A 72,089-nucleotide genomic window follows, 5' to 3' on the forward strand; every position below is an offset into this window, starting at 1 on the left:
TGAGGTATTATTTCAGCATAGTTTACCGATTTCATGCCAAAATGTTTGGTGCAGGCGAAAATTCTAGTTTACCTTGATTCTAACTATACTCAGTAGCTGGCACCCCTAACCCCGCGTTTTATTTTTTAAAGCTCTACAGTTGATGGCGACAGTATACTAAAACCGAATGACATTGTGAACGCTTCACCCGAAAAGTGGAACATTCAAGCCACTTTAAACGATAGCAAATAGCTGTGGGCCACCAAATTATGCGTGATTTGTTGCGATACGACTCGTGAGTACGCTACGTGACCACGGCGGCCGGTAACCCAGAATACGCAAACAACAAAAGGTGTGCTAAAACGTGACCTAACGTTTTCAGCGGTAGACGGAAAAGCCAGCTTCTGGTAACACGGTAAACGGTAACGCAAACACGTAAAGATATCCTAAACCGGTCTATTGTTCTAAACCTCACCGTGACCGTCTGTACGCCCCAGCCTCCATATTCGTCTTACTTGTCCTCATCGCCTAACCACTGCCCCTTAGTTGGAACGCAACTACGGAATTAGGAACCATTTGGTAGCTTGCGCACTTTTATGTGCAACGTGCGTCACGGGCTTGAGTATTGCATTCCCATTGCGTGCGCATTCAAAAACGCGTCCTCAATCCGCAACCATGCAGTGCGGTTTGGTGGACGATTGGGGAATGCATCTTCACAAGTATTCAAACAGCGGGGAAAAACGCACAGTTCGGACAAGCGGATAAAAAGCTCTAGAATAAATGCTAAAACATATTCAAAGACCGCTAGTTTATTCAACAATGAGTGCCACAAGGAGTGCTTTTTTTAAGTGTGAGCTAGGCGGCGACTCAGACCCACAGCTCGACGAGGAGTACGGGGCCACATGTGCTGGGACTGGGAGGAGGGATCCCCATAAAATTGCGCGGAAGAATTCAGTTAGCAGTGAAGTACGAACACCAACGCAAGTTTAATATCTGCGGGTATGCTCTGACCTTATTTAAACGCAAAAAAATATGAACTCGGTAAATTTTAATGCAGATAATGAGTATCACAAACACCGAACTGAAAATTTAGGTCAAATGGTTAACGAGAGTAAAGAATGTATAAATTCCGCACAACATAAACTGTACTACTTGCTCTGATTGCTTTGATCGCAGCAACTTCTCAAGGTTGTCCAAACAGATGACTGGAAGAGTAGCAAGGACACACTGTTGGTCGCCAACCTCGCCGGCCAGTTTCTTTTCCGGGAATGGAAAGAATCCGCTCTTATTCGCCGGTAAGATGGCCGTTTGGTGTCACCGGGACGTTCTGCGGTCCTTGGACAGCTTAGCGGACATGTCCAAAATTTGCTTCAATTAGATTACTCGCCATTACTTGCCAGGCACACGACCAATCCGCCAAATAAGTGCAATAACCGTACTAAAGATTGACTTTGGGCTAGTTCGGTACACATGACGCCTTAGGAAACAGCGCGAAAAATTTGGACAGAGAGAGGGCAAACAGACACGAGCGCCCTCTCTCTGTCCAAGTTTTTCGCGATGTTTCCTAAAGTGCAATGACCGCTTCGTGGACCACAATTTTAATTTGCCCTTCGTCTGCTTTCAGTGTGTTCTTTGCAAAAGTCAACAAGGTTTTTCGTAAGATTCTTCGTGGTCCTGCCGGCAAGGTCATAAACAAACTGCAGGTATGTAGAAATCAGGTCACCGCTGTAAAACTGTGGAACGGACAGTACCGCACAGGTTTCAGCTTATCGTCCTTTTTTTCAGGTGCGACAGATCGACTTTGGCAACGACTTCCTATGTGCCACTAAGATAGCAGTCGAAAGTGTCACACTTCATGAAATATGGAAGACAATTGAGGTGGGTATTATAGCTCTCCCTCAGCCTGCCCCAATCTAGCCATAAGAAATGATACCGTAATTAAACTATGCTTGTAATACTTCTTGATCGATTGACAAATTGGTTGACCTACCGAATAGTTAGCGCAATTAATCGATTGATCGATTGATCGATCGATCGATCGATCTAGCCATAAGAAATGATACCGTAATTAAACTATGCTTGTAATACTTCTTGATCGATTGACAAATTGGTTGACCTACCGAATAGTTAGCGCGATTGATCGATCGATCGATCGATCGATCGATCGATCGATCGATCGATCGATTGATTGATTGATTGATTGATTGATTGATTGATTGATTGATTGATTGATTGATTGATTGATTGGATCGATTGATTGATCGGATCGATCGATCGATCGATCGATCGATTGATTGATTGATTGACCGACTGATACCAGCATATCCCCATATATGTTGCCATTACTTCACACATGTTACCACATCTGTCTAATGTTATAAGCAACATCTCAGGGGCTGCGGCGCATGACGTTGCAGGACACCGAACACAGGCGAGCAAGGCTGCCACTTACACTGCCTGTCGCCTGGGTGGGCTGGCTATTCAAAACTGGATGAGACGGGATTGTACAGGGCTTGAGCCGGCAAGTTGACTACCATAGATGATGTGTGAAGGCCCGTATACAATGCAATTCACTTAAAATGACACAAGGAAACCCAACAACACATTAATTCTTGTGGAGCTAAGCCCGTTGTATTCATAAGGGCAGTCCTTGGTACACCTAGTTCATTTTCATTGGAAGTACCCACGAGTGGCCATTCAGGAACCACTTAAAATGACACAAGGCAACACAACAAAATACCTTAATGCTTTTGGGGCTAAGCCCGTTGTATTCATAAGGCCCTGCCCATGCACACATGGTGCGTTACCATTGCGAAATACCAAGGAGTGGCCATTCAGCAATAGGCATTCAGGAATGGCCATTGAGAAGTGACCAATAATGAATACCAAGGAATTGCTTTGGGTCCGTTGCCCTCGAACTGACTCGGTAGAAAGACAGACGGACGGACGGTCTGAGGTTGTAACATGAGCTGGAGGGTTTTTTTAACGCTTATCTGTGTCAGAACTTACAGTACACTTGCCCTAAGTGAGGGGTATTCGCCCTAAAGGAATTTTACAAGCAGGAGTGATTGCGCGTACAGTAAGCTGAATATTATAGCTGAATAAACGATACACCTCAGGTAAGCATTTCAGTAACCATTTTCTTTTCATTACCTTCAAATAAACGAGGCTTTTTTCTCGAAGTGAGCATGATCCAGAAACCGAAACAACATCTGATAAAACTGCAGTGACAAGGAAAACTCCAACATTCCCATTTAAAAGGGGTGGCAAGGACATAGTTAAGATAACGCCCTGAAAACGTGTACGCATATCGTAGTTCGTGTCAAAAATGAGCCAGGTACTGCTGTTTCACGGATCACAATGAGCCAAGTCCATTTGCCCAATTTCCATTTGCTTGACTGTTCAGACTGTTTCATGGGTGTCTTCGGAAGTTGTTTTTTGTTTCGCTTTTCGGAGCTGGCTTATTATGAATTCAGACGGCGATTAAGAGATCGTGAAAGGATCTGTCCCCAGATGTCTATGACGAAGTGAAAGTAAGAAGTGAACGAAATGAATCTTAGAGATGTGAAACAATGATTTCATTTCGTCTCACCCGTCCCTACGCATAAATTTTTTTTTCTTCTCCCATATGTACCATTTTACATTTCAGTACTTAACTAAATTGCCATAGCAAATTCCCGCCACCACCTCTGAAGATATACGAACCACTTCATTAAGGTGAAGAATATATGACCAGCCTTCTTGTAAAGCTTTCTCGTAATTCATGGCAACGTAATAAAGAGTTTCTTTATTTAGTGTCGGCCTTCAGGCGTGCCAAAGAAACTTTTCATAGGGAAGAATTCTAAAAGCTGGTAATGGTGCCGAGAGAACTCACCTCACCTCCATGTGTAGTTCCACTGTTCTTGAAGCCGTGTTGCATATTTTAATGTCTTTTCCACAAAAATTCAATCGCAGTGTGCTTGAAAGTGAATTAAATAAAGCTTTCATAACAATGCCACATCAGCATGAGTGTTTCAATTCAATATGAGCCAAATCCAAGCTTATCACCCCAATATTGCCCAAATTCACGGTATAACTAAGTACTTGTGGCCACAAACTTCACCTAGCTGACATGTAAAACATGTCATATAACAGCTTAGACGGCGTTGCATTTAGTCCCGGTAACAAACTTCCGCCTGTTTCCCAAATTTTAAGTGGATCTAGCTCATTTCGAAAAAAAAAACGCCTGGTATGTTTGCAGTATTTGTAACACGCAGCGACGATCACTGCGTTACAATTCCAGATTGGTCTTGCGAGCACGAGACATTTCCATGGAAACTAGGCGTTGACATGGCGTTGAAATTTACATACCACTTATTACCTCGTTACCCTGTATTAGGTGTGATTCTCAAAATGAAGTCATTAGAGTGCGGATGAAACACGTTAGTACATCTCAGAACCTTTGAAACTCCGAAACGTGTTGCAGTTTACATTTTGCTACTTGCGCAGGAGCTGGACGTGTTCTGCAATTTCGAATACCCCGGTGGCTTTTCCGTTGGCATAGATGCCGAGCTTAGCAATGGAGCAGTGGCTTCAGTGCTCGTCAAAGTCAACCGCTTCGCCTGCAAAGGACGGCTGCAGTTCTCGCGAAAGCCCTACACAAACTGGTCCTTCGCCCTCTACGAGGTCAGGCGTGCGAGTGCTTCTTTCTGTATTGCGATATTTTTAGATCGAAGGCTCAATTACTGCAGGTACAAGGACAAAAAACCTCGGGCCATCTCCACTAACGTGAAACCTGGGGAGGGGCGAAGCATGCAGTGCATAAGTGTATTCTCAGCGCCTGGGTGTTTTTGCCAATGGAGATGAAACAGTTGAGAGGGGGGGGGGGGGGCTGTAAAATTGGCGTGTCTTTGAAGCACGAAGTGATCTAGCTCCAGGAGTTGGAAAACGAGTGTTCCGGTGTTTTTTAGGACACGTTACCAAGCGTTCTAGCGCGAGGCGTAAACGAGTGTCCCGGTGTTTCTTTATTACGCATTACGGTCTAGCGTGAGGCGTAAACGAGTGTCCCGGTGTTTTAGTACCGTGACTACATCAGACAACCGTTACGATGACGACATGAGCCGCTGAGAGCCGGAGCCCCTAAACGGCTGGTTACGCGTAGCCTCAATCTGACCTTCAAGCTCAGCGAAGGTCAAGTCAGCGCCTCGTGCGGTTGCGTAGTGAAGGTTTGATCGCTGGTTCGTTCCAAGGGGACAGGTGCGAATAGTGGTATAGGGGGGAGAGTAAGGGTGCGTGGCATGAGGAAATGACACAACGAAGCGCTGGTTCCATTCAACTTCCCGGTGCGTTCGCTCGCACAGCGCATGCGCTGTAGGAGCCGCCTCTGTTTTCTCTTGCGGAGCGATTTTTCGCGTATTCACTGCGCGCTTTTGGAGCGAAAACCTTTCTTTCAGCTTTCATTCAATAAACTCCGTTTAGCATTGCTCAACCACGGCAAACGTATTTGAAACTACGTTTCCTGCTCTCACGTTACATAATTTCGCGCACCGCAGAAGGAACCCTGGAGGAAGTCTGTACAGTAGTCTCACGATAAACGAAACTTCATGGGAGTAAAAAAATTAGTTCCGTTTAACAGGACTTCTGTTTATTGAGATAGATGTGGGAAAATGCAAATGTATGTGCGTACATAATCTTAATTCCAGATGTTTACAGCGCAGACACACGAAAGACAAAGAAGAACGTTACACCACAAGCGCCGGTTCTTTTCAAAGGGTTCACTCCATCTCAAGGGCATGGGCAGAGGTGCTGCAGACTTTTCAGATCTTGTGGTGTAACGTTCTTCTTTGCCATTCGTGTGTCTGCGCTGTAAACATTTGACATGAACCAACAAGCCCGACTGGAACTTAGTGTCTCTTAATACCATTTCATGGAACTCTAAGCACTATAAGGTGAATGTAGCTGATAGTTTTTCAGAAAGCAAGAAAACTACAAGACGTTTAGGCACAGCATTCACAAAGCTGATTTTGCACCAATGAGCCGCTGTGCACTACAAAAGGCATCAATTATTTTTGTTTGAGTCCTTTCAACTGCATATTCACGGAGGCTAGAGGCCTCAACTTCGCGAGTGCTTACGAGCCACCGAATTTAGAAAACGGAAACGTGGTAATGAAGCGCGAATAGTACCACACTGGCCGAAACGAGGCGGCAGGAGCAGGGTCCTGTAACCTCGGCGTCTTGAATCAAGACCGAAAGACTGGAACAAAAATTGGCCGCGTATCTGCTCCTTTCGTTGCAAACGCCGTCAAAAGACGATAGTCTTTATCGGCTTTTGCGAAGTAAATGCCTCCCTTCGCTTTCCCGCTCACCTCTCATATTGTTCCTCTTGCGTCGCGCTCCTCCCAAGGTAAGGACGCCAAAGGTTTGCTTAAATCATTTTAAATTTCCCGCGTTCCACTGCTCCAAACCGGGTGTCTGGATGCGAACGCTGCCGTACGGCGAAGACGCGCGTTAATCGAGGCGCCATACTTCAACGTTTATAGAACCGCGTTTCCCTAATCCACGTGCGTTGCAAGCAGAACGTGTAACCTATCTAGTGGAACCTTGCGTAACTGTTGCCGGTTGATTTCTTAAAATGGCGCCAGAAGCTATAGTGGCGCGGGCGACAGCAGGCGACGGCGGAGTGAATTCTTTTTCTGCAGTTGATGAAGTATTTATATTGGGCAAAAGTCAAGCATGTTTGATTTTTTATAAAGGAACACTGCAAATATCACTCCTGTATTGATTTGTTGTCTCATATTTGCGTAATGTCCTGTTCTTCTTCAACAATGTTGACAAGTATGAACATTACACCGGACCTAGACGGGTAGATTTAGCTGTGACTATATAAGACTATTGCGCAGGCATTGTTTTGCTTTGGCCGGGTGGCTGAATCGAGTCACAGACAGACGGACAGACAGACAGACAGACATACAGACAGACCAAAATTTCTGGGTTTAAGTAGCCCAAGAAAGACTATCATCTTTAAAAACTGTGATGTTGTGTTCATTGCGATAACACGGCTGACCACTAACGAGACGAGGCTTACCAGGCCAATGCAGCTAAAAAAAAAGATGCAGGAATAAAAATACAGAAACGAAACAGCCGGAACCGTAAAAAGCTGATACGCATGCCAATGGGTTTCACAAGAAGTTCCACTTCTGGTTCCGCTTACACGGTGACGCAGAAATTTTATTCCGGTTACCGAGAGTTTTTTTTTTTTTACGTTATTTGAATACAGAACCAACCAACGTACAGTCTAATGTTCCGTTTAAGCGGCAATTTTGTTTAAGCGATTTCTGTTTATTCAGATTCTACTGTATGCCAAATTTAAGATAGAGGACGGTTAGCCACCTGGTCTTCGACGAAAAGATGACAGCTGTCAAACCTAAAGTGTCCATAATCTTACTGTCGTTTATACCGCAAGTGAAAGATGGCAACATCTGCAGCTTCGCTCGATTGCTGACTTTCAACAGGCCGTCTCAACTGTTCTGTGTACCTTGAAGCGTATAAATCATATTAAATTTCTCTATAATGACAACTACGATCAGGTGTTGTCTGTGAAACACTGGCCGGCGGGTATACTGGCTGGGTACAAGAAAATGCAAATGCAGCTGTGGTTGCTCTATTCGATTGCTGGTTGAGTTTACAAAACCCGCAACGTCTGATTAAAAAAGGTGGACCCCTTCGACTCCGATTTTTATTTTTTGTACCCTTGTGCATCGGGTGATTTCCACAGTGTAATAAAGGAGGCTAGCCTTGAAGTATCATATTGAAGCCATATTTATTTTTATTACTGCTACTGGGCATGAGGACGCGGGTTCAACCCCGCCGTAGTGGCCGTTTTTTTTTCCTGGTAGAGGTAAAAAACAACAAAAAGAACACACGTGCGCGGAAGTTTCAGCGCATCTTAACCATATTCAGGGGTCGTAAATTGCTACGCAGTACTTCACGAATTCACGCCTCATAGTTTAGGGAAACTTCCGCGCGCGCTGCACCGAACAATTTGCATTCGTGACAGCACCATCAACCAATATGCGCTGTCTCATAGCACGTGCCTTGCTTCTTTTAGATAGCGTATGACGACTGAGTGCTCAGAACGAAAGTAACGGAAAGGGCTGCCAACACGGCACATGCCCGCCAGCAGTAAAGTCGGCTCGGCACACAGCGCAAAAACGTTCCTTATATCGGCACGACCCATGTGATGGGTGCATTCTTTTTTGCAGGAACCAAAAGTGTCCTTGACTATAGAGTCATCCGTTCAAGATCAGAAGTTTCCACAGGTGGCTAGGGCTGTCGTGGGAATGGTGAGTACCTGGCGACGAGGAAGCGTAATGGTTTGTAAGGCGTTTAATTAGATCGAAGAAAGCGCTTCAGGAGAAAGAAATGAAATACGAGGAGGAGTTGTTGGGGCTCCTGTTCTGCCAGACCAAAGGCTGCCGCCGTGACCTTGGCTCGGTTGATCAGTAGGACCTGTTCTTGAAGCTCGTTAACGCGCAGCAAGCACTCCCATCTCCCAAGAGTAGGGCGGGAATAGGGGTGCGGTCTTTTCAGCGTAGCCGTACGAGGTAGGAGGAAGTTTTAGCTGTGTCCGGGCAGGGATAGCAGAGGCATGGATATGTTGTGCGAGATTTATGCATAAAAAACTATAGGTATGGGTTTAGAGTTTTCGAAATGTCTGGGCTACCTAAATATTCAGCGACGGGATTGGGAGGGGAGGTTTTTGGTGGGAAGCGCTGTAATGGTGGAAGATGTCGGCGTACTTTGAGGTTGTAGGAAGTAGCCGGGTAAATGGTGCCAATGGATCGTCACGCTTTTGAATGCGAAGAACAACGCTACTTTTCAATTGTACGTCAGAGCTTGGACATTCCTTCAATATGGCGGGTTAAATATTCTATTTCGGTTTATATGTTACTTTCAGTCAGTTTCCACATGTTACACTGTGTCTTCTTTATTTCTCATTTTGAAGATACGGCGCAAGCTACGGACCAAGTTCAACCTGCCGACGTACATGATAATGATCAAGCCTTTCTTCCTGATTCCCGAACTGCGTATCATGTCCACGCACCACGAGAAGCTGAGCCAGAACGGGACGCTAGAGATAACAATCGTCGAGTGTTCCAGGCTCGTGCTGTGCCACGGCTCGTTCCAGCTGTACTGCATGATCTCCCTGGGTAAGAAGGCTGGGCAGGCCGTTTCGCACAGCAGTAGACCGCGAATTCCGGCGCTGGCAATTGTGACGTAGGGCTGAAAGTCGGAACCACCCGCCTATGAACTATAATTCCCGGGTCATGAAGTTGGTGACTGCAGATGGCGTGCCATAGACTCCCCACACAAGGGACGAATCGAGATACTTGGTACACTTCATATATCGTTATTCATTTGAAACAGGCAACGCTATGCCTGGCCGCGAGAAGGCAGTGCACACTGTAGCGCTGAATGTTCCTCAGTTATGTGCTAACACTTTTGATTTCGGCAGCAAAGCCAAGCTGAGACTACATGGTATTGCAGTTTCCCTATAGTGTGAAAACTATACGAACATTCAACCGTACGGGGTTAGTTCCAGATGGAATAAATTGTGGTTAGACGGATTATAAGACAGAATAAAGCAAATGGGGGTTGAAAAGTGTAACAACAACGATTGCTATTCTTAAAGATGTACCAACCAGCCCAAATTTTTATCATGTTGAAGATGACAACGGGTATCTATTTTCCTGCATTATTTCTGCGCCCCCTGTATTCATAAGCACGTAATATATAAATTTGAAGCTGATCTCCAACAGAACTAACGCGGTATGAGATACGAAGTAAATGAATCCTTCTTAATAGTGCCTGCGACTATAAGTATTTCGATAATTTTTTATAGTGCATAAAAATTTAGTAAATGCGATCACTTTCACAGGTATTTATTTCGGACCGCAGTTATGCCGGACCGCAGTTATGCCGCAGTTATGCCGCAGTTATGCAGTTATGCCGTAGAAGGTGGAAGGTTGTGCATAGTCACCCGAATTAGTCACCCAAAACATTTAGTCACCCGAAACACCCCACCCTCCTTTCAAAACACGCTCATTCAACACAGCCCCAACCGGCAGGAAATTAGTGATGTGATAGCACTGCTTTTGCGGATTTGACGTGCAGGTTCCGGCTATCACCTCAACGCCTTAATTTTTCGAGCTACGGAGAGTCGACGAAGCGTGTCAGAAAACTCTGGTTCCGTCCGAACTTCTCGCCTTTGCTCGGGGCTTTCTGAGCGAAGAGGGGGACATCCCAAGTCCGAAATGCTTAACATGGGTTCTACGTTTACACTTATTCACACAATCTACGCATAAACAAAATACTGGGGTCTATTTAATACTGAAAGGCGGGTGCTCCCGGCAGGAAATTGTCGGACCATGCTAGCTGTTCCCACGTTCAGCTATTCTGTCGCTGGTCTGTTTCACCGCCTGCTTTTGTAGCGTGAGCTACACTGGCCGAGGTTGAGCAGTTTCGCGTGGCTCCTGGAGATCCGTGCTGCGCATGCGCGAGGAGCAGTGACATCACACGGCGCCCGAACATTGCTCGCTGCCCAGCGTCTGTCACACACCCCACGCGCCGAGCGTCTTCGCCGACCTCCATTCCGCATGTGGCGGCCCGGTCCACTTGATGATCATGCGAGGGGTGGCCGGTTGGAAACGATGGCTCGTGCGTCGCAGGAACACCGGCGTGCGCCTGTGGAACCATCTTAGCTCTCGGGCGATTGGTAACCATGCGCCGGAACCGCTTGATAAATATACATGTGTTACATAATACGTGTACCGTATTAGTGTCATTGATGCAGCAGTAAGCATGATAATAAAGCTAATCCTAGACATCCAGGAAAGCTAAGAATAACCAGCTGAACCTTAGTTCACGCTAAGTATATCCTGGCAGAGCCTAGCTAAGCCACTGCTAATTTTTTTTTACCGCTGTGCTGCTTTATCTTACCGTCCTGTCACAGCGCCAAACGTGGTGGAAGCCTAAAAGGGATGTTCTTGCAAATGTTTTTTTTTTGACGCAGATGAGAGCGAATGGATTGACATGGACGAAGTACTCGGCACACCATGGCGGCTCATTACCCTCGAGTTATTCAAACCGGCCGGCATGGCGGTTGGCGTGGAATTTAAGAATGTAAGATCCCGAGACCTGTCCTGTGCATTGCTACCACGCGCTTTTAGGTGCGGACCACTTTAGGGGTACGGCTTGCCGTCGTATTTCGTCCGCGGTCACGCGGCGTCAGGCGCCCCAACCGAGGCTTCGAGAAGATCCCCGCTTGCCCCTTGATTCAAGCTTCCAGTCAAAAGTTAGGAGTATACTTGAAGAAGACGTTTGTATAGGCAGAACCGTTCGAAATTCCTGTAACCGCTGGCATTGGTTATACATGTGCACATTATTTAGTGCAAAGAAAACTGCAGGTACAACTGAAACATTTTTGTTCTTAACCGGCAGTCTCCGCGTTCATGTAGTTACGAATGCTCGTTGGGCTGATCTTTACAATAGTAAGCGTAGAAAGGTGTGCTAAAAACTGCGTAGAAAGGCTGCGGCACGTGCGAGATCAAAACGAGCACAAAAGGAAGAGAACTCCCGTTCATGCTGTTCCAGGCAGAATAACAGACAAAAGATAAAAGGATGTCAGCTGTCCCAGGAGAATGCGCGCGAGCACTACGAAGGCGGGAATATTGAATTGCATTGACGAAAGCCATGTTCAGTTCATCAAGAGAGGAGTGAGACAGGGAGTGATATAGGTGTGGGGTGGTTGCAAAGAGTGGAGAACGGCTCCACAGTCCCTCTGGAGAATCACTTCTCCGCCTTTCACAGCTTCTCAAATGTGTGGCATTTGCCGTAAATGTGTGGCACTTGCCGTAAGCGAAGTAGCTAAATACTAAGCCGCTGGGTGTCAGTTTTGTAGCGTAAGCTACACTGGCCGAGGCTGAGCAGTTTCGTGTGGACCCTGGAGGGCCGTGCTGCGCAAGCGCGAGGAGCATTGCATTGGATTGGATTGGATTGGATTAGAAATTCAATTCAATTGGAGAAGGTGTGGGTAGAGAATTGGGTCTGCACATTCGCCGGTCTGCGCATTCCAGAGGAGGGGCGTCATAGCCGCGGCCGACGCACTGGCGCCGGCGCGTGTCCAGGTGAGCGCCTCCGTTGCGCAGTAGGCAAGTCTGACGGTGCGCCGGAGCCGCTTGTTAACCGTTTCGCGTGGCTCCTGGAGAGCCGTGCTGTGCATGCGCGAGGAGCAGTGTCTGGACTGGATTGAATTGGATTGGATTGGATTGCTGACGCTTAGAACATTCTACGTATATCCTGGCACAGCCGAGCTAAGCCTCTTCCAATTTTTTTAGGCCTGAACGTTATTACGTAACACCTCCCCTACTGACCGCTGCTTTTTAAGGCGTAAACCGCATTTGCGCTGAAGTGAGATACTGAAAGTCAGAGTACCTATCTAGGTTGCGTTGGGCAGTTCAGCGAGTGCCGTTTTCGGATCCGGGTACCACATGTTTGACCTCCAACATGGGAATAACCTTGAGCGATTTCCCAAATCCTCATGATAGCAGCCGTTAGAGTATTCGGTCTACTAGTTAAGTTAATAGGAGCACGTCACTCTCGCCTCATCTTAACACAGAAATGTTTTCCGTTTCATTTTACATGCCAGAAAAAAGTAGAAGGAAGGCCCCGAGAATGCGTCTACGTGGAGAACATGTCCCGCAACTCCCCTTTCGCCGCCGGCGGATTACAACTGGTAAGACAGTGGCTCCGCAAGCATCAACGAGTTATACAGTGGCCATCACTCAGCTATATGCTCATAGGAGCAACTCAAAAGCTATACATTCATGCTTTTATGCTAAGATTGAGACAAAATAAAAACACCAACGGTGTCTGGACTCCGATGTGGTAAACACTGAATTCATAATGTTCTTGCGAAAACTGAGACCAGCCGTCGATCTGCAAGGAATGTATAAGAATAAATGCCCCGAACACGGGGAACTGATGATAGTATATTATGTTGCCAATTTTGCAATTACGGAATTTATTTCGTGTTCTGCTCATTAGTATATAGAATACGACACTATAGGGGCGTAAAGGTATTATTTTGATTAACACTTTTGACCCTGGGTCTTAAGCAAATACGCCGGTGTGTGCGAGATTTCGGCGCACGTTAAAGACCCCCAGGAGGTCAATATTACGCCGGAGCCCTCCACTACGGCGCGGGCGCCATAGCCTGTTTAGCGGCGGCGCGTTAAGCACCGAATCAATCAACGACATTAACGAAAATTCTTCTCGAAATTTGAGAACAAAACTAAAACAGCCTGTTTTTTGAGAAATAGTTGAAGGATTCCCTTTTCGATGGATATTACCGTAGTTCACTTTTTGCTATAGCTGAACGCTATTCAAACGAAGGCATTGCAGTGAAGACCAACCTGACTTCGGGGGGACCCCAGGGACCGAAGTCTTAGTTTGGTTAAATGGCTGTAACTCAAAAATGATTGATTGATTGTAGGGTTTAACGCGCCGACGCAACGCAGGCGATGAGGTGTGCCTTAGTGGAGGGCTCCGGATTAATTTTGACCACCTGGGGATCTTTAACGTGCGCAGAAATCTCGTACACACGGGCGTTTTTGCTTTTCGCCTCCATCAGAAAAGCGGCCGCCGTGGCCGGGAATCGAACCCGCGACTTCGTGCTCAGCAGCGCAACGCCTTAGGCACTGAGCCACCACGGCGGGTGTAACTCAAAAATACTTGCGATACCAGCATTACTTATTGTTTGTGGGCTGGGTAGTTTTTAAGATTAACGAAAACAAGGAAAAACTTTTTTCGGTTGAAACTTAAAATTTTAGTTGTCTAGTGGTCTAATTAGATGTGCTGCCTCTAAATCGCTAATTACTAGCCCCACATGCTCAATTATTTGTTCGTGAGGTTACAGGATCCGAATAATAAGGAACACACACACAAAAAAGCGTTTCGCTAGAAACAATATTTTTAGGGCTGAAACGTTTAAATATCTTATACAGATTAAAACCACACTGCCCTCTGTAATAGCAACCGCAACATCCAGCGTATTTTTTGAAAACAGAGCACAAGAACATTTCGCGTAAACCTAATTTCAGTACCTTTAACATGCGGTTAGGAAGATTTTCACAAACGACTTCCTGTGAATAAACACTTCTGTTGTTAAACCCCTCAATGAGAAGAGCCGCAGGTAAACTAGACCTTCTCACAACGTTAACAATACTTTTTTTTTATATTCAAAACAATCTATTCGTTTTTGTTTGCGTTTTATGTTTCTACTACTTATGTTTGCATAGAATAACGCGCCCCAAAGGGGCCATGGAAACAAGTTCATTAAAAAGATTGCTTTGTCTGCAGAACAATATTACCAATTTTATCGCAACCTTCCCAAAAATAATGGATATATTAAAGAAAACACGTGTTGCTCTGGGGTCATCCGAGCCATTTTTCGGAACCTTTTCTATGACGTCACGGAATCTTAATTGTGCGATTGAAGGCCGTTGAACTAACCCATCGCTAAGGCGCATGACTGGGCGATTGTAGTGGAGCCTCAATCTCAGTTTGATCGCATCACTTGAATAATAACACGCTAACCCACTGTAAATTACGTTTGTAGCGCCAGCCCATATGCCATCACTCCTGCCCATACCACGTCACTGTAGCGCGAAATTTGAATGTTTTTGTATACTCCTCGCGTTTTCTGGTTGAAAAACGTCTTTTTTGGCTGAAATAAAACTGGGGGAAGCTCTGAAGCATAGTTTCTTCATTAAAGAAAGAAAACAAAGTTGTATTTTCATTCATGGCCCCTTAAGAATGGGACAATTATCCGGTTGTGTCTGACTTACGAATGCGTTGCTTGCTCAGGAGAACTGCGTTCAAGCCCGGTCGAAAACAATACCATTACTTTTATGATTATGAATATTATTTCTATTAGCGGAATGTACTGATGTAAATAATCGAGTCATACCCCAGGAGGAGTCATGCAATTAATTTTTCGTTCGTTTCACTTCACTTCCAGGGAGATTTGATTGTCAGCATTGAAGCAGTCCGAATAATAGATTATAAGCAAGCTGCGAAAGTGCTCTCCAAGTCTGGGGAACAGTGAGTGCCCTTTTAGGGCCACTTCCTCGCCATCACATATTTATTTATTTATTTATTTATTTATTTATTTATTTATTTATTTATTTATTTATTTATTTATTTATTTATTTATTTGAAAATACTGCAGTCCCTGTGGGCCTGTAGCAGGAGTGGGAAGAGCGTGCAATGTTAGTTAGATGGTTAATTGGTTGGTTAGTTATTTAGTCATTTTGTTACTTATTTAGTTATTTAGTTAGTTATTTTCTGGAAAGATTTCTCGCTCGCTTTTCAGCTGGCCTTGTCAGGCTTCCAGCCTCATTAAAGCATGTGCTGGGAAGGTTGCCGTGCCTCAGAATATGTATGACAGGTGGCGCCCTAACCGCAGCAGCAAATCAACAAAAGTATTGTTGCTACGCGAGAAGCGGTGAACAAAAATTAAATGTTTCAGAGTCGTCATGACAATCGAAAGGAAGAGTGACTTCAAGTGGGATAAGAAAACAGCGCTTCTCGCGCCACCGCCACAGGACGCGGTAAGTTCTCCGAAGTTATTCTAGGCCCCTGGAGACGATAGTACTGCTTGGGCTGCTTCAACACGCAAAACAAAATTTGCTGTGTCAGTCCGTCCACCCATCTGTCCGTTCGTTCACCTGTGTGTCCAGCTGAGCTAGCTGCGGTAAACATACCTCTTGCTAGTTTTTTTTTTTTTTCAGTTGAGGTCGGCGCAGTTACCAAATTCAGTTGTATAACATAAATATTTTATATCTTCATTACACTTATTATCTTCGTTCATGATTTCACTGCTGCATCGTACACCGGCACCAGACTCCGCAGTGTTTTTATTGGTCTGCGGTGTATAGCCTGAACTGGTCACGACACAACAAAAGCGAAACTCAAGACCTGTGCTTGCCGGACTGCAAGCTCGCTTGCATGATTGCTCACTCGTTAGCTCAAAATCGCTGGCTTGGAGAGCAACTTTCCCACATTTAAATTTCTCAAGGTAATGCGTATCTGTAAGCAATTATACATTTGTAACGTTTTTTTCGCTATGCCGCCTAATTTTTGGTGGAATGTATTAGGTTGCGTCGAACATATCAGCGACATTTTGTTCATGCACTCGTTCGGCGTAACTGTGCCCGCAGGACGAGACGTCGATGCAGGGTTCCGGCCGAAAAGCTTCGAGTAAGTTCTTTTAGGGGCGAAGCACCTTAGGACCTCGCTTTGTCCGGGGCTTGGCGTCCGTGTACACAGTGTTGCGCATGCGCCAGGAGCATTGAATTGGATTGGATTGGATTAAATTGAATTGTGTCGGATTGGATTGTGTTGGAATTGTATGTACTGTACGCACGCGTTGTCACTCATCTACATGCGCGAGTGGGCAATGCCACGGGTGATTTACGGTAAGCACGATCCCCAGTGCTTCGCCCACTCGTCATGATTCACTTCGTGGAGATGCGTGAATTTTCTTTCATTGGATGAGTGCTAGCACGTTGCTTTTCCTAGATTTTAAAAGGACCAAGGGGTCGGGTGTCGCACAGAAACTTGGCACGTTGTTACCAAAAAAAAATCACGCCGGTGGGCTTACAAATTCGCACACGTAAGCCAACTTTCAGCGCAGAGCAGATGAGAGAACCTGTTCTCCCCCTGCGATATACGTCGTATAATTCAGCAGTCTGCTCGTAATGTGTACACCACACGTGAGCAGTAAAATATAAAGAACACGTCCAAGTTATCTGATTTGGCCGTAGTAAGCAGTTGACCGCCTGACGTTCTTCGTCCTTATGTCAGGAAGTCGTCTGTTGCTTCAACATCACTATGTGACAATAAACATTAGAGCTACCTCTACTGAACAAGAACGAGAAACAGGTCTTCCATTTCAGGCCTCCTTTCTCCGTTTCAACCATTTCCCTCTGTAGGCATGTGCCAAGCTTTGACGCCACACGCATGAAGACATGATAAAGAAGCACCCATTTTGGGAAAGCTGCGATTTGCATGTCGAGATAGAAAACACAGATAATTCGGCAAAGCTTGGGCCAAACCGCATCTACTGGGTGAGCCGCATAGATGTAGTCATCATGTTTTTCATAATGTAACTGGTAATGTATGGGAAGCGACCAATCCCGTTTCATAGAGCCAGATTTTGCCGGGCCAAGGCATTAAAATTCCTAGACGTAGGCCAAAATGAATAAGCGTGGGTTACGACCTTAATATTCTTCGTGAAAAGAGGACAAGAAATCAGGAACTTGTATGACTACCTTGAACAACCACACTCCAGCCGCACCGTGAATAGCTTCGGTGATTTTTTACAGGCGATATAAAATTATTTTAGCTGTGTGGAAAATTGGGAAAACGTTCGTAATATGGTTCTCTCTTCAATATTGCACCAACAAAACAATACAAAATGATTCGATCCTTTGGTGGCCAGATTTCAATATTCGCTGTTTAGTGCGTTTAAACGCGCCTGTCGTCAAGTAAAGCTACAAAACAGAGCAAAACAAGGCAACTTCAAACAGGGCAACTTCAGGGCAAACTTCAAACAAGTCAACTTCAAAATCGACTTTGGTTGATTTAATACACTTCTACCGAACTCAGGGCTTTGGGTGATCAAAAATTTCTGTTACCGGAAAACCTGTTGCGGAGCGAGTATTTCGAATCTCTCCAACTGAAATCTTGTTGCCACTCAGCCGCCTCAGAAAGAGCGACGAAGAGGGGAGACAGCGCAGCCATTCTACAAAGAGCGAAACAGAGGGGCTTCCCCATAAAGCGTACCACCTACGTTCTTTCCAACCGAGTAAGTGCTTTCAATATCACTGCTACCTTTTCTACGAGAATAGCCATGGATGAATCTAAGACGCGCAATCTACTTCGAGAAATAATTTCTCGTGAACTTGGCTGATGACGATTCAGGCAGTTTAGGGATGAAAGAGTCGTGTCTGAGGGGATTTTCTTCATAGTTTAAGCGAATTTTTCGATGCCAGGCACTGAAACAATTAGCTTAGCCTCTATTGTACACTGCCTGACTGAAAGCTGTCGCATATTGCCTTTGTTGTTCACCTTCTTTGTCCTATGTCTACAACGGTGAAATTCTTAGCTTGTTCCACATAATGTACGCTTCAAAGTGTCCGCTTCGAGTAAGCCCGGATAGGCGGAAACTCATTGATTAATTGATTGATTGATCGATTGATTGATTGATTGATTGATTGATTGATTGATTGATTGATTGATTGATTGATTGATTGATTTATCAATTGATTATTTTATCAATTGACCAATTGATGAAATGTTGATCAATTGATTAAATGTTCATGTCGCGGGACATGAATCCGCGCCCTGCGCCCTTAGGCTCAGCAGCACAACGCCATAGCCACTGACCCACTGTGGCGGGTGATAGGCGCAAAGCAGATGACCAGATGGGACGCAACACACCCATTGGTCAGAGGCCTAGCACGTCACGACTGATACGGATACGAGACAGACGCGAAACGAACTATCATCTTTAGATGACATTTGCTGCAAAGCGAGCAGCTACGCGGCCATTCCTCTTGTTACGCCTTCCTTAACTCCAGGTAGCCCACTTTCGCTAACATGATAAAGCTTCGGGAAGTCCGCTTAGTTCTGTGGCGAAGACCGCTTAAAATGCACCAATTACGCTTATCCTAGGAACCCGTGTTTCTGGAGTCCTTCACCTTCGATATAAAGAACCACTACCGGTACATCAACGTGGGTGTCTGGAGTAAGGGTCAGATCCTCAGCCTACAGGGTGTCAAGAAGCCACGAATTGACACCATGCTGGGATACGTAAGTGGCTGCCTCCCTGTAATGCGCGTGCCGTGTGTCTGGGCACTATTAAGAAGAAATAAATGTGGAAACCACTCATGCAAATCAGATAGCACAGTCCAACTTATTATTAGGTGCCATTTCGCTGTAACTATTTCGCGAAGGTCAAAGTTACGTACAAAAAATTCACGGACCCTTCAAGGTCGGAGTTTTATACAAAAGCTTACACCACATTTTAAGTTTTATGTTTTAATGAGCAACAAGCGTAATGTTTTAATCTTTTATTTTAAAGAGAATAGCTACATCGCGAATAGAAACAAGGACACAGAAAGACGACGGGACGAGTGCTTACTTGCAACTAAATTTAATACGAGAAACCTTGCAGCTTTTATATGCACTCTTTGTGTTCACATCAGTAAAATATAAAAAAAACGCAGAAAAGAGACGTATAACTTCTGGTATCACAGCACCATATCAACACGCGTTCCCGCACGTGGCACAATCTATACAGACACCAAATTAAGTCGTGCCTGAAGTACAGATGTTGGAAAGTAAATCTATTTTGGACAACGCCATTGACGCCCGGCTTACACATTTACTCCATGCCTCTCAATTTCGGGTGCTTCAATTATTTCGCACGTAGTTTGGAAGTAAGTTGGAAGTCAGTTTGAAAGCCAGTTGTAAGTGTGCGCTCGTCCTCTCGTCTTTCGGTGTCCTCGTTTCTATTCGCGCTGTAGCTATTTCTTAAAATGAACTACCAACTCACCCAACAGTACACTTTGTTGAGCTTCAATCTTTTATGTAATAAACGACACATTTTAACAGGCAAAAAGCCGCAGCCCGTCAAATGAAACTTTCCAGTTTTCTTTCATAAACTCTCTTTATGCGCAGAATGAGGACTAAGGCAGACATCAAATTCCGAAGCTTATATCACATACCGCAGACGTGAGCCCGGAATGTACACAGATGCAGTTAGCTGAAAGTTGAATCCAGGAGGGCGCTTGTGAATATGGTGAACAACCGCGTCTGTCAAAAGGCTAAAAGTCTGTATTCAATTTCAATTCATTTTAAGATAATTGAATATAGGCTTGTAGCTTTGCGACAGTAAGTCTACATCACTAAATCCCTATCACTAAATGCTATAACTAAACGCTATCACTAATGCTATCGCTAAACGCTATCGCTAAATAATATCACTAAATGCTATCACTAATGCTATCACTAAATTATACCTATAAATGTGCGAGCATACATAATAGCACTGCAATTTTTAATAAACATGTTCCCGCGTCGCAGACGTCTATACCTGTGTCCCATGTGCTCGAGGAATGCTTGAAGACCACTGAGGGCTACCACGGGGAAGTCGTCAAGCTTCTTTGTCCGAATTTCACCTATGTTCCGAAGTAAGCTCTTCTAAAGCTGTTGGAACATTGTAACCTTTCTGTTGCAAATCCATTTTTGTTGGGGCCACAATCAAGGGTACAAATGTTCAGTTTTTAGAACGGCTCACAAATCAAAAGTTTTAGCAGAGCACCTGAGAAAACATGCGTTCCAAAAAAGCAGAGTCTTGAAATCTGAAAACAACTACAGCGCAAAAACTTCTCCAAAATGTTTGTCTAAAGGCAAGCAAGCACGTGGTTATCCGTCACGTTTACCTGTTTTTGCTATTTTCTTTTTGTGGGCAGTAGTGGTATACGGTTTTCGAGTACTGAACCAAGACGAAAATGGGTTCAAAAATTATGTGGGTTCCAGCAATTTTCGGCTACGAAATTTATTAAAATTTGCTCACAAGGTTACTTTCCTACTGCACTAAGTAAATTTGGATTCGGACTGGAGTACACAACCGGTGTCGATCGCAAACGTGAGGTAATAGAGGAGGGAATATGCAGGGTCATACGAGTTCTTCAAAAGGTATTGTTGCAAAACGTTTATTTAGAAAAAGGAGAGGGGACAGCAGAGAAAGAGGTAGGGGCGGTGGGTGGACATTCTAGTCCGGTAGGCAACGCGCCATCGCCGCTGCTGCCTTTACCCGAAAGACCAGTCCTCCTGATCTAGCGCACAACTGCGCAACGCACTGTTCCGTTGCTTTACAGCAGGGTGATAGGGGCTGGGGGTTCAGCGGGCACATCCGTGCAAGGTGCGGGGTACTGTTCGGTGTGTCGCGCGGGGGAAGTTGTGTGCATAGGTGGGGAGGGAGATACCAGGGAGGATGACATGGTTGTGGTAGATGTGAGTTTGAAGTCTTCGCCAGATTAGCGTAGGAAAGGAAGAGTGCAGGGTGAGGTGAGAGATAGGTGCGTCGGGAGGTCCTGTGGTGGTACAGGATGTCGGTGTAGACTTGGGGGAGGGGAAAGAACAGGTGGGTCGTGGCTGAGGTTTGGGCGGCCTGATCGTCTAGGAGTGGCCGGTTAAGGAGATTGTGGGCCGTGGAGTGAACCACTGAGATCTTTCCCAGGGACGGATGTGTGCTTGGGTGTCCACACGAAGCGGATAAAGGGAAGGGTGGGGCTCTGAAATATGATACGGAGTGAGGGTGGAACCACCACACTGAGTGTAGTGGTGGCAGGCGGCTTGTAATCCGTAAATATATTCCATTCTATGGAATATATATTCCACTCCATGGAATACATGTAAATATATTCCATTCTTCTACAGTGTTCCTTGATGATGAGTTTCGGATGGAAGTATCGAGGGTGGTGGTGTCGGAGCGCACTATGACACCTACATGAGCCGTTGACTGGGTACGGAGGCTGTCTCGGTGTAGAGGGCAGAATCATTGCCGTGTTTTCGAAGCAGGAGGCGGGTCCGATCCTATCGTCGTCCAATACTGAACATGGGATGCGCATGGCGTGGTATGGGAAGGACCACGATGTTCATGTGTAGGACAGCGGGTATTTGTAGGGGGTATCAAAAGTCTTCGCCCCACGTCGCCCAAGCTTATGCAGCAGGTGTCGGTCCGTTGGGGTGAGCTATTTAGCTGCAAGTTGTTGTTTGTGGGTTTATGTCTCATGGTGTCGAATTGCTGTAGCTGTTCGGTCAAGCCGTATTGGTCAAAATATACAGATGCTCATATGCTTCCGTGCCTAAAAGTCGGATAAATGTATCTTAATAGAACCCGAACAGCACACGCTCGTGTGATGATTTCCACGGAACCCGTCTTTACCTGAAGCTCCTGTTGCCTCGTTCAAGCATGTGAGATAAGTGTAGTGTTACACTGCTGGCAGTAGCAGGTGGCATTCGCCACTCTTGAGAAGTGCTTTCATGCATTTATCCTTCCATTTGATCAAGGGCGTTCGACACGGTCGTTCTGTCTGACGCACCAAACGCAGGGAATTCCACAAGTACGCCACACTGGCCGGCTTTGATCCACGCCTCTGCTACGGAGACATAACACTGCGCTTCCTCTTCAAGGGTGAGTACAAGGTTAAGGGCACCCAGCTCAGCTTCGAGGTCGGTCGTGCGCCCAAAGACGCTGAGGAAGAAGGAGCCTTCGGACCAGCAGACACAGCGCGGTGAGTGACGATGCCCTGCTGCACTACCAAATACCAAGAAGCTACTCTCTAAGGCGATAATCACGTGACTCAGCGTTCGGGCAATGCACTCGACTGAACAATCCATTGCAGCCAAGAGAGAAATTTTGGCACACGACAATTTCGCGCATGCGCTTTGACGGAAAAATACTTGTGGTTGATTCATCTGTCGTAGGAATCGGTAAAACACGAAAGAGTAATATGCAGTGAAATCTGCAGCTGAGCCTGATGTGCGGGTTGGCGGCTGCCTTGTGGGTGTGCTTGGCGAGCGACGTCCTGCTGGCGGCTATTGCTTCGGCAAAGGTGTACTGGCGCCATTTCCGGGACGCATATTACGTCAGTGAAACCTTGGTGCATCTCAGAATAAAAAAAACTTTCGGGTTAAAATATATACCCCGAAAACGAACAACCATAAGTATAACGTGCTCTTTAGTACGCAAGAAGACCCTGTGTGCAGGGGTGCACCCTTTACAGGCTGCTCGCTTCGTTGTACTGGCGTCATTTCCGTAACGGATATGACGTAAGTGAAATCTTCATGAATGACGAAATAAAACACTTTTGTGTTAAAATGGTAATTTACGTTGTGGCATCCCGCAATGCAGGGATGATTACGTTCTACATTTCATAGTGCCACTGCAAAAAATACTGTTTGTCGCTGTGACACAGAGCAACCACGTGGTCGCCTTGGAGGCATTACGGGCTGAATGTCACTGCTCGTTTTCGGTGGCTGTGCTGTGTCCGTCATGTCCAACTGATAGCGTCTATGACACGGGACAATAGCGTGACCAGCAGACGGGCAGCAGGCTCCCCTTGCGGTTAGAAGCGCGACACAGAACATTGTAAACAATAATAACGGGGAAAGGCGAAATACTCATTAACATAAAACTTCCCCACTAGCTCGTGCTAAGTCAATTGCGAGCAGTTTATTCTGAGCCTTCAAAAAGTGCTACAAATATTAACGAGTGAGATGATCCTTCGATCCTTCTTCACAATTCTTCTTCCAGTGTTAAGATCTGACAAATAATGCGGCTTTCACAAAAGACACATGTTTACTGAAGAGTGGCACCACATTCTTGCTTTGAATGCGTTATGGTAATATCGAACAATTCCAAGATAGTCCTAAATCAAGAGGCATCGAACATAGGCTCCACCACTGAGAGTAACAATGACAGTGGTGAGGAGTTTAACGACAATTTTGCGAAGTACTGTGATAGAGAATGGGACAAAGAAGGTGGGAGGGTGGCTCCGTTCAGTGCGACCAGGAGGTTTACCAAAATGACAAGCTGAGAAACGCTACAAGGGAAGAGGAAGCAAACGAGGGCTGTGACCACGTGTTGTGACGAAGAAGTCCGGCGAATAAAAGCAGGAAACTTCTGACGAGGAAGTGGCGAATGTGTGAATATAGGTGGACAAAGGATGTGGCGTCCAGTTTGACGAGGATGTAGATGGAGGAATGTATCGGAGGTAGTTTCAGTGAGCGCGATGAAAGAAGTTAGCGTATCGGTGTGACAAAGAGTGCGACAAAGTGTTATCTTCGGCTGCCAGTCACCCTAAATGCGTCATCACCTTTTAATAATTTCGAGGCATTGGTTGACAAAGCAAGAAAACGTTCGTAAATACAATAGGGACATGCTGTTATGCATCATTTGGTATGATGTATTCCACTCACCGCAACCTGTTATTCAGAGAAATCACGCAATAAATTTACACTCGTTCCGTATATCGTGAAGCTTACCCGTTGGCACCATATCTACTCGCGCACATCACATTCCCTGTTGACTGCCGAGATGGGGGATGGAGGGTTTTCATCGCAGTGTCGCCCTGTGCCTTCAAAGCACGTTTTGAAATCAAAACTGGGACGACAAATACTTTTGTTTCCATTTTTTAATTGATTGATTGTAGGGTTTAACGCGCCGACGCAACGCAGGCGATGATGCGCGCTGTAGTCGAGGGCTCCGGATTAATTTTGACCATCTGGGGATCTTTATTGTGCGCCTAAATCTGGTACACACGGGCTTTTTTGCTTTTCGCCTCCATCAGAAAAGCGGCCGCTGCGGCTGGTAATCGAACCCGCGACCTCGTGCTTAGCAACACAACTTCTAACCACTGAACCACCGCGGCAGGTCCATTTGTTAATTTCGTTAATTTCGTCCCAATGAGTGTGATGTAAACTTGCAATTTGTAGCAGTCTTTTCCGAGTACCCACACAGCCAGGACCGTGTAACGCCCTGTATTTTCCTAAAAACGCAGATTGGGGGAAGTTGCACCTGTAATCGTTATAGTAGCGTAAGTGGAGAAAATTTCTCAAACAAAATTCTGGCAAAAAGTAAGTAAAATATAAAAAATGGCGAAAAGTTGCCAACCGTCTAACGCCCTGCATTTTGGTGGAAGTTCGCCGGAAGATTCTGCGGAAGTTCCATGTGTAATCGTTATACAGTCAAAACTCGATCTAACAAAACCCTATCTTACGAAATTCCTGATCTAAGGAACAAATTCGGGATTCGGGTTCCCTATACGGCTCGATGCTTTTATGAACTGGAACTAACGAAACCGTGTCAGCGCCATTGCCAATTTAACAAAGTATTTCTATAAACACACATTTAAGAAACGACCAATATCGAATCTTTCGTCAGAACGCAAGAAGATTATTTCACCATGTCAGGAAAAGAACAACCGGGCATCCATAACGGAGTTCTACGATATAAACTCAGGAGTTGCGTGGCCACGGATTACGGCGTGCTGGCCAGCACGCTTTCTCCAGTCTTGAAAGGACAGAAAGCCATTACCCATACCACCAACTGCGGAGGCTCAGTGACTATGGCGTTGTGACGCTGAGCCCACGGACGCGGCTTCGATACCCGGCAGCGGCGGCCGCTTTTCTGATGGAGGCGGAAAGCAAAAAACGCCCTTGTGTTCGGAACTTCGGCGCACGCTAAAGATCATCAGGAGGCCAAGATTAATCCGGAGCCCTCCACTAGGGTGCGCCTCATCACCTGTGAAGTGTCGGTGCGTTAAACATGATCATCGATCAATCATCATCCGTGCCAGTTCGCCTGGAATTGCTTCAAAGAAAAAACTTCAAGACCATCCCGCACGAGATGTTGCAGGAAATCCTGTTTACGTGGTTCACGGATATGTGAGAGCCAATAACATTCAATTCAGCGGGTAGTGATGTAACAAAAATGGCAGCATCTCCATTCCGTGGATGATGGCCAGGGTGCGGAGTGCGGGGACTCGAAATGACATCTAAGTTGCGCCCCGAGTGACATGCGATTTGCGCGCCGACCATCGTTCGATTTTAGGCGGGAGTTGCACCTCGATTATTCCCTAAATAAAACTGCAACTCATGGCTGAAATCGAATTTCACTTTATGTTCGCTTGATGGTGGGGTGCGCACAGATGAATGCAGACGGACATTCGGTGGTCCTAAGGTACTCCACACCGTTACAGGCCACGGAGTAAGCCCTTTGACTCTAGGGTACTAACTCATGGTCGTAGCCCAAGAAAGACCTGCCCATTTCAGCGCATGGCATTCGGTTCCTTCTGGTTGAGCGCGAAGATGAGGTCCCGTATGATTTGATCATTGCGCTAGGGTTACATGCCATTTGGAGGTCTAGAATGGCTGTGCGACATGCGGACCCGAATGCGCTCACTGTAAGCAAGTATTTTGCTCAAAATGTCAGGCTGTTGTATGAAGTGTACAAGTTATAGGGCCCCGAACCTGAATGGTTTCCTGTTTTAAGTGCAATGCACTTCTTAAGCGACCCTGAACCTGCGTCCACCGGCGATGTCCGCGCACGTGGAGATGTGCGCGCGCAGCCTGGCCGATGACATGGAACATACCCACGTAGGGGATTGGCCAGGAATCTCCTCGTCTTCCTTGGCAACGTGGGGAGATGGGCGCGCGCTGCCTGGCCGCTGACATGGCACATACCCACGTGGGGGATTGGCTAAGAATCGGGCGTGAGAAGGGCTAATGCACCGCTTAAAGGAGTACTGACACGAAATTTCAAAGCTGAGATCCGCTCTAGCAATCAAGTACAACGACAACACAAATAGGTGTCTGTGAATAAATGCATCTTTCTTTCTTTGTAGTTGTGTGTGTGTGTGTGATCGCTCTTTCGCGAACATTACCGAACCGCGCAAATTCAACTCGTGCATTCGCACTTTCACATTCTTCCCCTCGGGGAAATGCGGGGAATTTTTGGAAGAGCTGTGAACTTTTGATGTTTATTTTAAGTCCTTCCGTCAGCCAAAGTTTGGTAGGCGATTTTTAGTTTATCCGTACGTGTGTGCAAAAGGTAATAAACAAAACAAAACGGTCGCAGCCAAATCGGTAGGACGACTGATATTAACTTCGTGTGCTCTACCACACACAGGCTCGAATCCTGCCGGTGCCTGTGTGATTTAATGCTATGCACACGGACGCGGACGGACATTGTTCTGTCCTAAGGTACTCCGCGCCTGTGTTTCGCATAACTGCTGGCGTGCGAGGACTTCACGGCAAGCCTCGGCTGGCTTATTACTTCCACAGCGGTTCTTAGGCACATTGAGAAACTATCGGCTTTATGCCAGATTTATGATCTTATGACAGTTGCTCGGATGCGTCTCCCTTTAGACATTGAAGTTATGGAATCAACTGCTTGTAGAATCACAGTCCCCATTTTACGATGTTCTCGAATTAACGAAATAATTCGCGGTTCCCGGAGACTTCGTTAGATCGAACTTCAACTATAATAGCGTACATAGAGATAATAGGTCGAACATAATTGTGAAAAATAAAAAAAATATTGCGCAAAATTGTGAAGTTGGCAGAAGTTTCACGGTTATTGTGCAAAATTGTGAAGTTGGCAGAAGTTTCACAGTTATTCGTTATAATTGCATAAATAGATATAATTGGAAGAACATAATTTAGAAAAACCCCCAAAAATTAGCTTTAAAGAACTTATACTCTATACAAGCGGCATAACAATGCTGCGCATTACTACAGAATTGTTCGAAATTTTGGAGATTTCTTAACTATCACTTGTTATGTATAAGGGTGTCATAATGTTCACTATTTATCTACACTGCCTACAGGGCCGCCTCTGTGTCTGCGAAGTCACTGCAGCACGACTTTGAAGAAGTCTTGTTGAAGAAAGGAACCCTCTGCAAGTACTGCACTGCAAGGGTAGGTTATCAGACGCTGCTTCGCAGGAAATCAGGTAATAAGCGAGAATGCAATGCATTAAGTCATGACAATTACCTTTCGAATCGTCTTGGAAAGTTTGGGGGTAACTTCTCCAACCTCTTGAACCCTAATCTGCAATTGTTGCTGTGTCAACACCAGAATGCAAAAGCGACCGAATGGAAACATTGTCTCCGCAATGGCGACACGCTATCGATCCTTATTCCAGTGGTTTTCCTCCAGAAGAAGCACCGTGGCTAATGCTAGTGCACTGCATGAGTCATCGACGGCACATAGTGTTTCAATAGTAACGGCGTACTTGTTCGACTGCATGGTTGCTCCTTTCACTTGCTGTATTTTTTTTCACTGCGCACGAAACTGCATTATTTACAATCAGTTTTTGAAGATTCATTGCTGGAACATCAGGAATGTCTGAGCATCTCTTCCTTTATGATGGTCAGCGCAGACGAAATCCGGACAAGAAGCGTAAGGGCGACACAAGCGCTGTGTCGTCTTTTGTCGGCTCCGTCGCTTGTGTCGTCCTTACTCTTCTTGTCCTGTTTGTGTCTAAGGTAGCGAATTGGGCGAGTTGGAGTGCGTTCATGATGGTCAGCGCAGACGAAAACCGGACAAGAAGAATAAGGACGACCCAAGCGACACAGACGACAAGACGACCCAGCGCTTGTGTCGTCCTTACTCTTGTCTGGTATTTGTCTGCGCTGACCATCATGAGCGCACTACAACTCGCCCAATTCGCTACCTTATTACATATCGTCCGACTCCGTCGCAAAGCTGTAGCTCCGCCTGGTGGGCACCCCTTGGCCACGTTTCAGAAGTCTCCAACGCGGCGTTTCTCGCACGTCCTTCGAGCCCCGTACGGACCGTGCCCAGCGCATTAACGGTTTCAGTGGTCACATTTGCTCGGTTTAGCCGCGCCATTGGCTGCCTGTCACTCCTTTTGCTGGCTACCACTGTCACAGTTACGTCGCCGTCGTTGCCCCTCTTTCCTCTTTTGCCGCTCGCACTGGCTGCAGAGTCGGTTCTACAACGCGTACAAGTGGTCACGGTTGTCACAAGACCCGCTCCAGGCAGACGAGGCTCGCGGACTGCGCTTCTTGTCGTTTCCATGGCAACGCGACCTACGTTGCATTCGGAAGGGCAGCTCTTCCGCGCACCCTCCCCACTCTCTTGTTCGCAATTTGTATGCCTCGCTTTTTGGAGACACCGACGCTGGACCACGCGAAAAACTTCTCTACATACCCCCATTTATTTCAGACGCTACAACAAGTCCCATTTAAAAATTCATAATGATAGCAATTATTCACTCAAAAGCAATTTTTGGAACTGTCGGCAAGGCCCCGGGACCATGGGCGCAATTTTCTTTTGCGAAAACATGAAATGCCTCCCGTGTCGAAAACTACGACGTATTGTTTACCGTTTACAGCAGACACCAAAAAAAAAAAACAGGAAAGGGGGCGCAGAATAAAAATACGGGAAAAACACGAATTTAAGTGCTGTTTCTTGAGGAGGCTGCTGTAGCCAACGGAAATTACTGGATTTAAAAATATTTGGTCCATTTTGCCCTGGGTGGAAATGAAATGGGGGCCTTCGGAGGGCAAAACAGGCTTACGGCGCTTCACGGTTCCGGCTGAGTCACCTTTCCTTGCGAGTGCGTCTTTGATGACGAGAGCCAATGGGGAGGAGTTGCGCGTGGCATAGGGCTGCTTAAAGAACCGGCATGTCAAGCCAATCTCTTTCACCCCCCTTCCCTCCCCCGGTGTGTAAATTAACCCTTAGTCGTCTATAACCGTGCGCCTTTATTTTCATTCGTATTTTGCCACAATTGATAAGGGCAGTAGTCACCAGACACAAAGAGTGAACAAATGTTGGTCTTTAAGCACAATTTCCCAAATATCTTTCTACCTAACTCCAAAACCACAAACCTGTGATAACCTGTATTCCGGACAATTCCGTCCAATTAGTACATATAACACGGTGCTACAGTCAGATGCTTGTACCACAGCAAAGCACATTTGGTCGGCTAGGGCAGTGTCCTTTATATAAAACCAATTAAAAATACCGCTTAAAATTGCGCGACCTTACGAATAGCGCGCGCGCTTATCTCGGTTTATAATGAAACTAAACAGGTACAGGTTCAGACCTCTTGGCATGTCTTAAAGTAGCCACGACATAGTTCGCTATCGTGTAGTAATTGGTATGAACCAAGTATAAATTTCACTTCTAATAAACGTGATTTTCTGCTAGCCAGCACCCAAGAAATTACCTAAGTTACCTATTATAGTGCTGCTCTGTAGACGTGGCCCTATGTCTGCGAATGTCGCTACTTCGGTCCTGACCTGATTATGAGCCGTCCCATGGTAAAGAAGAAGCTATCCCGCGCTGAATTTTTGACCAGTGGTTCGTGAGGACTTTTGTGAAAATTAAGAACTCATTGCTTGTCTTGTATGATTTGTTTAATCTGAACATCCATGTACGCCTTCTATGTTCTCCCCTTTCTCTAGATCTGGCTCAATTCAGGCATGCGCTGCAAAGTCTGCAGAATGATCATTCACCGCAGGTGTTTTGAAAAGACCAGGGCACGCACTTTGTGCAAACAGTAGGTATCAATAGCTATGCATACTGCAGCATGCATTTTTTTTTCTTTATTGCCTGCTTGGCGACAACACAACACGCACTGTTCAGTACACAAATTACTAGCTCCAGCCACCAATCGGCTGAAGGGAGTGGCTTAAAACATCTTAAATTGCGCTAAAACATCCAGAATGGGTAACCACTCAGGCTCTTCCGGCATCACTCGATAAACTTCTCTTATATAAGCAACGCTTTCAATGAAGTACTCTCGCACTGTGCGAGCATCCTCTTCGGCATTTTGAACCGCCATGCGAGTTTTCCACATAGAATGCAGACTAAGTGCCATGAACATATCATAGGGCACGCCTCCATCATTGTTTACGGGCAAAAAGCGAATGCCATAAGGCGTTAATGGGAAGTCTTTTTTCAGGGTTCGTTGGAGGATGTCCAAGTGAAACACCGCATCCCAACAGTCCAGAAAGATGTGCTCAATTGTTTCCAGCTTTTGGCATAGTCTACAGTTAAGTGTCCATGGGTGTACATATAGTCCTTTTTCTTGCAGCCATGGTTTTACCGGAAGCGTGCCGCTATGAAGTTTAAAGAAGAAAAATTTAACAGAGGAACGTACTGGCATTCGTTTCACTCTTTTTAGAACATCTTTTCCTGAACCCACTGCTTATAACTGAGCATGCATTTTGGTCACAAGTATAGCTACATCCCTCAGTAAATTTCAAAGCAGGTATTCTAAGTGCAGAGCACTTTAGGTGCTCGCCTTGTTGTCCTAGCTGACTCGCTCGACCCAAGTATACAGAGCACCAAGGTGGCATCCCGGGGTAACGCTGTTGTTCGCGGCGTACCCCATAGGCTTCGAAATTCAAGTGGTTTATATAGTCATAGGCGTTCGAAACTCGTGAAACGCTGACGCTTGTCATACACCTTCTTGTTGTTTAGCGCAAAGAAAACTATAGGTACATTTGAGGAAAAATATACGTAATTAACCGGCAGCGCCCGCGTTTCTTTAGTTAAGGACGCCCGTTGGGTTGGTTTTTACGATGGTAAACACAAAATGTGGCAGTGCAACGCCGGCATACGTGCGGGGAGAAAAGCACAAAGAGAACAGAACTCCCGCTGGCGCAGTTTCAGGCTGGGGGTGCGCGAGCACTGCGAAGGCGGGAAATTTGAATTGCATGGGGTGGTAGCAGTAAGCGGATAACGCCGGTACAGCCCATTATGGCGAATCACTTTTCTGCACTTCCGACAGCTTTCACAACGAGTATAACGGCTTTAATTTTTTCTTTCCATTATTCTCATGTCTCTTTATCACGGCTCTATGATGGCTGCGAGAACACAAAAAAACTACATTACTCTTTAACTTTAAATTACTTGATTAGATAAAAACTGACACAGCTTTTAATCCAAACTTCACGCTATATAATTAAGAAAACGAGAACGGCTACGCCACCCACTAGCTCATTTTCCACACAATAGAACCATGACGTATTATGGGCTGCAGTGCGATTGGCTGAAGCCGGCAAAAGCAAACGCAAGCTAGGCAGAGCTTATAAGCTTGCAGAACGAGCTATTTGCACTTAAATTTATTGCATTTTTTTATAGCAGTAAAAATTGCGGGATGAGCCCAGACGTAAACAGAAGCACCAGTGCGTGCTACGCGCCCTATGCCGTTAGAGCTGCACAGCCGTCCAGTTTCACCTAGCTCACACTGGCTAACTGGCATAACGAAATTGTCTCCTAGTACTCTGTTTTTCGGGCATACCCAATGTCTCACGAAGCGATTACTATCAACCGTCAGAGATATTAACCGGGTACAAATCCGGTCAAAACCCATGGATGTTCGGGCAGTGGTCCTGGGCACAGTTTCATACTAGTACATGCAGGGTGGTGCGACGATAATTGGAACAGTTTGAATGAATGAACGACTTTATTTAGAACACTCTAAAAAATGTTTCGTAGAGAACCGCCGTTCTGTTCGCGCTCAAACTTCACACCAAAGTCGCATTTTGTGGTCTATTTTGTTTGCCACCGGGAACAACGACGGTACTTACCTGGTTGTTCTGAAAATAATTAAAAACGATTTTCGCCTATGGGACAAAGGCGGCTGATGTGGACGTGCGAGCCAGCGCAAGTTGATCTTGGAACTACGGTGCCAGTTGGGGTATGCAGAGCGAAACGCACGTTTGACATTCACGGTAGAAAGGAGCCAAATGGTGCAGCAGACGGTCAGAAAATGCACCTAGGAAGGAGCCAAATGAGCTAGCAGACGATCAGAAAACCCGCTTTCACATTTTCTGATCGTCTACTACACCATTTGGCGCCCTTCTACGGTGAATTCCGAACGTGCATTTCTCTCTGCATACCCCAGGTGGTGCCGTAGTTCCAAGATCAACTTGCGCTGGCTCGCATGTCCAAATCAGCCGCCATTTTCCCATAGCCGAAAATCATTTTTATTTATCTTCAGAATAACCAGGTAAGTACGGTCTTTGGTACCGCTGTCAAACAAATTAGACCACAAAATGCGACGTTTGTGTGAAGTTTGAGTGCGAACAGAGCGGCGATTCGTTCTGGAATTTTTTTTTAAATGTCCAATTATCGTCGCACCACCCTGTACTAGAGGGAAATCTGTCGCGGTAGTCGCGGGCCGCCGTGGGTGCCGCCATTGCCGCTAGCGACGTTCCTGGCGTATTTCGCTTAGCTAGCCATTTGGCTTATTTTTTGTCGCGAAGCCAAAATCAACAAAATAGGGTAAAATTTTTTTCGTTCATCGTGCGTGAAGGTTCTACATAATCACTGACAAATTAGTCTTTTTGGAGGTTCAATTTTATAATAAAAAATACAGATTTGAGGAACCTTCTACACTAATATTGCTGCTTTTTTTGCAGCCAGAGGCAACTTTCCAGCCTATTCATGAGCCATGCCAAGCACAAGTGGAACGTTCCTGCTTGGTACACGACGGAACGCTCGCTGAAGTGCGGATCCCCTAGACAGTGGCGCCAGATTTCCCTGTAGTATAAATTATTATGAAACTCTATGGTCCTGGGCCCAATTGTCGCGCCATCTAGCAGGACTGACGGTAAACAAGGCGCTTCTGCGTTCGCTGCTGCCAGAATCAGCATACTAACATTTGCTGAAGTTCACAAAAGACAAAATACAAGTTTGTTTTATTCGAAAGATTTTGTGTTTCGTAGTGTCCCTAGTGCTTGTTCGGGTGTAAATAATGTTTTATTCACTGAGAAAGTAATCAATTAGATAAAATTTTGATTTTCGGCTAAATCGTGTGCTTTCGTGGACTGCAATAACATCACAGGAATCGACCGCTCTGCCGCCGATTGCGAAGCCTCGTTTACCGCTAGTGAACCTAGAGGACGGCACCATACCGTGGCAAGCCCTTTTCTACCTCTGGTTTGTTTTTGACCGTATTTGAACCTGTCTTGTTTATCGTTTCGTGAAACAGTGCTCGCTCGACAAATAAGACACGTTGCGTGCGTCAATCGGCCAGTGTCGTCTGAGACTAACCCAAAGCCCCGCAGTCCTGTGCAGCTAAACCAAACATAGTGCGCGCAGTACCTACAGCAGTACTCATCGGTACTTCAGTGTTTACGTGTGCTTTCGTAACTTCCACTGTTTCGCCCACCATCCTTACTGCTTTGAAAAGAATGTGCCCTAAAGTTAAGCGCAAATAGCTCGTTCGGCAAGCTTATAAGGTATGCCTAATTTACGTTTCCTTTTGCCAGCCTCCTCCAATCGCAGAGCTGGCTGGTATGACATCATAGGTTCTGTTGCGGGAAATGAGCGAGTGGATTGCATGTTCATTCTCTTTTTTCCTAATTACACAACTTATTTGAGCGAAGTTTACCCTAAAAGTGGCGTCCGTATGATTCTAACGAGGATATCTTTTGAATGAACCAAACTTGTGTTTTGTCTTCATGGCTTCTTGAAGGGGATGGTAGTGAAAGTGGATGGGCATGAGGGAGATATGACCGGGCAAGTAAAAGGGGGGGGGGGGGCGTTGCGTGGACTCTGTCATGTACAACTTACGGCCCCGAATGCACGTTCCACTGGCTTCCCTCGCTTAAGTTCCCGCTTTCGGAAGGTAAAACTACTGACCAGAAAACACAGAAGACTGGCTCTGAAGCGTTTGGGCACGCCCGAAGTTCGACTCTAAAGGAATGGAAGGTTTTCGACCTGGTGGTAAAAGCTCATCCGTGCACACTGAGAGCTGCAGTCTCACCGTGACGTTTTCATTTCCAGGAAAATGTGGCCTGACGAATACGCCGTGCCCATAGCACGTGAGTCGTATAAATACGCTATTTTGCTGTGTGCCTTGAATTGGGGGTAAAAGGATGTAAATATAGCAATGTCAAGCCCTGCACGCAAGACACGGGGCGGCAGTTACAGGAAAATACTCGCGCCTTATTATCAGACGGACCCCATTCTGGTGGAGAGGAAAAAGATTACAGAAACGGAAAATAAAGCTTCGCAGCCTCACCGTAAATCGTACGTTATCATAAAATGTTCGCTTAACATACACACGCGACTGCTTAAAATTACCACTCAGATTTTAAAAAATACTTACAAAACATTCTCTGGGTTAGGCACTTGTAAGTTTTAGTTTGAAGATAACTGTTTTATTTTCGCAACTCATTAGCTCCTTCGCTGTTCCTGTTAGAGTTTTGCAAAGATAGCCTCCAAACAGCTAAAGAAAATCGCACAATCCAGACATACAGCCATCTAGAAGAGCTTCGCTTAGTGAACACTAAACTTTTTTACTTTCAGGCGGGCCCCAAGCCACTGCGAAGGTGAGCAAACCAACTTGTCTTTACTCTTACAGTGTAAACAGTTAAAGGGACAGTGAAGGCCACGAGCAAGTTTCTTTAAAACGAAATTCTGGCCCTCCCATATCCATTTTAGCGTTGATTCAGTTCCAAAAGTTCATTAATTACTGTGAAATCGCTAACCAAACGCTTATCAAACCTGACGGAAACAGCCACTGCGGCCGCTGTTTGTGCCACGATAAACCGGAAGCAAGCGAAGTAGCAGTGACGTATAGCGGGATAGAAGCAACCGCATACAACGTTACCACGTAAGAAGCGGTTCGGTCAGTTTCTGTCAAATGAGTCGTGCTTTCCCGAACTACCACTCGCTTTTCAGCTCCGGGCCACTGAGCGAAATATTCTTTCATGGGACCCGGGATCAGTACTTATACCTTGAAACACATATTGCCCTTTTGAGGCCCTTCTGATGGAGGCGAAAACCAAAAAACGCCGTGTTCGAGATTTCGGCACACGTTACAGACCCTCAGGAGGTCAAAATTAATCCGGAGGCCTCCACTACGGCGTGCGTCATCGCCTGGGTAGCGTCGGCGCGCTAATCCTCACATGCAGTAAATCAATCAATAAACATTTTGAGGCCCCGTGAATAATAGCATCGAACCAACCGCTCGTGAGTAGCTCCCGTTCTTCCTCGAAAATCGGTACCGCCGCCCAAAGTATGGACGAGTAGCACCATCCTGCCGCCTCCAGGAAAAACGTTCCGCACACCAGACGTTTTAACCACTTGCGGTGCAAGTTGCGCGGTATCCTCGGTATTCAATGGCGTGGAATGCATGCAGGCAACCAAGTGTGCGCCGCCATATCTGTGGCCAAGCGTGTGTTGCTAGGCGACGTTGTGCGCACGGCCCGCAGATCAGGCACCCCTGTTCTCCTCCATGCAACCATGTGAGTGCGCCGCCACTCGTTACGTCGGGCTCCGCGGGATGGCGGCACTTGTCCGTGCTAGGCACGACTGTGAAACACATCACTGTGTTTCACGTTACGAACTCTTCGCCGAACACAAGGTATTGCGTCGAGTTCACTGTGAATGCGATTAATAACATCTCTGTTGGCGCCACAGTTTAGAATCGGATTGGAACGGAGCAGATGACGCACGCCGGTGTCTTTGTTTTCTTCGGCGTGCGGCCGCAGTGGCCCAGGCTGCGCCGTGTCCGTGGCGCATCGGCCATGTCTCTGGCCGTTTCCAGTGTTGCCAAGCGAAGAAATTGACCGCTAAACTTTTCAACGAATACCGTCTATAGTCAGTGGCGGCGGTAGCTGTATTCACATTTTCGCTATTTTCTACCTTATTTTATGAACAGCTCTCCATTCTCGTATTCTCCTTCGTGTTGTCGGTGTTCTCGTATTCTCGTGTTCTCGTGTTCGTGTTTTCGGTGAGCTAATCTAGCAATCTAGAACAACTTTTATTTTGACTTCATCGTCTCTTTAAGGGCTGTCTCGTCCTGGTCATCACATGGCCGAAAACTCCCAGCATACTGCATGTGTTTATCTGCCTACTGCAAGATGACGCCAAGAAACACAAAAATGGCGTGCGATGTGGACTTTTTTTGGAGCGTGAGCTACACAGGCCGAGGTTGAGCGGTTTCGCGTAGCTCCTGGAGAGCCTTGCTGCGCATACGCGAGGAGCAGTGGCTTCTCACGGCGCACAGCGGGCGCTCCGGTACCGCCACCGCGATTTGATTGGATTGGAATGGATGATAATAAACTGGATTAAGTTGAATTGGACTTGATTGGGTTGGAATGGATTGAATTGGATTGGAAATCATTTCAGCAGCAGGAAGCATGATAATCAAGCTAATCCTAGACAACCAGGAAACCTAAGAATAACCAACTAAAGCTTAGCTCACGCTACATATATCCTGGCATAGCGGAGCTAAGCCACTGCTATTTTTTTAGAGTCGCGCTCGCTGCGAAGTTCAAGTCGCGTACCTCATAAGAGGTGCGGTGTCGCGACGCGCGCCAAGAGAATGCGTCGTATGCTTCCGGTTCCCGTGCGATACAGCAGAGCTTGAAATGGGGCTAGTTGGTTTTTAAATGCAGAGCATTTCAGTAACTCACGATGTCACTTGCGCTGTCCCGTCGTAGTCCACACTGTCGCTGTCCGCACCCCTCCCCTACACTATATAAAACAAAATACTATCCGGCGCCAGGTTTCGATCCCTCGACCCTGCGGGCGGAACGCAATGTACATGGTACTCTACCCACTGCGCCACAGAGCTGACACAGAATGGGACGCTACGGACGCGCCTTATATCGTTGACTCGTTCAAATTACTGCTGACGAGCGCTCTTTCGTCAGCAGTTGCCACAAGTGCAACAACATTAACGTAACGCAAACTACTTAACGTCGTGCGCCCCCGGAAATGCTCTGCATTTGATCGTGCCCCTCGCGAGGGGGGTGTTTATACAGGAACTACTAGCGGACTCCTGGCGCCCTCTTTCTGCCATTGTAGAGACTATGAGGCGGTCTTCGAAGGGCGCCAAATTTGAATTCTACAAAATTTTTACTCGGAACATTGCTGGCGCTAGGCGGGACAAGGACAAAGATTTACACACACAAGTGAAGCCCACTTGTGTGTGTAAATCTTCGTCCTTGTCCCGCCTATCGCCAGCAATGTTTCGAGCAATTAATAGCTTTCACTTTCGTTCAAGTATAGATACTTCAGCTTAACTACCGTAGTTATGCTCAAGTTAAGCACATTGATAAGCTCAATGTAAAATATTTTAGCAACGCCAGTCCCAGTCAATCGCGATTCTACAAATATACATGGGAGCCATGAGAATAAGGCCAATGTATTGTGCTCTGCAAGACGATATGTTCAACAAGGAAATGTCCTCGTTTCGGCCAATCCCATCGTATGAAGGATTAACCAAATCTTCTATCCAAATTTTTTCAGTTATGTTTGATTGTGAGGGAATGGGTTCGTGGGCGAAACGGCTTATCGTTTCTTGTCTTCAATGATGTTCTGAGTTTAGGCGGAAACTACGAGACGGGATTTTTGTTTCGCACTCTGGACCTGCTTGACCAGGCCGAACAGTCTTTCCAACCCCTAAATTGTACTGTCTCACCTAGAAAATAACTTATCTCAGAGGTCATAATTCATGCTTTCTAATTAGAATGACTTAATTTACCTCCAGAACTAGCTAACTGAGCTTAATATTTTTTATCTGTTCGACAAGTGACCATGCTGCCAGAAGAACTGGGCGTAGGTTGGGCACTGCTACAAGCAGTGAATGCTCAAAAGAATCTGTTCGACTGCACTCCCATTTTTCGTACCCGAAAGCATTCAGTGTTTGGGGTTAGAAAGCGGGGTAATGCAATCTGCCTTAAACTCGGCGCTATTTGTATTTATTCTTCCTTATAAAACTTCAACATTGATGCGTGGTTCTCAAGCGGCTACTCGTATTTCGTCCCACCGGCTCACGCTGTGTACCTTACCATTGAGGCTTTCAAGTTCGAAAACACTACGAAGTTTCTGATGCATAGAGAAAACAAATGGAGAATTTGAGCAGTTCTTATGATACATAAATGCCCGAGCTTGACACGTCGGTGAGTCAGTGTGACCGAGTTCAAGGTTTAAACAAAATGTTGCGTAAGTTTTTGCTGCTTCTCACTGCCTCCGTTGCCGCCTTTTCTTGACCCTCACCGCCCCCCCCCCCCCCCCCTTATGGGTTTGTCGCTTGTCTGCCCGTGTGTGCCTCCGTGGGACACCTTCTTTCGCCGCAGCAGGTCACTTCGCACGCTTAGCGGTCTCGCGGTGGACTCACACTTCGTCGTCGACAGTGACCTGCTGCCTCCTGCTGCGCGTTGCTGTCTCACCAAATGATCTAAACGCGGGCGATTCTTCGCGCCTTAGACGGCTTGACTTGACGTGGCACTGCCAATGAGAATTTGCGTGTCGTTAGCCTTGCACGGGCTTCTGACGACGGAGGCGTTCTCAGTAATGCACTTCATGTACGAGCCTGACTGACTAAAAGTGCTGACCTGGCGTAGGCGCGCTGTAGTCCTGTTCGTTACGAGTGTGCAACGACGACAGTGCTTCCCCTTCCCGGAGGGAAATCAAGTACATGTTCTCATATCGCTTGTGCAGGAGGAACAAGAAATGCGGCTGTTGGAGAACGAGGTCAAGGCTGCCCTGCCCGCGACGGCAGCGAATGCCAAGACGCCCAAATCGCTATCGACGGGAGCTGCCGCGGTGCCATCTCCACCACCGCTGGTGGGCGTCAAAGCTTGTTTGATATATACCATAAATGAGTAGCCAGAAGGAAGGGATGTACCAGAGTCAGTACCCCCCGCCCCCCTCCGAAGTTCATGCATGCAGAAGAATTCCGAATATACTGTTTGGGCGAGCGCCGCAGTCTCTCTTTTTCTTATTATTAGTTTTTTAGGTGAGCCCCCCCCCCCCCCCCTAAATATATATACCTTGCGACACCACTGTTGAATCCTGGTGGCTATGATACGCTTTAATGGCGGTAGTTGTTAGGAGGGAAATAACATTACCCTCACCATCATTTTAAAATCAGTCTCCGTCAGCCTCATATTAATTTTGCGACAAGCTGTGAAGACAACGCGACTACTTCACCCGCGCGTCGTAGTACGTTACCCACTGCCGCAATCACTGACCCACAAAACTTTTTATATTCAGCTTGTAATTTGTTGGTCCTAAATGGTGACTGATAGTTTGTGGGCGTTCCTGCTTTTGCCTCTTTATCGGGGCTTTGTAATGCGTAAGCAACGATTGGACTTTTGTACCTTGAAAAGTAACGCCTTCCATGTGCACAAAAATTCGTGAGGCTTTAAGGTATTAGCTGCTTCTCAATTACGTCACAGAATCTTGTTTGCGTGATAGGGGGCCGATGACCTCAGACACCATCAATAAACAGGACTGGCTGATAATGCTGGGGCCTTTGGTACTGTTTTATCGCATCACTTGAAAGCTAACATGCAGTACACACACTCATAACTGTTTTTGTGATGTCTGCTATTGTTGCACGAGTGCCAAATTTGAAGTTTTTTTGTAGCGTGAGCTACACTGGCTTAGGTTGAGCAGTTTCGCGTGGCTCCTGGAGAGCCGTGCTGCGCATGCACGAGGAGCAGTGACGTCACACGGCGCACATAATGTTTCTCACTGCCCGGCGTCTCTCACACACCCCACGCGCCCAGCGTCTTCGCCGACCTCCGTTCCGCATGTGGTGGCCCGTGGCCGGGTGTGGAACCGATGGCTCGTGCGTCGAAGCAACACCGCCGTGGTCCTGTGGAACCAGCGTAGCTCTGGAGCGATTGGTGACGCTGCGCCGGAGCCGCTTGATAAAGATACATGTGTCACATAATGCATATACCGTGTGTGTGGTCCTTGAGGCAGCAGTAAGCATGATAATCAAGGTAATCCTAGACAGCCAGGAAAGCTAAGAATAACCACCTGAACCTTGGCTCACGCTACGTATAACCTGGCATAGCCGAGCTAGGCCACTGCGAATTTTTGTATATTCTGTTTTCTTGGTTAAAAAAAACGTCTTTCATGGCTGGAAGGGAGCTGGGTGAGTTACCAAAGGCTAATTCATTCAAAATGAACCAAGTTGTTTTTGTCTCCATGTCCCCTTTCATCTGATGGCCCTCTTCTCGTAAGCGATGCTTATTATGTCATGAATAAGAATACGATGCGGAATCCTAAACAACTTTTCCTATAAGGGAGAGAATAGTTCACGCCGACTGATGAATTGACAAAGAGTAGTGTGCGTGCGTGCGTGTGGTTGTGTTTTTATGACTTCACCTGTGACCCGTCATGTCCTATGTCATCGTCATTCATAGAAATGATGAGCCAGATTACTTTTTTGTAACGCTGGGAAAGGAAGCGTGCGACCCGTGGCATAAAATCTAGGAAAACCTCTTGGTCAAAGATTTTGTGGATTTGATTTCTGCTGAAAGCTGCAAATACAATGCTTTCATCACTACGCAGGAAAACTCGAAAAATTACCTGCGTTTTTCTACTATTTATTGGTGACAACAAGCCTGATTTATTGTTAAAGGAGCCATGAAGAGAAAATACAACTTCGTTTAGTTTGAAAGAACTAGGATTCAGTATCTCACTCAGCTCCATTACAGCCACTAAAGATGTTTTTTAACGAAAAAAAAGCAAGAAGTATTTAAAAACTTTCAAATTTTGCGCCACAGTGACGTGTTATGAGCAAGAATGACGTCATACGGGCCAACAATAAAACATAATTTTCAGTGCGTTAACTGCCCGTTAGCATTCAAGTGATGCGGTCAAACGGAACTAGAGGCCCCATTACAGGCGTCCAGTCATGTGTCGTCGCGACAGGTCAGTTAGGTGGCCGCGAATCGCATAAACAAGGTTCCGTGACGTCATAGAAAAGTTGCGGGAAATTGGCTAGGGGATCTCCGTTATTTGTTCGAAGATTACGATGATAATGGTATCATTGTTATCGGGACTAAGCAGTCTTTCTAATGAACCCAACTTGTATTTTGTCTTCATGGCTCCTTTAAGTTCGATCAACGGGACGTGACTGCATGAAAAGGGCGGCATCGTGAAAGCGTGCATAGTATTTGCTTTGTCCCTCGCTAGTAGTGCGTAGGTACATTGCCAGCTTTCTCAATTATCGACTTTCGTGGAGAATAATTTGTGACATATTTAGTTACCTAACCTTTTATGCGTACGCATAACGCAGGCGGACGATGCGTTCTTCAAGCGCCTCGAGCTGACCGACAACGCGAGCGGGCTGGAGAACGTACTCCAGGGCCTGGCTGCACGCGGATACGGCATGGAGACTTTTGCCGAAGCCGTCAAGGCTGCGAAAAAGATACACGGTGACTTGGAGCCGCAGGCGCGCGTTGACCGCGTTCGGAACGTCGTAAGAAAACCTCACTGTTGCCGCTTTTAGCATGACACAAATTATGGCGCAAGCTTTCTGAAAACCAAAGCCATTTCGTTAAAACTGCGTTTTGAGAATAATGTAGCCAAGCAAGTCAAGTTTCCGGAACCGCACGGCTAAAACCTGCGAAACTTAGGTTTCCATTTCCTAATTATAAGGCGATGCAAGACACAACACACAACCCGATAAATTAGGTGCGGAGGTGTCGAAGAGAATTATGCGATACCATCAAACGCTTTTATTACGAAGCATGTGGGACTGCGGAAATTGTTCGTTATACACGTCACTTCGTTATATGTGTGGCGCACGTCACGGATCCCTATAAAGTAGATAATTACATTGAGGGAAACTATGTTTGTTTAGATCCCATTTAAACTGAAGGTTGTATTTTTTTCTGCGCAATGGTATGACGTACTTAATGCGAAACTACTGCCGACCTGATACTGTAGAAGTTAATGGCATCCTGCACTGCTGGGTCGGGAGCAACAAAATATATATATTCAGCTCGTCGAACGCCGCTACCGCTTCGCGGGTAGTCATAACGCTTGGCTCCTTTGCATGCATCTCTTCGTGGCTTCTCGCCTGATCATTTGTGGCGTCCCTTTTCTCTATAACGGCCTCCCCGATGTCATCAGCTGTTAGGTCAGAGCAAACAAAGACCTGGTAGTCCACCAAGACGTAATCGTCGGCCACTACAACCGAAGCCGCGTCGCAACACGCACTGTTCGATTTTATCGGGTTTATTGATTCCTGCAGCTCGATGGACGTACTGGATGACTCACGTGTGCGGCGAGGCGTATTCATTATCAAACAATATTTCAGCGATTGAGAACACATAAATTTATTTGTCAAACAGGCAAATTCGCTGTTGTGGCCTTATCTGTATTGGCGTTCACGACAGATAGGAAACATTGGAATCTGTCCAGGCCATAGGGCATGCTCCTTGTACAGGCTATTTCGCAGTAGAGGCGTTCGTTGTAGAGGCGTTAGACTCAAAGTGTACCGATGCAGTCCAGAAGTAAACCAAAGCATTGCTTACCTATTGCATTCTCATTTCAATCAATCAATCAATCAATCAATCAATCAATCAATCAATCAATCAATCAATCAATCAATCAATCAATCAATCAATCAATCAATCAATCAATCAATCAATCAATCAATCAATCAATCAATCAATCAATCAATCAATCAATCAATCAATCAATCAATCAGACAGACAGACAGACAGACAGACAGACAGACAGACAGACAGACAGACAGACAGACAGACAGACAGACAGACAGACAGACAGACAGACAGACAGACAGACAGACAGACAGACAGACAGACAGACAGACAGACAGACAGACAGACAGACAGACAGACAGACAGACAGACAGACAGACAAACAAACAAACAAACAAACAAACAAACAAACAAACAAACAATCAATCAATCAATCAATCAATCAATCAATCAATCAATCAATCAATCAATCAATCAATCAATCAATCAATCAATCAATCAATCAATACATACATACATACATACATACATACATACATACATACATACATACATACATACATACATACATACATACATACATACATACATAAATAAATATTTTTTATCGCGCGCAGGTACACCCGTAGCCTTCGTTCTGGCGCACTTAAGAAAAAGAAATACGACGACACACGCATACATCCAGACGAGGATAACAACAAAATACAAGCGAATAAACTAAAAAAAATCAAACGAGGAAACTGAAGACCATCGAACAAAATCGTTGATTTCGGCACACTAAAGTTGGAACAATCACGAAACAATAAAACGGAGTAATAATAAAAATTCTACAATAAAAACTGGCAGGTATACATAAGTAGGAGCAGTAAAATGAACGCGAGAAAGCAAAATAGAAATGGGGAAATGAAGTTAGATTTAGAATTGGGCGGAACCAAGTCAGGGAGAGACAGAAGTCAAAACGTTCCCACATGTACGACCGAGGGTTTGTAAAACAGGTCAATATTATGGGAGTGGAGACTATATGTTTCTCGAAGGCGGTACAATGGTCAGTGTCGACTGCATGTGTTACTGGTATGAAGTATAGGAGACTTCCGGCTAAGTTTTGACTGTACTCTAATGTTAACCTTTGCAAGCAATTCGGAAGGTTAAGATAAATGCTCAGAAGTGTTGGTTTTCGGAAGTCGCGTTTCGAAACTTCTAAAACAATAAAAACGTCATTTTCGTGCGGCCCTGACGACATGCCTTCTGCAGTACTGAATGCCTTTGGTGACATCCTTGTTCCAGCCTTGACGTGCATATTTCTAACTGCTTTCAAGACTGGCAAGTTTCCCTCTCGGTGGAAGAATGCAAGGGTTTTTCTTGCATTGAATTCAGGTTAAAAACTGAACCCCACGAAGTACCGACAGATATTCTATGTGCTGCTTCGAAACTGTTTGAGTCCATACTGCATAAACTACTCACATTCACTATAACAACCATATTAATACCTGAACAGCATGGCATTTTGGCGGGGCGATCGATCACTACCAACCTCACCAACTTTATGCTGCATGCTTAGTAAGCTGTGCAAGGGAGAAGCCAACGTGATGTCGTCTACTTTGGTTTGAGCAAGGTTTTGGATTTCGTCTGCCATGAGCTTGGATTCAAAAAACTGTTTCAGCTTCATATATATAAAACCATCCCGCATATTTCTTATATGAAATTGTTTATGTGATAGGTAATGTTCCGTGCGTGTAATAGGGCAATCTTCTCTTTCTTATGAGGCCACCAGTGGTGTCCTTGAGGGCTCAGTTCTCGGGCCATTTCCCAGTATTTAATGATTGGTGTTTTCTGTTTTTAGCACATGATGTAAAAATATTTAAAACTGTTTCGAACACTGCCAGCTGTTCCGATCTCCAGAGAGCAGGTAATCTTGTCCTATTCGCATTGGTGCTCATCCAACAAACTCCTTCTCAGCGCATATAAAATTATGGTAATGACATACCCTATAAAAACTGACATGTTGTTCTCCTAGAGAATCAACGGTGAATTACTATGACGTGTAATGACCTAAGCGCTAATTTCCACAGTAAACTGAGCTTCTCTCCAGTTATCCCGGTAATTAATCGGGGAGACCTTTGGTCGTTTGGCGTTGTGTGTCGAGTGCCAAAGGAGTTCAAGAAGCCGAATGACCAAGTTGCACACAACTATATGTCGTCCCCAGCTTGAGTATGCACCTGCAGTCTGGAATAGCACGTGCAAAACAAAGCGTATGCTTATCGAAAGGGTCCAAAGTGAGTTTACATCTACCTTTAAGCATCGCTTTGGCGATAGTAGTAATTACAACCTTGGATCACCCTCTTCATTGCCGCAATCATGCCTATCCAACTTCCAAGCGGCATAAGGCGGATATTCTCTTCCTCTTTAAAATTATTAACGGCATAGTGGTGAGCTGTTGTAGCTGTTGTGGTGAGCTGCTGCAACATCTTCCTCTTTACGTATCGCAACAATTGACCAAGAAACATGCTACCGTTCACAATCTCAATGTCTGCGTGTCTTGGGCTGTGTTTTACAAGTGCAGTGCACGTACAATCGGTACTCAGATTACCTAGATTTAATGATTGCCCTACTCTGTTTCGCAAACATGTCTGCGAGTTTGGATTGACGTAAACGTCAACTTTAGTTATTCTGTATTTGTCTTTTATCTCTGTGTTTATTGATGACTCATTCTGTGACTTCAGCATAAGCTATGCTTTCGTTTTATTATTTTTATTCCCTTTGTAATTGTCTCTTTTATTTGAGTACTTGAGTCAGATATGCCTCACTGTTAGGCAATTACCTGGGTGTATGAATAGGGTGCTTTTAAGTCTGCGCGTTTCTGTGTTGTCAAAATGTGTAGTTGTCTTCCTGTGTAACCTCTGCTATTACCCTCATATTTTTCTTTGTGAGATATCTACATCATGTTTAGTGCATGTTTGTTTCCGTGCGCCAGCACAAAGGCCCCCCTCTGTTCTCGGGCACGCGAATTATTGATTTATTGACTAATATTATCATATTGATATTATTACATTATATTATTATACTGATTATAGCGATATTTAAAACGCAGATGAGTCTTTATGGGTTGAAATTTCTCTCTCCAGAAACTGAACAACTTCTAGTTGGTGTTTTTTCATTACCCTTGATGTAGCTGCTGACGCGTTCAATCAATTAATCTCCTCCATTGAACAGGTGCTTATGACTCATTGCAACCGCAAGGTCCTCCTCCTTAGAGATTTTAGGGCTCCTGGCGCTCAGTGGAGGCAGCTACCCTGTTCCCACTATAACCACCACAATTAACAGAGGGTAATAGGTTACTAGATTTCTCGTCTTTCGCTTCTATGGTACAGCGTAATCACATACCAAACTGCAGTGGAAACTTTCTGGACCTGCGTTTTCCGAACTTTGATGGCGTTAGTGTGTCGCGCTTTGATTGTTCTTCAGTAACACCCGACAGATTCCATCCTCCTCTTTCTATTTCCTGTTGCCTCCCTTCAATGCTCCACCGTTCCGTAAGTTCCAGTAGCACGCCACCTCGTTACGCTTTGGACCGGGGAGATTACGTAGGGCTGTATGGCTACTTCTCTGCTGCCCCTTGGTCGACAGTCATTCACCTCTCCGATGTCAATGAACAAGTTGACCGTTTTACTGAGATTCTGCTTTTGGGTATGAAGAAATACATCCCGCAATATTTACCAAAGAAGTTAAAGTTCCCACACTGGTTTTCTTCTGAACTGCTTGATGCCCTGAAACTCAAAAAACGTGCGCACAGAAAGATGAAGCGCTTTGGTGCGAACCAGGTTGTTCAGAAATTCCGGCGCCGACGTGCCCTATGCAAAATATTGCCCAGGCGTGATCATACTTGGTAGCTGACATCAATAGAAGCTAAAGCAACTCATCAGCTGGAAGCCTTCTGGAAGTACAACTATTCTAGATGTAGTGCAACTAAAAAATGTATTCGTCTACTAGCCTCCAGGGGCGATGGGGTTGTTGAAGTGGCCGACTGATTTGCTAGTAAATTTTATTTTGAGGGGGCTTAGCGGTGGTAGTGATAACAGCAACGTCGCTTGTCACCAGGGCGGGAACTCCGGTTGTTTGTAACTGGACAAAAAGATCGTCCGGACCAGCATCAAGCGGCAAACCTTTCGCTTTCTTGTGGGCATGATGGTATTCCTGCTGCAAGTCTAAAAACATGTGAAAAAATGTTCGTTTCTATGTTCACTTCAATATTTTAATAACTGTCGCCGGTCTGCCACGTTCCCTCGCTCATGGTAAATCTCTCGGGTATTCCCTGTTTTTAAGTCAGGCCCAAAAACGAATGCCATAAACTACACACCTGTCACGCTCCTATGTTCTGCCTCTAAAATATCCGAGTTCTCTTCATACGGCCTTGTCTTTCTCACTCAAACACGTCCTGATTCCTAATCAGAACGGCTTTATGCAAGGTCGTTCAACTTCCGCAAACCTCGTGTGCTTCATGGAAGAGGCTGTCCAAGTAATCATTGGTACAAGCCAGCTTGATGTGGTCTACTGTGGCATGAGCAAGGCCTTTGATGTAATCAAATACTCGTTACTGCTTGCCAAGCTCATTCTGCTGGATATCCACGCTTCTTTGGTGGGTCTTATACGTTCCTGTCTCCAAGAGCGATTTTGCTATGTAAATGTTAATAGTCAAACATCGTTTAGATACAAAGATACTAGTAGTGGGCCCCAGGGCTCTGTTCTGGGCCCCTTCTTCTTCCGTTTTCATTAATGGAGTTCTGCCATTCACAATTGTTTTTTGTTGCATGCTGATGATATGAAAATCTTTAGAAAAGTGCGTAATGTTCAGGACTGTAATTCTCTTCAGGATCATATGGTGTTATTTCATCGTTGGTGCACGAAAACGATCTATATTTGAACCCCGTAAGAACCAAAAAATGCCTCCTGTAATAGAAAACTTCAACAGTTGCAATATTGTTATGAAATTGCAAGCACTGCACTGCCGAGGGTGACCGAAATTCGGGACTTGGGAGCACTATGATTCTTCTCTGACTTTCTCTTCCCACGTTACACAAATTACCCGATGGTCTCTTCCATGTCTGGGTGCTGTTTGCGGGTATGCTCAAAAGTTTAGAGGTCCTCTTAATTTTTTAAATTTGTATACGGCTGTCTGCTTACCTCTTCTCTAATACGGTACTGTTTCCTGGATTGGAATTTTCAAGTCCAATAGTGGCCGTATAGAAGTTTAAAATAAGTTCCTTTCAATCTTTAAGCACCGTTTCCGTCATGTGCAAGAAGACGAAAACGGCAGCATGTCTTTTCTGAATAGTATTCGTCCCTTTGGTGTGGACGAATGCGAGCTGATAATATCTTTCTTTATAAACTTCTTTATGGTGATATTTTGTGCGGCGACTTGGTTACACTTATCAATGTCAACTTGCCGAAAAATTTCCGAACTTTTCGAACTTTCAGAACAGATGCTTTAAGTAGACGACGCTCGTCCATCTGCAGAATACAATGTGCATATAATGAATATATTCCAAAAGTCTTGGTATATACCAGAGGTCTTTTACTTAGCTCTCTAATGACTTGAAAACTGTTGTAGTTTAAGTGCGTTTATGCCATTCCAAATTGATGGGCTGCATTTATGATATAAAAACCATGTTCTTGCTTGTTTGTTTTCACTTTATCTGGTTTTGTGTTGCTTGAATTTCTCTCAGTTTGAGTGCCAATGCTTATAACGCAGAATGCTTTTCATTCATTTTGGAACTTCCTAACATTTTGTCACAAAACCTCCGTTTTATACATATTGTTACGATGACCTTCAGACTTTTCGGGGTGAGCTGAGGGTTTATTTACAAAGCCTGGGTTAGGACCGTCGCTGAGCGTGGTATCCGAACCTTGAATACCCCAAAAAGCACCGCATTCTCTTTTTCGTCGCCCCGGTGTTTCCGCCGGTGGGATTTGCCTTTGATACGTCCAAACCATCTACCGCAAACACCATTGAACCAGTTCTGTAGCGTTACAATATATTCTCTCTGCCATGTTCATTGAGTATTTGCTTGTATATTTCCTATTTTTCCCGTTCCTTGAACGTTTCGCTTGCCGAGTGTCACGAATTTAAACACCAGCCTTATTTTCTTTTTTGCTTCTTTGCTTTCTGAGATTTTCGTAACTATTTTTACTTTGTTTCTGTCAGAAATATGGATTTAGTGTGCTGTGTCGTCTTAATTTTATGTTTTGCATGTGGTGCACCAGCACCCCAGACCCCAGGGTTGTTCCTGGGCACCGAAAATAAAGGTTGATTTATTGATTGATTGATTGATTGATTGACCGACCGACCGACCGACCGACCGACCGACCGACCGACCGACCGATTGATTGATTGATTGATTGATTGATTGATTGATTGATTGATTGATTGATTGATTGATTGATTGATTGATTGATTGATTGATTGATTGATTGGTTGATTATACCATCTTTATTTTTACTTAGAGCGACCTTCCCGACCCAGGAAGCTCGTTTCATGCCGCTAAATGTTACTTCTATCATTCTTCATTCCATGGCCCGCTGAGCCAACCCAAGTTTGCTTTCAAGTTCTTTAGTAAGGCGCCAAGTCTCCGCTCTAGATATCATCCCTAACAGGGCGCATTGGTTGTATATTTTTTTATTCGGGTATTCAGGCAATAAATGGCCCCCTGAGAAAAAAAAAGAACGGTGTTGGCGTTGGTGTCGATGTGTGTAGCAGCCAAACGGCTTCTAAACGACGTCTGCGTGAAGAGTTCTATAGCTCTGGCTTTAACACGGCAGTCGGGGAAGTGTTCGTCTAAGCCAGTTCACCACGGATGAGGTATTGCGACCAGAAGAACACAGCCAAGCTAGACAACAGACGGGCAATGAAAACCGCCATCGTCCTCAACTCGGCCAATGCAAGTCAACAGGAATGAGTAGCGGCGCAACGCGTTATAGACAGATCGAAGTCATTCGAGAATTCAGAACTGAGAGTCGATATCCAATCAATCAGGTCATGGCCAGTCGATAGAGGTCATAGAGAGTCGATGGGCAATGTCTCAGGCTTTAAAATGAACATTAAGAACTTCACATTATTGACCCCTGAGAAGTTCTTGGGTTACCTCGGACCTTTGAAGCTTAGAGAACGAGCTCCATCTTGATTCCGCCTACACCATACCTGTAGCAACAGTCCGAGTTCAATGAAGGGAAAACGGTGGCATGACATCCATCGTTTTGGCTCTGTTTGAGCGGTACGAAACAGTACCAACTTGCCCAAAAGGCACTTTCTCTGACTTAAACATAGTGTTTCAAATTGCATCTCGTTATCGGCAGGCAGCGGTAAATTACAGGCTATGTTTGGTGATGCTCTGCGCCTTACGATTGAGCGTTGAAGATGATGAAAGCATTCGCAAACAGGCGCACAGATGGTACGTTAACTCCGGACGTTTAGCGAATGGGAAGCCCAAATGGTCTACAGTGCTGAGCTAACCGTATTACCAAAATCCGATGACCCAATCACAAACTAATAGAAACAAAATCAACATCACATTGGGTACAATCAGAATTTTTGTAGATTTGAACTGCGGCTGATTGAATTGTGTACTTTGCATTTGTATCGAAGAAAGTTTCGCGTTTTGATGATCTTTCTTCCATTAAAGGGGCGTTAGATTGTTTTTTTAACTCGTTCACTAGTTCTTGCTGTTTTCTTCGGACGCAGTACCAGATCGTGAAGGGGGCATTCGAGAGTGAGCGCGAGCGCAAGGACAAGCTCGGGGCCCAACTGTCGACTGCCGCCGACGAGGCGACTCGACAGGAGCTGCGGCAGTCCTACGAAGCTTCGGAGTTGCGGCTCAAGGGTCTGAACCTGGTGCTCCTCTACTACGCGTCGGGCCTCAAGCACCTCTACGAAGAGCATGACGAAGGCTCCGAACGAACCGAGGGAAACGTCGCACCGGCCACCTGAGCAGCAGCTGCAGCAGTGACGACTTCTTGTTGCTACTCTTTTTTTACTGCAGTTCATCGGGAAACACTTCCAATCAACAGAGTGCACGAGAAAAAGCAAGACGTTAGCTGATGTTGTACATACGTATTTCGGACGTTCACTGTGAATTCCTTGTAGCAATGCCGACACTCGCTTGTCTTCGCCAAATGAATTGATAACCACGTGATACCACGAACGGGAATTTTATTGCCATTCAGCTGTGCAAACATTAATGCTTCTTCACACATGTGCTGCAGAAAGGCTGGAGCCATATATAAATTGGATCGTGTGTTATGCTTTCGAGTATAACTCTAACTTAGGGTCAATGCAGCATGAATGGTAAATGGTAAGGGAATGGGCGATGGCTAGAAAACTTCGAGGAGGGAAACAGCTAGGGGAATAAGGGGTGGAGAGTGATCGTAGGAGTAAAGCGCGGAAGAAGAGAAGGGAAAGAGGAGGGAGGAGAGAGGCGAGAGGCGAGGGAATAAAGGTGAGGGTGAAAAACCTCCCAAAGGTAGTTATTTTAATTTTATCCGGTGGAGGAAAGAAGGTGTTTTGGAAGCAAAAAGAAATCCAGAGGACTATGTACAGAACGTTATCTATTGCGCTAATTACCTGCTCAATCAGATTGCAGAGGAATTCCTAGTGGTCGGACAAAATAAAACACGACCAGAAGGATTATCTCAAGATAGATAAGCTCGATAGGTTCCAAAACGCGTTGATACCTCTAAAAATTATTTTAAACCCACATCAATATTTGTCGTATAGGAGTATAGGCGTGGTAGCGCTTCAAGAGGTGATGTGGGACGTCTTGTGTACCGAATAGTGTTAAAAAAACTGGAATCGAAGTCACTTCGCCTATTTGTTTTGTCAAAATCTGAGAGATGCATAGACACCGTCCAATGCATCTCGCTCAGGCAATGAGCCATCTCATGAGGCGGCCCCAGATTTAAGCTCCCATTATTGCCCTGACCACGCGGCTGGCACGAATCAGGGGGCTAGGGACAGGCTGGAGACCTTCTGGGATATCACTCAACGATATAGCATGGAGTGCCATAAATGTCTCGCAGCGCATCCCACGCTTAAAGGCCAACTGCACTCAGAATGTCGACGTTCTGAAAACACTGTTTTCGTATAGTCTGCTGATAAAGAAAGCAAGATGCGAAATACAACAGCTGAAACGCGCGCGTGGAGGCCCAAAGCTGTCAGCAAAAATTGGCGATTTTGAAACCGAAATTGAGGAGAGCGCAGCCATTAAAATGACGTTGCAGTGGTCCAGAGAGCGGCCGGACGGTCAGCAGCTCGGGAGCAAGCCTGCATGCAAGCTCTACGCGCGCACGGGCAGCCAATCGGTGAAGCATTCGCAGCAGAGCTTGACCGATTCTCCAGCTGCATTGCTGGCCAGAGGAAGGAGACCCCGTCAGCTGGAGCGTCACAGGCGCGTCATGGCTGTTTACGCGATCCGCCGGCAGGTGCAGCGTCGTCTGCAGCGGACCTTCTTTAAACGCTTCTGACTGATTAACGAGGCGTATCACGGTGCTTCCACTCGTGTCCCAGCTAATTTGGGGTTGCATACTACACATAAAAAAATAAATTTGGTGGAGGTGAAATTTGGGTGCAGTTGGACTTTAACAGATGCAATGTGTAGCGTGACGTCAGCTACATGCCTTTCCAAGGTTTGGAACACTGATCCGCATTTATTCCGAACTTGACAAAGATCAGTGGAAATTGTTCGTACAGCGAGTCACACTCGCTTGCATTATTTGGGTTTGTGAGGCTTACTCACGAACTCAACGAGCAAATTTACGCATTGGAGCACTGGGAGGCCTTTTTGCTAAGCTTCGACGCCGAAACATAAATCACGGTCGTCCAACTGAACCAAGATGACGCCTGCGCCCAAGACTGCAGACGCCATCTGAGTGGAAGGAATACCGGAAGACTTACACTTCCCCTATCTCCCTTCACCCCATCGTTATCGACGACGAAAACATGAAAATCTGGTTGATTCCTGTGTCATAGAAATTGGTAAAGCACAAAAGTGAAGCGTGCAGCGAAATCTGCAGATGAGCATGATTTGCGGGTCGGCGGCTGTCTTGTGGGTGTGCTTGGCGAGCGACGTCCTGCTGGCGGGTCGCTTCTGCAAAGGTGTACTGGCGTCATTTTCGTGACGGATATGACGTGAAACCTTGGTGTATCCCGCATAAAACACTTTCGTGTTAAAATATAAAACCCGAAAACGAACAATCCTCAGTATAACGTACCCTTTAGTACTAAAGGTTGCTCACTGCAGCAAGACCTGCCGTGCAGGCGTGCACTCTTTACAGGCCGCTTGCTACGTTGTAGTAGCGTCATTTCTGCCGCGCATATAACGTCAGTGAAACCTGTGTGTACCAGAAATAAAACTCTTTCGTGTTAAAAATTGCCGCGTATCTGCTCCTTCCGTTGCAAATGTTCACGAAAAACGATAGTCGTCTGGCGCCCCTGCCAAGTAAAAGCCGCCCTTCTCTTCCCCGCTCGCGTCTCGTGCTGTTCCTCTCCGTCTCGCTCCTCCCAAGATAAATACGCTAGAGGTTTGCTCAAGTCAATTTAAGTTTACAACGTCCCACTGCTCCACCCTGGTTGCCTCGATGTCAGCCCTTCCGTACGGCAGAGGCGCAAATGAATCGAGACCCCCTATTATGTTTATAGAACCCCGTTGCCCTACTCCACGTGCGTTCCAAGCGGAACGTGGAAGCTGTATAGCGGAGCCATTCGTTACTGTTGCAGTTTCATTCCTTACCATTCCGCCAGGAGCTATTCTGGCGCAGGCGACAGCAGGCTACGGAGTGATTTTTTTTCTGCAGTGTATGTAGTATTTCATTTGCTACCGCCAAAATCAAACATCCATTAATTTTTTTTTAATAAAAGGATACCGTAAATATTACATAGGTAGGGACTTTATGCCTCGTATTTGCGTAATGTTTTGCTCTTGTTCACCAAAGTTGACAAGTATGAACATTGCTACCGCAATTTGCGTTTAGATTTGGCTTGGGGTATATAAACCTATTGCGCAGCTTCAGTTTCACTTTGGCTGGGTGGCTGTATCCAGTTACAGACAGACCAAAATGTTCGCGTTCAAGTAGCCCAAGATAGACTATCGTCTTTTAGAAAACTGGGAAACGGACCAGCTGTGTAAAGCCCTGCGTTTGCGCTGAAATGCAGAATTGGCGTTGTTGACGCTTGTATTTGTTATAAAGTGTAAATATAGATGATTAGTCAAACAATATCTTAAAAAGAAAAAAATAACACCACCCCACAAAACAAAAAAAAATAAAAATCATAAAAACAACGTAAATGGGAGTAAAAAGATTGCGAGAAAGCACCAACCGTGTACTACTTGCACCTGCATAAAAATTGGCCAAGTTAAGGCAGCTAGTTGTATAATATTCTAAATGTACATCATCGGCGCAAATAGAGAAAGGAAAGCTACAAACAATTAGGGCAACCCACCAACGTTTGTTGCTCAGCCAAATATAGCTATAAAAACTCCCAAATGAAGACACGCGGCGTATGATCGTTTTGAATTGAGTGCAAGTCATGAAGAGAACCGGCAAGGCGCACTAATCTATAGCTGTCGGTACGCCTTCAGCGTTGAGACAACGGCTGACACACTAAACAGAACTTCTAGCGTGAACTTCAGAGGGAAATGGTCAGTTTGTGCCTCGGCCACCAATATTCTTATGGAGGTAAGTTCAAAGACTGCGTATGCTCACTGCATAAGCAAGCCTTTTCCGAAGCGTATTTATTAGAGCAGAGCCCTTGGAGAACAGGTGTGATGAATTAGCGCCCCGGATGCATCTACGAGTATTTTCGTAACTCTCTGGCATGCACGTCGACTACGGCATGCAGTCGGGAGATGTCCTCCTAATGTTCGACAAAGGACCAGCCCAAGACAAATTACGTTAGAGAGAGCCGGGGCCTCAGTTATTGATATAATTACTAAACTGTACATTGTATACTTCCGGTACAGCAAATGCATCCCAATGTTTGCTCCTGTGCTAAAGCATCATAAATGAACGCACGAAATGTACGCATTAGGGCTACAGGCAAAAGCCAGTAAATGGAAATGGAATAAAATATTAGTGCGCAAAGCAATGTCTTTGCTCTGAAACAAAAGATCAGGTTGACATTGAGGTTACAAATAAATGAGCGTCAAGAAATAGAAGTGTGCAATTGTTTTTTCAACTAATGAAAGCATTCGAAGCCTTTTTAAAGCAATTGCGATGTCATATATTGTAAAAAAACAACTACTGAAAACTGCTAGCCGATGAAGCCAGTAATGATAATTCTTCATTAAACGAATGTAGAATAACTGAAAACAATTAAAAATACTAACCTTTCTCCCGGGATATTTTTTTCATTTGTAGAAGGCTGGGACCATAACCCTCCAACCCGACAGCTAAATTTTTCCTTTACATCATTATTTGCTTAAAGCAGTAACGCCTCACTAAATTTTCTAGTCCGCAGCTTGTAAAGACTAGGCTTTTATAAGCTACACGAAAAAAACCAGGAAAAAATCTGCAGAAATTCCGAGAAGTGCCTGCTAATAAAAGAATTGTTATGCAGCAAAATTTTTTGGTTCAAACTTTTGTTTGACCAATCCTCTCCGATTTCTCTATCATAACGATTACCGGTGTTACTTCCGCCAAATTAGCATTTTTGTGGAAATACAGGGCGTTACACGGTTCGCCATTTTCTTCCATTTTTTTTTTCCAATTTTTTGTTTTTCAAATTTGTCTTGCTAGTTTTTTTCCATTTACACTCTTATAACGATTAAAGGTGTTACGTCCACCACAACTGCATTTCTGTGGAAATGCAGGGCGTTACGCAATACTGGCTAGGGGGGGGGGGGGTGCTCGGTAGAGAATATTGCGCATCAATAAAACACGAATTGAGGGCAGTGACAGCCACACCTTCTACCAACGGGCGCTTCTCCTGCCCGACACGTATCACGGGTAGATTTATATTTATCGGAAATTCAGCTTGTGTAAGCCGCGCAATGTTCAAAAGTATGAGTAAAATAAAGCAAATATAAGGGGGAGGGGGCGTAGAAACACGTACCTGCATCGGACAAAAATTGGCGAGAAAAGAGCTTCAGTGCACGGAAGGGCCCAACCAAGCCAGCAAATTCTGGGAACGACTTTGGGACCCTTGTCTGAAAAATTTTGTACTTTTGTATTACTTGTCTACTGCATTTCAATAAACATTTCTTTTTCACCCTCCCGTTCGTCATAGTGCGCATCGCGTTCCGGGTGCCAGTCGCTGGGCACCGTATTAGGATATGCGTAGGATATTAAGATATGCGCAGCGGCATTTTTTTTTTTATTGCGGAAGTTTGCTATTCAGCATAAGGGGAAACTAAATGAATGTACAACACAGCACGCCAAAATACATTGATCCTGAGGTGTCATTGAGGTACAGGAAAGGGTACGGAGTTGGCGTGTTGTTTTCTTAACTCTTCGATCTCACTTCAGGCCGGTAAACACTGGCTAAAATGACATGCGCTCGGGTGCACGAGCGTTTTCGTTTTGATGGCTGCCCTTTCATTGCTACCGCCTACCGGTATTAGCAAGTTTTAGCACACCGTGTGCACCGCGCGTACTGTGGCGCGACTGGGCATGTGCGCATTCGTCCCGGAAGGGTGGGTTTGTTCCGCTGGCGGGCCGCCCCCGCCTTGCCGTGCCGGCACATTCGTACCGGTGGATCGAGTTGCCCTCCTCACAGTTACGGCGCGCGCATGCGCAGAAGGGTCCCGGTTAATGTTCAATGGTAAACGTGTTTCTGGATACGTGGGACTGACGTTTGCTTTGAGATGACCCCAATATTTATTCCAGGGAGCACTTCATTTCTATTCCTTCAAATCAAGCTCGCCATGTTTTTTTTTTTTTTTTTAACAAGACGTTTTTGTGTCATGGAGGAGAGTGAGCTCAAAACCTGCGGCATGAAGGGATCGCAAAAAAAAAACAAAAAAAACAAAAAACATAGTAAAATTGGGAAACCATCCAGACGGTAAAGGGCTGTTCAAAGCGCCAGCCCACGTTCGGAGTGAAGGGGGAGCAGGTGAGGCCGAGGGCGCCGCTCCCTCTAGCCCTCCAACACGAGATCTTTTAACTTGGAGTGGGGGAGAGAATTTACGACGCTATTACTCTCTCTGCCAACCGAGAAATTAAGACCACCGATAATTATATTGTCTCACAAGCTGCAGACTAAGATTTTGAGGCTTGACAGTAAAACGCAAACTACAGAGGTAGCAAAGGCAAGCGGAATGACAGAAAATGAAGTCTACGCAAAGCTTCTGTAAAGTTGGTTTTGCTGCATTACGAGGAATCATTGCGGGACGTTTGTTTACACCGGGTAGGTAGAGTGAGGAAGCCGTGTAAAATTCAACTGCACGTTGGCCAGGCCACTATAAAGTAGACGTGCCTGCTGTAGAGTCATGAACAAAGGAAACGCGAACCCGAACATATGAACCAGAACACCGAAATAGCGCGATTTCTTTTCGGGCAACGAAATGGTTGTCTGGCTTTACAACAGCAAGAATTATTGAAAATGTGTCTTTCAGAATACACCACTAGCAACCCATTATTTTATCTCAATTTTCCATAGTCTTTCACTTTGCGTGTTCTGATTTTTATTTTCGTGTTCTCATTTTATTTGTCCATAACTGCACATCGGAGCTCTTTGAAATTGCATGTGTATTGCTGAGAAAACACCTTTTTTTTTTTTTTCATTTGATGAGAAAACATTTGGACATTGACGCTATGCACGCCCATTAAATGCTTTACGAGTCATGAGCGATATGTTTATGTAGCATGTATCCTACGCATTGAAAAGTAAACTTTCATACGGCTGATTGTTGCATGTCTTTCGAAATCGGAGAAGAGTTCATCACAGAGGGGGGAAAAAGGGTAAGCATTAGATAGTGCAGGCCGTGGAACATTCGCAGTGCGCAGAGTAACCATGATGAGAATATTGGGTGCCACGAAATTTCTTCCCAAGCTATTTTCGCTCCAAACGCGGCGACTTTGAAAACGAGCATTATGTACAGGTGGTAGTGATAGCCTGCGGAAAGTATCTGCTCCTTTCGTTGCAAATGTCGACGAAAGACGATAGTCGACTGGCGCCCCTGCCAAGTAAGTGCCTCCCTTTTGTTTCCCGCTAACCTATCATGCTGATCCTCTGCCGCCTCATTCCTCCCAAGATAACACGCTAGAGATTTGCTCAAGTCAATTTAAATTTACCGCGTTCCACTGCTCCAGGCCGGGTGCCGCAATGCCAGCGCTGCCGTACGAAGGAGACTCGCGTGGTTCGAGGCCCCCTACTACAATGTTTACAATACCACGTTGCTCTGCTCCACGTGCATTCAAAGCGGAACGTGGAACATATATAGTGGAACCTTTCGTTACTGTTGCCGTTTGATTTCTTAAATGCCGCCAGGAGCAATAGTGGCGCGGACAACAGCAGGCGATGATTTTCTGCAGTTGATTGATTGATTGTGGGGTTTAACGCACCGACGCAACGCAGGCGATGAGGCGCGCCGTAGTGGAGGGCGCCGGGTTAATTTTGACCACCTGGGGTTCTTTAACGTGCGCCGAAATCTCGTACACACGGGCGTTTTTGCTTTTCGCCTCCATCAGAAAAGCGGCCGCCGCGGCCGGGAATCGAACCCGCGACCTTGTGCTCAGCAGCGCAACGCCTTAGCCACTGAGCCACCGCGGCGGGTGATTTTCTGCAGTTGAGGTAGTATTTCATTTGATATCGCAAAAACAAAGCATCCATGATTTTTTTAATAAAGGAACACTGCAGACATCACTTAGGTATTGATTTCCTGCCTCACATTTGCGTAATGCTTTGTTCTTGTTCAACAATGTTGACAAGCATGAAGATTCCCACTGGGCTTAGACGTTTAGATTTGGCTGTGGGTATATGAGGCTATTGCGCAGGTTCAGTTTAACTTTGGCCGGGTGGCGTAATCGAGTCGCAGACAGACAGACAGATAGACAGACAAATAGACATATAGACAGACCAAAATTTCTGCGTTTAAGCAGTCCAAGAAAGACCATCGTCTTTAAAAGATATCCTGCACATGTGTCCTCGGGTGCACACAGCAGTGACGACCGACACAATCACGGACGGCGGGACCCTCCTCTCCGCGCGCCTGTTTTCAGCTTTGTTTTTTGTTTTGCACAGTTTCTTCCGTAAGTACGTCATCTTCACTTCACGACGGTGACGTTTCGTTTCGGCGAAAGGAATCGTGGGTTTTTCTGCGTGAGTAGAGCCCCCTCATCTCTCGCAGCCGGCTCAATGTTCGTGCACCAGCACTCGACTCAGATTTGTGATTTTTTTTTTCCTGAGAAATCCCTCGCGTCTAATGTGACGAGCTAGGAGCATTGGTTTTCTCTGCTTTTTCGTAGCTGGTCTGGCATCGCTTTTATCTCGAGCCCCTTTCATTCGCCAACGAGTGCCCGGAGCAAACCTGTCGGAGAATAAAAGAAAAAATGATGGATGACTTTACAGTTTTCGCGAGGGTAAAGCTTAGCAGAGTATGAGAAAAGCGCGCTTAAAAATAAGGAAAGCCGAGACAGCCGGAGAAATCAGGGTAGCGTTCTCGTCTTCGGCGGGATCACTGAGAGAGCGAGAGGATATGAGAATGAGGGGGAAGCGTGAGCGGTAATATGGGAAATGAAACTAAAAACAAAAATAAAGAGTGACGTTTTCCGGGAATCTTCGTGTATACCGCTTAAAGGCTACTAAAATAAAAAGAAGACGTCAAAGAGAAGACCATGGAAGGAATTTACATTCCTTTTAGTACGCAGGGTGATTATACCCTACACCAAGCGCTTCCAGGCGGCGTATTGACGTACGCATTCAAAGATCACGAGCATTACTTGCTCAGAACTTTTTACTGCGAGAACTGTAGTGAAAAGTACGCTGCTGCTTTCAATCTCGCTGCGGCGCTTCAGCACAATAAAAAATCATGCATCCCTCCGTCTAACGATGACGCTGTTTGAACGCGAATTTTTCTCGTGATGCATTGTTTGGTTGCCAAACTGCGAGTATATGCTACTCTGGAGGCACACATCACTTTTGTAGAATACCCACAGCACCTTTCGGGTATTCACTCTCTAGGCGCTGATTTTTCGAGTGGGTGCCGCTTTGTGGTGTTAAACCCCAAAATGAGACATTAGGCCTAACGTCCTTCACCTCAAAACTGGAAGTTAGGCCTAACGTCTGCTGGCTAATATCCTTACGGCGCGCAGAATAACGCCCTTCTACACGGGGTGGAATCTTTGGTTGTTGTCTGAGTTTTCCAAACCGCTTCGACTGTGTCGAAATGGAGCGACAGGATAGATGCTGACTTCATAACACAAGGGAACCAGACTCGATTCCGGCAACGGGAAGCGTTTTTTCGTTCCCTTTCCCCCGCGATCATTCATCATCATCGTCACAGAAAGTTGGCTTTCGTGTAGGTGGTATTGCCGTGCAACGGCATCAGTCAGGGCAATAAAGCTTATCTTTAAGTGCACCATAGTGGAGGATTATGATTTAATGTAGACCAGCTGGCTATCTTCAACGTGTTGGAAAATCATAAACTGCGAGAGTCATAGTTTTTTTCTTCTAGGGTCGCCGCGGAAGGAGTCGTACCCGAGTGCTTGGGATCAGTACAATAACGGTTTGGCGACTCAGCGACAGCGACGAGTAAACGTCGAGTACAATACAGGTCTAAAATTTATAGTCCATGCGCTGGCGCTTAGTCGAAAAGCTCGATGCTCCTATTTTCTGCTCCATTTAGTTGTTTAGAAAACCCCGGCTCAAGTGAATCTCTCAGCCAGGCCGAGAAGCTATTCGTGCGTTGCAACATACCCCACGACAAAAGCCTATTTTTGAAACGTTTTGCTGCCCCAGTACCTTTCACACTAAGCTGTAGTGCGGTGGTGTTCCGGGGCAAAAAGTCGAATATAAACCAACACTGATACGCTGGAATGGTTGCGCCTCAACAACCATGTGTAACGGACTGCTCCCTGCTTCAAAGGCAGCCGTGAAACATGTCGAACCAGCCCGTAACCTCACAACATTAGCTTAGAGCACTGCACGGGCCCGGGCCGGCCCGAAAGCCCGGGGCCGGCCCGAAAGCCCGGGTTCGACCCGGCCCGCGGGCCGGTCCGGGCCGCCCGAAGTCGATTATCGGCGGGCCCGGGCCGGGCCCGGGCTCAGTGCCGCGGGCCCGGGCCGGGCTCGGGCTCGACGCCACGGGCCCGGGCCGGGCTCGGGTTTGAATTCATAGGCCCGGCCGTTAATAGTTCCGACGTGAAGTGTAGGAAAGAGCATAAAATTGAATATTCTGAGTATACTTTTACGCGCTTCTTGGTGTTAGTTGTACACATTGTTTTAAAAACGTGTTTTGCTAGGGCTAATAGTCACTATACTGTAACTTTAATGATATTCATGTACTGCATCAAGATTTTATATTTTGGTGTATAACATATCAAAGATACGGTTACAAGGAATGCCCTAGGGGGGAAGGAATTAATTTAGCCACCCTGGCGCTGTGCACCTATGTCTATGTACGTGTGTTTTAGATGTCGAACCAATCTAAATGCGGCTGCCGTGGCTGCAAATCAAACTCGCGTGCTAGAGAAGCGCCACCTCTTAACAACCACTACAGGGAAAATATTTCAACGCACGCACATACTCGTGGATTCAAATGGAGAGAAAGAAATTTCATTACTACCAACTTGTGACCGAAACAACCACATGAAGTTGCCAAGAGTCTGGTCATCAAAGGTGATGGTGTCTCTCGTGTAAGAATACGAGCTATTATTACCCCCATGTGGCGTGAACTGCAGACGGTGTGAGGTAACCCACGTGTACTTTTAAACCCTTTTTTTGCGTTACATTTCAGGGCGGGCTTGTACACACTAGATGCTCCGTCTGATTTCCCGCAACGAAGACACTCGACCAAACATAATAAACTAATTTTCTTCAACGTCTAAGACCAGGCCTGGTCACACACATGCGGGCCCTCCGTAGGCTCAAAAAACAAAACAAAAAACACCGTGCCCGGGCTGGGCGCGGGCTTGAGACGACGGGCCCGGGACGGGCCTGGGATTGAGACAACGGGCCCGGCCCGGGCCTGGGCTTGAGACAATGGGCCCGGGCCGGGCCCGGGCTAGGATCACTTATAAATGCCCGGGCCCGGGCCGGGCCCGGGCTCGGTGGTACGGGCCCGGGTCGGGCTCGGGCTTCACAAATCGGGCTCGGGCCGTGCTCGGGCCTTAAAATCAGGCCCGTGCATTAGCTCCTGAAGAGAAAAAAGTCGCTCTTGATAGCGCGAAGCTGAACAGAGTTTAATCTCTACACACACTCCCCCGTTGGTCCTCCTTACCTAAGCTGTAAAGCAGAAACAGCGAAAAAGTCCCGCTCCACCGTATACTGGAAGAGAGAAGCGATAGCAGCGATCCGCCTGTGCTGCAGTCCACGCGTGGACTGAGTGGGGACTTAGTGCGGGCGGAGAAGACAATGGTAATGACGCAAGCCGTGAGATGTTAAGGTCTCCCTTTCCTCGTGCGTGCACGCACAGAGTTCGAGCCCTGTCCCGCCTCCTGGACTCCCGTTCTCGTGTCTCGGCCGGAAATGAGCATCCGGGATCCCCGCATTCAACTTTTAAAAGGGCCGCTTTCTCCCGCATTGTTTGGCGTTCCGGTTCCAATCCGAAAGACAGAACAAAAAGCTGAACCTCGCTAACTCTTGAAAAGAAAAGAAAAATGGAAATGATGCAACAAAGGAGCAAAAGAAGAGGTAACCGTGCGCAAACCGGAGTCACTTCCAAAATGATCACCAGCTCGCATGCGGCGTGTTGGTGTCGCGCGCTTTTTCCCCGTCGGCAGAGGAAAAAAACGCGTTTTACAAATGGCTCCAAACTCAACTGGGAGGAAATGCGCCGGATCTCAGAGGCACACGGCCGCGTTTGTCATCGGGAAATCCCTGTTTTCAGTTGTGGGGGAGGTTGCGAGAGGAGAAAAAAAATCACGCCATATCCACGGAATGAATGATGATAAGTGGGGCAAAGCTCGAGAGGGTGTGATCATCGGTAACCGTAACTCTCCCGTGAAAGTTCGCCCATTACATCATTAAGAAAGACGTAAGACTGTGTGCGTACATTGTACAAATCAACTTTTATTTTAGGAGTCAATGCTCCCAGGCCCAGACCTGGTGAAAGACCCCGCGCCATCGAGGACTACCCCGCACCTCCACCACAATTTGTGACGTAGGATGGGACACAACGGTAAAGAAAGAACTTTTATTTAGGGCGAACTTGTGCCCGAACAAGACGAGAGGAAATGAGCAAAGGTCTCGTTCGATCTCCGAGAACGACTGCCTGCGTTCGTGGCGTGATCTCTTGCGTGATCTCCCCCTCGCAGTGCACGTGCGCTCGCGCCTCCGTTGGCGAACACAGACAAGCTCGCGCTCCCGGTGCCGAGTTTGCGCTGCCGGTTGCAGCCGGGTCTTGCGCGTGCAACGCGGCCCACTTTGCGACATCTCCGAAAGCATGTGGCGGTCACGCACCACGAGACACAAGGGATGGACAGACCCATGGCTTTAGGAGCTTCGCCCCTAAAAGAGGGGGTGAGAAGGAGGAAGCAGTTCCCCTCATTGTCTGTTTGTGTACAAGATACGCACCGCGAGGCTAGATGGGAAACAAGACCACCTCATTGCTAGCTCCCTAAATGGGCTGCGGGCTCCATTAAAAACCAATAGGGTGCTCACATCATGATGGAGCGTCCCTGATTGAAAATCTGTCATCGACTCGTCTCCCTTGTCCGAAACTACGCTCTCGCCCTCCCCAGCGGTTCGAATCTCCCAGCATAAGAAGGATCGACGTGCCCGTCTAAAGGAACAAACTCCATCTGGCTACGTCAGTCACCTACCACGTCTTCCCCGCTAAGGCGAGAACTTTGTTAACAGATTTCTTGAAAATGCTGCCTACACACCAGAAACACATCACAAGTAGTATGCCCCACAACTTCCTCCATCTCCTCCCACGTTCTTAGTGTCGTAACACCACTACATCGGAACTTGCATACCTTGTATAGTGGTGGCCAGCCTTTGACAAACACAGTACATTTAAATCCCCCCCACCAAACTGCGATCCACAACAAATTGATGCACAACTGCAGTAAACTAAACAAAAAGCGGTCTAGCTCGGGTTGTTTGAGTTCGTCTTCCAGCAATCGAACTGCAAAACCTGGGCGAACTACTCACTCTGTTGCTGTTACTAAGAGCAGCTAAATATGCTTGGACTGAGCTCAAACTGTTCTGCGTTTTGTTTGCATTGTTGTACTTACCGTTCTACATGGTTTTAATTTCTGCCAGGTGTTAAATTTGCTTTAGAATGCCTCAATACAGTATAAAGAAGAGAGAGAGAGAGAGAGGACGCATAGAGAGGGGAGACAGGAAAAGATAGAGAATAAACGTGTTTATCGCTGAAAGCGATGGGTAGTAGCAGTGCTCACATAGCAGATTAAAGAACATGGAGAAAACAGAATTTATAAAGCTAAGAGCTTAAAGCATTAGACAAAGTCTAGAGCATAGTTGATGCAGCATACATCATAAAGCGAACAGCGCAGGTCAGGAACCATACATCATACCGCATGCAGCGTACAGCACACATTGTGAAGTATAGCACGCAGCGAAAGGAGTACTAAACGCCCACGGTAGAACTTACAGTACGGATCTTTGAGGCAGAGCCCATGCGCGCTGCATGGGGCGAGGGGGAAAATTTATAAATATTGTTTATAGCTAAGCCATGAGAAAAAAGGAGCAGGAATGCATGATGCAATGTAATGCCAGTTCCGCGTATGCGGCACACTGCAAACGTTTATCACAATGCGTACGCAGGAAATGGGAGCGACAGTGCATTTCAGAGTAACGCACGTAAATCCCCCGGGTCTGCCGAAAGAACAACGCAATACAACCCGTCTTCAAAGCACGCGCCAACGCTGGTCGTCCATCACAATGGGCGTCGTATACCTAGCCTCGGAAGTCCGGTGGCAGAGAGCGGGGACAATTTTTGTGAAAGGAGCATTATCCATGTCTCGCTGAAAGTAGGAGGTCGTGCTTGGGTCAAACGGTAAACAACTTGGCAACTTCTTACACATGCCAGTGGGCATGACTCTCAGCTTAAGGAGTTGATTGAATGCGAAAGATAAAAAATATGGAAAACAGAAAGGTAGATTTTGGTCATTTTTATATGCGCGCCCAGTTATAATCACACGAAATTCTCCTGACGTCGCTGTCACGCGAACGTACTTTCTTAGCGTAGTTATTTCCTTCGTTGCACAGTAATCTCGGATAAGAGAGCGCCCAAAGGAAAGGCCGACAAGTGCAAGAACCTGCCACCATACTAGAAGAGAGTCAAGAGCAATCGCTTTTCACGTCGGTTACTCGTCTGGCAGGGGGAAAAAGGTTTACCCGCCCTGCTAGAGAATTCCATTAGTTATGCTTATGCTGCCAGGCTGTGCAACATCCTCGACTGACGGCGGGAACAGCCACTATCAACTTGCAGACAAGTCTTTTTTTTTCCCACCTCTGCAACCCCCTCCCGCATTTTTATGCTGGCTCAACAATTGTTTTCCTTTTGATTCCTGAAGCAAGGACACTTGAGCACAAACAGAGACGCACCCATGCATACAGAATGAGCAGGCTCAAAAGGACAGTGCGACAGCTCTAAGAACGATGACGGCAGCAAGGGCACAAAGAAAGCACGTTTTCCCATCTAACCAATGTTGAAAAAATTGTAAACTAGCGGAGAAATATTTTTAAAGAATAGTCTTCAAAAATAGTGACACGAGCTCCCAGTTTCCCGAAGAAAAAACAACATTTCCGGCTGGCTCTGTTAAGTCCGTGAAAACGAAACTTCGGATAAAATAAGGCAAGGCTATAAAAAAGCGCAGTTGACTCAATAAAGCAACAAATGCAAAAACCTTGGCGTCAAAGGTTCCACAAGAAGAGACGGGAAAGAAGTAAACAGAATTTCTCAGAAAACCGCTGCTCATTTCAGGGCCCAAGGGTAGTGTTCAAACTGGTGACGCATCGTCGGCTATAAGCGCAACCGTAAGCAATATGCAAAATACGTTGATTCAGGGGAGCTCAACAGACACCGCGAACTGAAAGAGAAGAAAGCGTGCGAGATATAAGAAGAAATATATAGAGATTCGCAACAAAACTCGACAAGTTCTTAGATGCAGTAGGATGGTGTCTTTCGAACGAAACTCTTGACTGACACTCAGACGACCTTCCTTGAGCGCGCGACTCTGAGCAGTGACGTAAAAGCGCCCTTCAGGATTATTTTAGAAGGTACACAGGCCTTCAGAAAGCAAGAGAACATTGGAGTCTGTCACGCTAGAGAGTTTATGGTCTTCTGCATCACTGCCTCATTTCTTCAGGATTCGACAACACGCCCGCCGATGTCCTGGCAGAGCGGTTGTATTAACATGGTTTTCCTGCATCGAGCTTTCCATGCAGCCTTAACTTAGAAAAGTTGCTGTAACTTTCTTCAGATGTATGCACTTTTTCTTTTATTGCCTTTTTGACACGTGAGTAAACTAGAATATTTATTCATGGGACACTGCTTTTGAGTATGGAGTACTTGCTCAGCAGCGGCGGCCTCTGTGCCTAGTTTATTGGAAGGAAAAAAAGTTCTGTAGGGAAACTTGAGATTGCTTACGCGGAGAAAAGCGAAATCAGAGAAAAGCGAAATCGGAGAAAAGCGAAAGCTACGATACTACGGATTTGGTAATGACTTCGAACGGGCGATCGCTACACACAACTTTCGCTGCCCTTTTACACTCCCGGTCCTATGATACATCGTCATACACACTTCCCACCACTCTGCATAAATTCTCCAGCTGCCGTAAACTACTGAAGTATTACAATTTAAACACGACGTTGCTTGAAGGCTTTGGCGCTATTTATACGACGTCACGTGCAGGATATTAAAAACAGCAAAGGCAAATTTCGATTTGCGCCGGTAAGTAGCGCGGTACGATGGTGTGTTTGAGCGACAGATTTGTTGGGCTCTATTTTGGACTTCGCCAGATCACCGTCATCTGCTTGGATGTTTGTTGTGTTCATTTTGTTCAATTTGTCTCGACGGCTGAAATCCACTGAGAGGTCATTTCCACGCCTTTTTTGTGGATAGTGGGGTGTCGGAAGGGCCCGGAAATATACAAAATCACCAGTGCTCAAAGGAGCACAAAAGTAGCGAAGTCGCCACAATGAAATTTCGGTCACAACAAAAGTCTAAAAGTCACCAGTTTTACGATATATCGCCAGACCTGGAAACCCTGGTCAGGAGTTCTTGAACGTAAAATGCGCTGTTATTATGCGCCAGGTGAGAAACAAAACGACTCGCTGCGGACGGGGCTCTGCGTGATTTGGAGGCGGCAATTTATGGCCGCGCCAATTGTAGACGGCTGTCTTGAGGGCTGGCTCACCGGTTTGGTCAGGAATTGTAGCACTTTCCTTAGCCGCTGGTTGTGGGCGTTGACACGCGGGTGGCTAGGGCTTCTAACGAGGACAACAGTGAAGTTCTGTAGTGGCATTTGGTTGACACGAGTCAAAGCAGGTTAATCCGTTCTGCTCACCACACATTGGCTCACCACACACTCGCAAAATTCGCGTAATTCTACTTGAGAAGAGACGTTTTTACTGCAAAGCAGTGTATGTCTAACCACCCCAGTTTCCATTACGGTGTCATCGATTTACTCGGCACCGCTCGGGGGCTCCTCCTCACCACCGCTGACACCTCTTTCACAACTATTTTCCCCCTCGCTTCCACCGATGCCCCTTTGGCAAGCTGCGCAGTCGGCATCTAACAGCGGTAGTACGGTTATCGGATGATTGCGAAAAATAAACACAAGCACGGATGGACGGCAAAAATGCACTGACGATTACTATACTCCCTAATATGAAATTTGTGCGCAGTGCGAGCTCCAGTCTTCTTGGTCACGGCGCATTTCTGGTGCGTCTTAGGAAGTGTTCGCCTGATCAGAGAACGCACGGTGACGTGCGCTACTCTGCTGCTACCACGAAGCCCGCCGCCGCCGCCGGCCAGCATGTTTCAAATCGTGTTTGAACCTCCCGCGCAGATGTCACGTGGTTGGGATTAGCCTCGCACAAGGGAGCAGCGAGCATGTTGTTGCAAATCGTGTTTGAACCTCTCGCGCCAATGTCGCGTGGTTTGGATTAGCGGAGAATGGAACAGCATCCGCTAAATACTAAAGAGCAAGCATGGTTTCGTAAAGGCTATTCGGCGATGGACCATATTCACACGATAAATCAGGTGACAGAAAAGTGCGCGGAGTATACTGAACCCCTATATATAGCCTTCATAGACTATGAGAAAGCATTTGACTCGGTCGAAACTTCAGCAGTCAATCAGGGAATACGGAATACGGAAACGCCGCAACAATTACCGGGCACTCACCCAACGGAGACATAAAAAGCATGAGGCAATTATTGTGTAACTGCATCACCTTCAAGTATGCAATTCCATAATCGACACTAAGCATATAGCGAAACTAGATCAACCGAAAAATCAGTTTAGTTGCATTTTCGCGACAAGGTGAATATAGGCGACAATAAAGAACCACACAGTCACTCCAATAAAAGACGACGACATCGTTTAGGTAACAGCGCGGCCCATAGCGCTCCTGCTACCCATCACGTCCCACATTCGGCAGTTTTGGTAGCTGAGGGCGTTGCCCCGCCTGACTCCATTAAAGACGATGGTCCTTCTTGGGCTACTTAAGTCGGAAAATGTCCGTCCGTCCGTCCGTCCGTCCGTCAGTCTGTCTGTCTGGCTGTCTATCTGTCTGTCCGTCCGTCCGCCAGTCAATTCAGCCAAGCGCAAAACATTTTAAACTACTAAATCTGTTGGCAATGTTAATTTTGATAAAATTGTTCAGGGAAAACAGAACATTTCGCATTTTTCAGGCGTACGTCAGCCCGCAAATGATATTTGCTACGTTCTTTTATTTCAAAAGAGACGGCTGCTTGATTTTCTCGATAGCTAATAAAAACTACACATCGAAAAAAAAATCTGATTTAAAAAATACAAAAAATGGTCGCGGCGCCCTTTCAGGGCGATATTGCCAGACGTCCAACAGTACGAAAATGTTTCACTAGGTAGTGCATGGGTAGTGGTTCTTCGAGCGGGGCTTGATTGCAGTTGGCAAAGACGAAGCCCAAATTTTAAAACCTTCCTTACCTTACCCCATTTCCTCACCTTACTGAAGGAGCCCTTCATGCTCCCTTACAGTGAGGCGACCTTGCAGCTCCGATTCTCATTTTTAAAGCCTCCCTCAACCTTCCTTACCAAAGGGCGCCCTTACTTCCGTCAAGGAAGCCATTCGTGCACATGGGTGCGAGGGTAAGCGCAATTTGTTCTTAAAATGTGCCTCCATTAGCCGTGATATTCATGCAATTTGTCGTGTTTTACATTTATACGGGCATATATATTTAATGTTTGCTTATTGCGCAGTTCTTGAAACAAGTTGTACCGGTCGGTTACTACAGTTGCTTGTAAGTCAAATCTAGTGTGGCAACAGTCTCACGTTGATTTTTGTCAACATCGCATTTAGCGTGGAAACGTGCGAGCCAACGTTTTGTGCGAGAGTAGCGCCAGTGTAACCATGCCCGGGAAAGTGGATTACACAGAAGAAAAAAAAAGAACTTCTCCAAGAACTGGTACGAAAATACAAAAACTTTGTAGAGTGCAACAAGAGCAACGCCATGTCGCTGCAAGCGAAACCTAAAGTGTGGAAGCGACTTTGCGACGAATACAACAGCGTGCCCAACGTGTGCCCGCGTGATGTAAAACAACTCCGCGTCATAAGCGTTTCCTCTTTGTTGCGTTTTGTAGCAGACGTACTTTGGGAACAGGCGCACACCGCCTGCGTACTTCCCAGAGCCCATTGCTGACCGTGGGCTGCGAGACGTTGACGAGGTCGCCGACCACCGTCAACCGTCAAAAGAAGTTCCAAGTGCGATAAAGTAGGTGTTAGTGCAATAAAAAATTGTGCTAGGGATCGTTATCAGCGCTTATTTAAAGGCGGCGATCAGATATCTGCCTAAATGTTAACACTACGCCGACCGTCCGCGCAGGTTCGCTGGTGCGACCGGTCATCGCGGCGCGCGGTGCGCCGAGCGGCCGAAAGATGGCGGTACCTGCTCGGAAGCATCGAAACATGCTACGGCAGATGTCTCGATCACCGATCTCTCAAACGGCAATTATAGCTGAAATAAACTTTCACATGCGAGAAAGGTGATGATACTGTGGTGAAAAGTTGTGTTAGGTATTCTCATTCGCAGTTGCACAGATAGCGGCCATCAAATATCCGCCCCGATGCTAGCGGTAGCGAAATGAAAACTCGTCGTCGATGTACAGCTCCATCGGGTTGAGGCGGTCTCGCGGCTGCCTCATTGTGAGCGACGGATATCTGTACACGTCGCCGCACATGAAGTCGTCCACCCGCAGGCAAAACAGTGCAAAGTCCACCCAGCTGTCGTACGAAGCAATAAACTCGGACGCCATAGCCGTCGCGTTGCTCCCGCAGCACCGCCGGACGGAGCTCCCAGCGTTCCGCGCGGCCTAACGAGGCGTGTGCCGAGTGCTGCGGAGAAGTGTGCGTCCAGTTGAAAGAGCGGGGTAAGGTCGCATCAAGGAAGCCCGCGAGCGGCCTTGCAGTAAGGAGACATCAAGGGAGCGTTTCGTAAGGAAGCCTCAGTAGGGAACGTTCCAAAATTGAACTAAGGCCTCCTTGCGAGTTCTAAGGCGACCTTAGTAAGGTAAGGAAGGTTTTAAAATTTGGGCCAAAGTCTATGCACGTTCCCCTGATGGTCGTCGGTTGATTCCGCAAGCGCTTATATACGCATTGCACCGCAGCGCCCTCTCGTGTAGCTCGCTGTAGTCACTGTAGTTTCGACTGTAATTGCAACTGCTCTTTTTCCGTGAATTATCGTAGAGAGTTTACGGTTTTTGCTTTGTTTTTGCTTTTTGTTCCCTTTGAAATTCGCGCTCTTTGCTACTGCAGTTTGCGGCGCTCTCTCCAGATGGCGCGCGGATGGTACTACAACGTGGGCCGCTCTCGATAGATGGCTTACAATCCTGTGCGCACGGCGAACGCCGGATGACGGCACTGACATTGCGAGGTCCTAAAGTGCTTCGCACTTGAAAGTATAAAGGCATTTACGTGGAAGTGGTGACAAAAAGAGTATCCCGTTTCGACGGTATTTGCAGCTAAGTGAGCAGATGCGCGGCCACTTTTTATACTTGCGCCCTCATTCACCGTTCTCGTGGACAAAAGATTCCTCCGTGGGATTTAAAGCTTGTGAAAAGGAGCTTATACTACTCATCTCAAACACGTATGCATCAAGCAATGTCCACGATCCCACTCAGCGAGGGGGTCTTTACGCGAATCATTATTTATGTGCGTCGAATCTGGAAATTTCTCAGAGATTCTGATATTTTCTTTCTATTACTCGGTTTGCTTTCTTTGGAATGACGTGAAACAGAACATTGCGTGCTTTTCCTTCTTGATTACCTCCAGCGTAAAAGTAGCGGGCTGTCAGTCTGCTCTGTTTTTTTCCCCTTCCCGCGCCTTCATGCTGCTCGCGCATCCTTGTTCGCCCATCCTTAGAAAAAGAAAGTACTTTTATAAAATACAAAACCCGCAGTTGTGGTAAAGATTAATACTACAATATTATATCCTCAATACCACAATAATACACCCTCAATAAAGTCTGGAGGAAGTTCCGAGCAACAAATTTATCGGAAGTAATTTTGGAGCAGCAGCCTAGTATTCGAGCGAACACTAAGAATAACGAAACACATTTCGAATTCTGCCCACTACACGTCCCTTGAATAGCAAAGCAACATATGTCTCACTTATACATCGAAGGAACGCCTCAATACAGGCCGATAACATGGTTTCTCAAAGCTATTTGCGATGCCCGTTGAACACAAACATGACGAGTGCATCGTGGTACGTAGTGCAGGATGAATGCAGCTTCAGTGGTTCTGTTCGCTGTTGCCTGATTAACCCATTGCCATGAGATAAAACGATTTTCTTCGTTCCAGTGAC

The 72,089-nt window shown here is 46.2% G+C and overlaps 1 protein-coding gene across 1 annotated transcript; it reads left to right on the forward strand.

The window, feature by feature from the left end:
- Positions 1–9,154: 9,154 nt before the first annotated feature.
- On the forward strand, positions 9,155–50,886 carry LOC144175193 (uncharacterized). Its single transcript, XM_077704295.1, has 17 exons — positions 9,155–9,167; positions 11,030–11,139; positions 12,665–12,751; positions 15,038–15,120; positions 15,548–15,629; positions 16,239–16,278; positions 17,781–17,887; positions 18,757–18,894; positions 20,170–20,276; positions 22,203–22,385; positions 27,483–27,573; positions 30,093–30,187; positions 34,429–34,466; positions 34,954–34,976; positions 39,100–39,204; positions 41,696–41,878; positions 50,641–50,886. Exons 1-17 carry the CDS (start codon positions 9,155–9,157, stop codon positions 50,884–50,886), a joined length of 1,731 nt encoding a protein of 576 aa, XP_077560421.1.
- Positions 50,887–72,089: the final 21,203 nt, after the last annotated feature.

The sequence above is a fragment of the Haemaphysalis longicornis genome, unplaced genomic scaffold (genome assembly GCF_048455015.1).
Source record: "Haemaphysalis longicornis isolate Haplotype H1 unplaced genomic scaffold, Haemaphysalis longicornis Haplotype H1 scaffold_3, whole genome shotgun sequence".
Lineage (NCBI taxonomy): Eukaryota > Metazoa > Arthropoda > Arachnida > Ixodida > Ixodidae > Haemaphysalis > Haemaphysalis longicornis.

What these genes read in the sequence shown, in the direction of transcription:
- LOC144175193 (XM_077704295.1), top strand. An exon ending in AATTTCACCTATGTTCCGAA is followed by an intron (nt 20,277 to 22,202) that starts GTAAGCTCTTCT and finishes CACCAAACGCAG; the next exon opens with GGAATTCCACAAGTACGCCA. An exon ending in GCACGCACTTTGTGCAAACA is followed by an intron (nt 30,188 to 34,428) that starts GTAGGTATCAAT and finishes TTTCATTTCCAG; the next exon opens with GAAAATGTGGCCTGACGAAT.